Source organism: Dendrobates tinctorius, unplaced genomic scaffold (genome assembly GCF_039654945.1).
Source record: "Dendrobates tinctorius isolate UK_male_01 unplaced genomic scaffold, ASM3965494v1 ptg000086l, whole genome shotgun sequence".
In the NCBI taxonomy this organism is placed as follows: Eukaryota; Metazoa; Chordata; class Amphibia; order Anura; family Dendrobatidae; genus Dendrobates; species Dendrobates tinctorius.
In genome coordinates, this window is record NW_027361754.1 from 73,537,256 (window position 1) to 73,608,692 (window position 71,437).

Genomic DNA, 71,437 nt, shown 5'->3' on the forward strand with positions numbered 1-71,437 from the left:
CCTTCATCCTGTGAAGCCCCCACTCACCCCCTTCATCCTGTACAACCCCAGTCACCCCCCTTCATCATATACAGCCCCCAGTCACCCCCCGTCATCATATACAGCCCCCAGTCACCCCACCGTCATCATATACAGCCCCCAGTCACCCCCCCTTCATCATATACAGCCCCCAGTCACCCCCCGTCATCATATACAGCCCCCAGTCGCCCCCCGTCATCATATACAGCCCCCAATCACCCCCCTTCATCATAAACAGCCCCCAGTCACCCCCCCTTCATCATATACAGCCCCCAGTCACCCCCATCATCATATACAGCCCCCACTCACCCCCCTTCATCATATACAGCCCCCATTCACCCCCCCGTCATCATATACAGGCCCCAGTCACCCCCCCCTTCATTGTGTACAACCCCCACTCACCCCCTCCCCCATTTAATTCATTTTATAAATAAAAAAAAAATAAAAAAAGTTCCCCATACTTACCTCACAGCCGGCTCGCTCCCCAGCAGCGCCTCTGCTTTCAGTATCCTCCGGGACATGTCGGCGCGTGCACAATGACGTCATCGCGCACGCCCGACATCTGACCCGGAAGTACAGCCGGAGGGAGTCGGAGCTGAGCAGCCGTCAAGGTGACGGCCGTGCACAGCTCCCGGCCCCTCATAGAATGTGACGCGGGCGGCTGTCTGCTGCCGGCGGCGTCACAGCACAGGGCACGGCCGGCCCTGTACAGGTGCTGGGGGAGCGATCCAGGTGGCATTTGCCTCTCTGCCACCCGGCCCAGCCCGCCCCTGCCCTTGCCCCTGGGCCCCCAAAAAACCTTGGGCCCGGGGCGACCGCCCCATCCACCCCTATTAAGATCCGCCATTGGCTGCACCCGTCCTCTAGAATACCCCTCACTCAAACTCGCCTTATATCATGACTAGCTGAAGAGCCCGGCGCTGCCCGGGCATAGTAACTAACTACGGTTAGTTATAACAAATTATAATGAATATATATATATATATAGCTGTGTGTATAGGCCCGCCCACTCTGCATAGCCACATTCACTATAATATCCCACATCATCCCATCAGCCAGAGCCACCGGTCAGTACCAGAGCATTTGAAGGCAATTGCCCTGACTTCCATACCGGGGATCCCTTTAAGAGAGGCATGGGGTCAGTACCAAATGGCAGAGTGGATATGCCCTCACTTCCATACCGGGGATCCCTTTAAGAGGGGCCTTGGGTCAGAACCAGAGCGCTGAGTGGATTTGCCCTAACTTCCATACCAATGATCCCTTTAAGAAAGCCTGGGATCAGAACCAGAGCGCTGGATGGATTTGCCCTGACTTGCATACCAATGATACCTTTAATAGAACCCTGCGGTCAGAATCAGAGGGCTGAGGGATTTGCCCTAACTTCCGTACAGGAGATCCCATTAAGAGAGCCTGGGGTCAGTACCAGAGCATTTGAAGGCAATTGCCCTGATATCTATACTGGGGATCCCTTTAAGAGAGGCATGGGGTCAGAACCAAAGCACTGGTTGGATTTGCCCTGCCTTCCATACCAGAGATCCCTTTAAGAAAGGCCTGGGGTCAGTACCAAAACGCTATGGATTTGCCCTAACTTGCATACCAATGATCCCTTTAAGAGATGGAGGATGTGTGATGTGTATATGGGCATGGGAGGGGGGGGTTCATTTCTGTCATGTGCTCTGCTCCTTTCTGGGGGCCAGACAATGGCTGGGAGCTTATGTTCCCGGGGATGCTAGATTTCTCCCACCATGTCAGTGTCTCCTGAGGTGTTGTCAAGTGGGAAAACTTGCTCATAGCAACCAATCACAGCTCAGCTTCTTTTAACCAGCTCTGATGAAATGAGAGATGCTTAGTGATAGGGTGCAAGGAAAACTGTTGCTCATAGCAACCAATCACAGCTCAGCTTCTTTTGAACAGCTCTGGTGAAATGAAAGATGCTTTGTGATTGGTTGGTGATACACACATACATGCATACATTCATTCAGTTTTATATATAGAGATATTCAGTGACATTACCTAAAAGTGCAACACCTCATAGTTACATGGGACCTGTCCACAAACACTTCTACTTTCTGTATCACAGCCCTTTTTCTTGTTACTCGTAACGTAAGGCGCTGTGGAATATGTTGGCGGTATATAAATGACGCATACTATACAGTATAATACTTCCATACACAGCTTAGTAACTCGGGAGACTTTTTCTCCCTCCCTCCTCCTGAGCCACATATTCATCTCCCCCTCCTCTGAAAATCTTCCCATTCTTACACAACTCCTCCGCTGCAGCTCTCAGGTTTACTATTGGCTTAAAGGCTGAAGTCTCTTTTTTTTTCCTGTCTTTTCGAAGGAAGAATTTGGATTCCTTCCAGAAGGGAACTAGCTGCAGTCAGCTGAGCAGTGCATGGAGTCTGTCATATGCATTGCAGCCCTCTGCTTTTGACCTAAATAATAGAAGTGGCACAACCCTCGCCTTTTCTGCAGGGAGATACAGTTATCGGCTGAGGCCCAGGGTGGTGAGTTAGTATATGTTGTGTATGTGTCGGCTACTAGGGTATGAGATGAGAAGGAATGTCATCTGCTCCAGAAAGACGTCTCGCTCTAATGAGCAAGGAGCTGGACAAGTTCTATGTAATGGGGGGAGAAGTTTAACAAAGCTTCCTAAGCTGACTGTAGAAAGTAAGTACATCCGTTATATATAGTATATGAGAGAGGTAAAGGATGGCGCCTGGAGAGGAACTGCAGGACTTGGTGAACCTACAAATACAAGGTAGAATGGGCAACTAAGAACGACATGTGTGGAAGACGTGGGGGGAATGGGGAGCCTGTATTATAACACTGGGATGCGTGGAAACGAAAGTGACCATGCTCCAACCAAATAGGATGCATGTTGTATGAGCAAATTTGTTTGGATTCGGTTCCGAATACGATCGAATTAGAATATTGTTTTTTGCAATATTCGTCGAACATAGCCGAATATCACTAGAGTCAATGGGAGTAAAAATTCCCGAATATGTTCGGAACCGATCATAAGACATACATCCGGCACGAATAGTATTCGAATATGGCCAGAATATATCAAAATCAGATTCGGGGCCAAAATCCAAACAAATTCGCTCATCTCTAGTTAGAAGCACTTCACCTTCATATTAAACGGTGCAAGTTTATTTTAGCAGTGCATGGGTTAATCTGCTCAGTTGAGAACTCCTGGAAGCTTTCCTACATAAAGGCTCTCAGCTGTTCACTGTTAGCCACTCCCATCTCCTATATAATCTGGACCCTGGCTAGCACTCATTGTCAGAGTTAGCTTATGCTGCATGGCAGAAGTTGTATGGTAGTTATTGGAGAAGGCGTTTAGTGGATTTATCTGAGACTGTTGCTAGGTTTTGAGTGTGTGATTATTCTCTGTCTTCTCCTACTTTGGTTTAAGCCCATCCTCCACTCCCCGGTTCATTTCTCTGTCATATGTCAGTGTATATTTAGTATTTTTCATTACCCCGTTCATGTTACCTTGTTAGGCTGGTCGGTGTATTCCAGTACACTACTACTCCCTTCTTCCCTGGGTGGGGAAAGGGTACAGACTGAGGGCGCATTCAGGAGCTAAGGCAAGGTACGTGGCCCCGGCGTCTTCACCATCTGATGTAATAGGTACAGGGTGAGCTAGCGTGCCCCCTAGCGTTACAGACAGGGAAGGAGCCCCTGGTCCCGGGACACCTGACAACAGAGTCGTATCCAAAAGTTTCAGTAAAGCTTGTATTATATTCATAGAAATCCCTGGTTTGTATGTATGAGTCCAGTGGGCGGTCCTACTAGTGATTGACAGGTATCTCTGCAGGCACTGTCATACAGGGAAGACTGTCAATCACTAAATAGTACCGCCCACTGGACTCATGTGCAAACACCAGGGATTTCAATTAAGAAATTGCAGGTTTTACTGAATATTATCCCTCAAAAATGTTTATTGATCTTATCAGCTCCTTCTGCTCTGTCACTTCCTGCCTGCATATCAGGGACCATATCCAACATGCCAGCATCTGTTTAAGACCAATTTCAGGAGGACATCAAATGGAGAGAAAGTTGGCTGTGCCCTAAGACATTAATGGAAAGAGCAGCACCACCTAATATGATAAGGGTACGACACCCACCTCTCAGAGATTTAAACTTGTGGATAAATTTCTGTTGTGGGAAAAACCTTTACACCACGTTCACACATGGAGGTTTTTTTTTTAGCATTTGCTCTCCTTAACCCTCTTTAAATACTGCTTAGAAACCGCTTGTAAAACTCTTCCTATTCATTTCTATAGTAAAGCCACTTTGCTGTTCTTATTAGAACCTTTTTGAAATGTTTTTCCTAAAGACGTTTTGATAAAAACTCCACAAGGGAAAAAAGTGCAAGTCATAAAAAGTGATTGCCACTTCGTTGATGCAGACCTGATGGCATCCGTTCCAGACTAGGAAAACCATCCAAAAACTATCCCCCCACTCACCAAAAAACAAGCCAAAAAACAACCCCAAAAACACCCCAAAAAAAAACAACAAAAAAACTTGTAGAACTTCTAGCTGAAGATCCATCCCATAATGAAAAATTTTGACTAGCGTTTCCCAAACCTGTGGCTCTTCAGCTGCTGCAAAACTACAAATCCCATCATGTCCTTGCAACAGCTGAAGAGTCACAGGTTGGGAAACACTAGTTTGAGGTGGACACAAGTGGAGATAAACTGGTGAACTGAGTTTTGCTTTTTGGGTCTCTTTGGTTTCTGAAGCCAATGGTTTTCCTCCTTTGGATATTGGTGGATATGATGACTGGTGAGACTCCTGGACCTGGAAGATCTCACCTTCATGGACTCATTTTCTGTATATACAGGGTGAGAGCATATATATGTGGGAGGAACGGCCCCCGTCGAGTGCCCGGGCCGGAACCATGGGAGCCGTCATCTAGGTTCCGTAGTGAAACTGTCCCAGGGGGACAGGATTCAGGGACGGACCACTGTGACAGACAGATGGGCCGAGGGAGGGACCAATATAAAGAAGGCGGGGAATTCTCGGGGCGATGAGTCAGCAGACCGACACAGAGAGAGCAGGAGACAGTGGGAGCAGCTGCAAGGGAGAGCGATTCACCAGTGCCAGGGAGGACGCTCACCGAGGACTCCAGAAGGACGGTACCGAGGCAACTATCCGGGACTTGTTGCCCCGCTGCAGCCCGTGGCCACTGCGGCCCCAGTTCAACCCGCGGCCGCTGCCGCTTCCCCTCAGCCCGCGGCTGCGGCCTGCTCACGGTCACCCACGGCCGCTGCTGTCCCACCCGAGCCCGCAGCTGTGGCCCGTTCCCCGCCGCCAGCAGCCGCCCTGTTCTCATAAGTGGCCGCGGCAAGCACAGCACCGCCGGCGGCCATCACGGTCCCGCTTCGGTCCACAGCAGAGGCCGGGCCTCCGCTGACCGCGGACCCCCTGTCTCAGCTGTGAGCTGCGCAGGTGGCCTCCCCTTCGCCACCACACATCGCTGCCGCTTGCCCAAGGCCAGGGGCTGTGGCCCAACCGTCCAAGGACCCCGCCGGAGCCTGTGGGGCTCCTGTGTCATCAGCGCGCCGGAGTGCGCGAAGACTTCGTCATCATCTCAGCAACTGGGCCCAGCAACTACTACGCCGAAAGACCACCAACCCGAACGGCGAGGGACATCTGGATGGCTAAGTTGACTTTATAATTAAGGACCCGTAGTCAGCCATACCGCGGCCCTATAGTGACCGGCTGATGCCGGAAGTAGTCGTGTTCTACCGTTTTGTGTGTGCCTGTATAGAGCCCCTGCGAGGGCAACCCTTGTTACCCCTGTTTTTTGGTGATCAGGCCGGGACTGAGGAAAGTTCCCTCTGGCCCTATAAACGTTAATTCAGAAAGCATCTACTTGTCTCGCGACTCGTCACTGCATCCTGCGCACTTGCGAGTACCACATTTGGCGTAGTCGGCAGGATGCAGTCTCCGAGCACGGACAACGAGGGCCCCTGGCCCAGCATTTCTTTGGGGGCCATGCTAAGCAATATACCCAGGTTATCCGGCAGTACTATGCTGTGGAACTGGATGGAGCGAATGCGTGGGTTATTCAGGATGCATCCGCTGACCCCTGACCTAGAGGCAGAAGTGGCCCTGATGACGTTGGATGGGGAAGCCCGGGATACCGTAATGTTGAGGCCTCGAGGGCAACGAAACACCTTCGTCAGGGTGTCACAGATCTTAGAAGAGGCCTATAGGGGCCCGACCGATGTGGGGGAACTGTGAACCCAGATGTTTAGACGCATGCAGAAAGAGGAGAAAACAGTGACGCAGTATATGAATGTTTTGCAGGAACTGTTTATAGCCATTGAAAGGAAGGATGGAGTCGGCGTGGGGACCGTGGACGTAACATTACGTGACCTGTTAGTGACCGGGTTACGAGACACCCTGACAAGACAGGCTTTGCGAGAGCGGGTGCGAGTGGATCCACATCTGACCTTTTCAGAGATAGGGAAGGAAGCACGGGTTCGGGAGCAGGAGCAAGAGATGACGGTCCCCGTGGGGATGGCTCGGAGTATCGAAGCATCCGTAAGCGCCCTGAGTGAACCCCACTGGGTACAATAATAATAATAATAATAATAATCTTTATTTATATAGCGCCAACATATTCCGCAGCGCTTTACAGTTGAACAGTTTCAAACACAACAGTCATAAGTAACAACGTTAACAATACAATAATTAAAGCGAAATAAGACGACCCTGCTTGTGGAGCTTACAATCTACAATGAGGTGGGGGAGATACAAAGCATAGGTTTGTATTTACAATGATGTATTTACAATGACGGTCCAGCCATCTTCAGGGGGTGGGGGTTAGATGGAGATAGTGAATGGGCTACACACACACAAACATAACATGACTTTGATTACTGAATGTGATAGGCCGCTCTGAACAAATGCGTTTTGAGCGAACGTCTAAAACTAAGAGTACAAGAGGTGAAGCGAGAGATACAGAGTATTAAAGGTGAACTGGCCGAAGCCAAAAAAGCGGCAACAAGGAGTCGGCCAGGGCCGGGTGAAGGGGGCATGAACAATCGCGGCCCCCACCCAAGTCGGTCCCCACGACCATTCGCTGGTTACGATTGTGGAGAATTGGGACGCTCCGCCCGAGAGTGCCGACGTTCCAGGGGAAACTTGCCCCGCTGGTCAAGAAAAGCAGAGGACCCTGAGCCGTGGAGATGCCGCCCGGAGCTGGAGCCCATCACACGGGGTGGAGGAAGTCACGAAGACCTGGTCGCGTGGTGCCCAGTGGTATGGGCAGAGATCGAAGGCCGTGCTGTGCGATGCCTAGTAGATACAGGATCGCAAGTTACGACCATGCCTGAGACTTATTTTCAGCAGCATTTTCCCGAAGCAGTGAGACCTCAGTGAGGGACAGTGATAAAGTTGGTAGCCTCCAACCAGCTACCAATTCCTGTCGTCGGAGTAGCCTGGATGCAGATTTCAATAAGCGGCAAATCACTCGGCCGCCAGGGAGTGGTCCTGACCCAGGGAGACACAAACATCCGGTTATTCTGGGTATGAATATACTACGAGAGTTTGGCAACCTCCTCCTCAATGAACCCACACAAGAGACTCTGAGCCACTGGGGTTCTTGCACGGCCCAGGGGCAGGTCTTCCAGCGGTTGGTGCGGGAGGCGCGAGTGCTCCAGGAGTGTCAGGAGGGTGAGGCGCTGGGCAAGGTCATCGCGCCGGCAGGCCCTCCGCTCGTGCTTCCTCCGGGGCAGACGTGGTAGCTCTGCCGATCCGCATTCCGATACCACTGGAGGGCATGGAGGTGGAAGTGGAACCATGTTACGCCGAGTGCCTGCACCCTGGCATCCTGGTGGCCCACTCCCTGGCCACAGTGAGGGAGGGGACTGTCTTGGTACGTTGTGTCAACCTGGAAGATCAGGATATCGCCCTGAAGCTCCGGGCCGAAATGGCCAAACTAGTAAGACCATTGGAGGAGATGCTGCCGGACACCGCAGTCCAGTTGAAGGTGCAGCCCGAAAATCCTTGGGCAGTAACGGTACGAACCCAACAGACTGCCGTATCCTCAACCCAGGAGAAAGGTCGAGCCATCTTGGAGAGAATGCGGGCCGAACTTTCCGGCCTAGCGCCAGCCCAACTTCTCCAGGTAGAGACACTTCTCGGACAATTTTACAGTGTCTTCGCCAGCCACGAGGACGACTTCAGATGTACCACGGCCATCACGCATGGGATCCCCACGGCAGGAGCGGCCCCCATCCGGGAGCGATATCGTCAAATACCACCGCAGCTATACCAGGAAGTGAAGACTCTATTAACCCAAATGCTCCGGAAGGGGGTCATAGGAGAAAGCCAGAGCCCTTGGGTGGCCCCTATTGTCATGGTTCGGAAAAAAGATGGCACTCTGCGTTTTTGCGTGGATTATCGGAAGTTGAATGCCTGCACCATCAAGGATTCGTATCCATTGCCCCGCATAGAAGAGTCTCTGTCAGCCCTGGGGAACGCGACGTACTTCTGAACCCTGGACCTGGCCAGTGGGTACTAGCAGGTGCCGATGTCGGAGGAAGACAGAGCCAAGACGGCATTCATCCTTCCCATGGGACTGTTCGAGTTCAATCGGATGCCGTTTGGGCTGGCCAACGCCCCAGGAACTTTTCAGCGGTTGATGGAGCGGTGTCTAGGAGACCTCAACTGTGAAGCCACATTGATATACCTGGACGATATTATCATCTATTCTGCCACGTTCGAGGCCCACCTGTGGCGGTTGGGGCAGGTGCTCGGCCGGCTGCAGAAATACTGGTTAAAGGTAAAGCCCCAGAAATGCCACCTGTTCCGCACCCAGATCGAATATCTGGGGCACACCGTCTCGGCGGAGGGCGTCCGACCATCCCTGGAAAAGGTCGCTGCCGTCCAGGGCTGGCCTACCCCCGAAACGGTAAAGGATGTGCGGGCCTTCTTGGAGTTGGCCGGCTACTACCGTCGATTCGTGAAGAATTTTGCACACCGAGCTCGCGAACTGCAAGACCTGCTGAAGGGGGCTCCCGCCTGGGCGAATGGACGGAAGATCCAGTGGCAGCAACCGCAAGAGGATGCGTTTCAAGATCTCAAAGCTGCTCTCTCGGATGCCCCGGTATTGGCGTATGCGGATTTCTCGCAACCGTTCATCCTGCATACCGACGGGAGCCTCCAGGGACTAGGAGCTGTGTTGTCACAGGTGCAGGACGGCCAGGAGAAAGTGATCGCCTACGGTAGCCGGTCGCTGCATTACTCAGAACGTAACCCGGACAATTACAGCTCCTTTAAGCTCGAGCTCCTCGCGGTAGTGTGGGCAATGACGGAGCGATTCGCAGAGTACCTGGCGGGCTCCGAAGTAGTAGTGCGGACCGATAACAACCCGTTAGCCCATTTGGAGAATGCCAAACTGGAGGCCCTGGAGCAGCGGTGGGTGGCTCGGATGGCCAAATTCAACTATAAGATCATCTACAAACGGGGTGCTGAAAACGTGCACGCCGACACGCTCTCCAGAATCCGACACATCACCCCAGGAAGAAGTCGAGACGACGAATTAGAAGCAGACGAGACACCGTTCGCCATCACCACCACCGCGCCTGCAGTCAACACGCAGGAAGTGCCTCATGCAGGGCTCCTAGGAGGGATGCTGGAACAGCCCCGTGACAAATGGATTCAGCAGCAACAAGAAGATACAGAAGTTGGACTCCTGCGCCGATGGGTGGCCACCGGTAAATTGCCCACGGGCTCACAGAGACAGGCTTTAACCCAAGAAATGTTGCTAATGTTGCGCAAGTGGGAAAGACTAATCATCAAAAAGGGACTTTTATATCGAAAAGCCATGTCACGAACCATGTCAGCTACAATATGGCAGGTGATCGTGCCGGGAGCTCATCTCAACCAACTGGCCTGGGAAGCCCATGAGAAGGGGGCTCATTTTGGGGCTCAAAAAACTTTACAATGGTTGCAGCAGATAGCATACCACCCACGCTTGCACGCTGCTGTAGAAGAAGTTTGTCGAACCTGCCGCCCGTGCGAGCTCGCTAACCCCCCGCGCAATGAGCCCTGGTGCAAACTATCGTAACATCAGCCCCTCTGGAGCTTCTTAGGGTGGACTATCTGACTATAGGTCCGGCCTATCAGGGGTATGAACATTGTCTCGTTATGGTGGACCATTTCACCAAATTCGCCGTGGTCACCCCCACTCGAGACCAAACAGCGGAGTCGGCCGCCTATGCGATTTGTAAGAACTTTACTCAAGTGTACGGCTGTCCACAACGGATACATTCGGACCAAGGAGCATGCTTCCTAGGAAAAGTCATGGAAGAGCTACACCATCTTTACGCCATCGATAAGTCGCGGACTACGCCGTACCACCCGCAGGGAAACGGAGCCTGCGAACGATTCAATAGCACGCTAATCCAAATGCTGTGTACTCTACAGAGCGACCGCAAGGCCCGCTGGCCTGAATATGTCCCCGAGCTGGTGTGGGTATACAACAATCGGGTGCATCGAGTGACTGGTTACACCCCCTACTCATTGTTGTTCGAACGGGAAGGCAAAGGAATTACGGAGGTGGAGTTGAACCCGGAGGAGCCCCTACCCTGGACCGGGGTATCCTCGTGGGTCCGAAACCACCGGCACCGGCTGCAGACCCTGCACCGTATCGTCCACACGAAACTTCAGGATCTAGAACACCAGGGGGGAGCACTGCCCCCACCCATTGACTTTCAGACTGGGGATCGGGTCCTCATACTTGATCAACGTCCCCAAAACAAGTTAGAGCCACGGTGGGAGGTGAATCTGTACCGAGTGTTGCGCTGAATAAGCCCCGACGGGCCTGTATACGAAATACAATCAGAAGGAGACAACGCGCCTCTCACTCGAGTTGTGCACAGCAACATGTTACGACCTTGTACGCCTACCGATCCCCCGCTGCTCGAACCAACCCTCCAGGTCCCCGACCCCCTACCCACAGTCTGGGACCTGGATGACAAAGAGGACTCCCCCGTCACATCTGCGGGTCGCCCCAGTAGTGGCACTCCAGTAGACCCGAACATCCCACCAGAACCCACTATGCGACCACCCTCCACCACCCCAAAAGACTCCACGATACCCGGGCTTCGACGCTCTGAGCGGTCAAGAGCTGGCAAACCCCCTGAACGTTACGAACAGGACCAGTTCGTATGGCGATAAGGACTGGCGTCTCGAAAGACTAGCCCGAGTCTACAAAAACCCTCGCCCAAGGACTGGCGAGCATGCAGGGCGGGGGACAGTGGGAGGAATGGCCCCCGTCGAGTGCCCGGGCCGGAACCATGGGAGCCGTCATCTAGGTTCTGGGGGGAAACTGTCCCCGGGGGACAGGATTCAGGGACGGACCACTGTGACAGACAGATGGGCTGGGTGAGGGACCAATATAAAGAAGGCAGGGAATTCCCGGGGCGATGAGTCAGCAGACCGACACAGAGAGAGCAGGAGACAGTGGGAGCGGCGGCAAGGGAGTGCGACTCACCAGTGCCAGGGAGGACGCTCACCGAGGACTCCAGAAGGACGGTACCAAGGCGACTATCCGGGACTTGTTGCCCCACTCCAGCCCGCGGCCACTTCGGCCCCAGTTCAACCCGCGGCCGCTTTCCCTCAGCCCGCGGCTGCGGCCTGCTCGCGGTCACCCGTGGCCGCTGCTGTCCCGCCCGAGCCCGCAGCTGCGGCCTGTTCCCCACTGCCAGCAGCCACCCTGTTCTCACGAGTGGCCACGGCAAGCACAGCACCGCCGGCGGCCATCACTGTCCCGCTCCGGTCCGCAGCAGAGGTCGGGCCTCCGCTGACCGCGGACCCCCCGTTGCAGCCGTTAGCTGCGCAGGTGGCCTGCCCTTCGCCACCACACATCGCTGCCGCTTGCCCCAAGCCAGGGGCTGTGGCCCAACCATCCAAGGACCCCGCCGGAGCTTGTGGGGCTCCAGTGTCATCAGCGCGCCGGAGTACGCGAAGACTTATTCATCGTCTCAGCTACTGGGCCCAGCAACTACTTCGCCGAAAGACCATCAACTCGAACGGCGAGGGACATCTGGACGGCTAAGTTGACTTTATAATTAAGGACCCGTAGTTGGCCATACCGCGGCCCTATAGTGACCGGCTGTTGCCGGAAGTAGTTGTGTTCTACCGTTTTGTGTGTGCCTGTATAGAGCCCCTGCGAGGGCAACCCTTGTTACCCCTGTTTTTCTGGTGATCAGGCCGGGACTGAGGAAAGTTCCCTCTGGCCCTATAAACGTTAATACAGAAAGCATCTACTTGTCTCGCGACTCGTCACTGCATCCTGCGCACCTGCGAGTACCACATTTACACTATAGGCTTGACCATATAGATAGTAGGCTTGTTCATACTCCCGTTCTTCCCACTATTCTGTTCCTAGAGTTGAGGAAATTTATTATGGTTTCCGATAAATCTTCAAAGTCTGTGCCAATCATAATAATCTACCAAACCAACTATTTAGCATAACGTTCACTTTGCTGTCGCCTTTTATGTTAAGATTTTATTGTTTGTATAGTGTGGGAGAAATGCCAACCAAACAGGATATTATGGACGGAGGCTAAAACAATACGGAGGTGTCTGACGGTAGAGGAAACCAGACAAAGGAAATATAGGCTGGGTCGCCCTCCCAGGGCTGTGGGGTACTCGTTACCGGGCCGGTGTCAGGGGGAAAGGTGTCACAGGGGGAAAGGTGTCCTCTATTGCGCCTTAAGGTGTGAAGAGCTCCAGTACCGTGGTACTCTGAAGTTCCTCCTGTCAGATGTTCCTAACAACTCTACTCGTATGGCAGACAGCTGTAGCCTCTCTCGGGGACTCCCTTCTCCGGAGTCTTGGCTCTCTATTCAATTGCTGTTGTGCCCCAAGTCTTAGATGGGAGTAGTGCATTTACAGCCAACTACTCCACCGGTGTCTGCTGCAGAACCATAAGTGTCCATACAGCCTCGGGGACCGGGCCCCGGCCTTGCGCTGAGAACCTATAGGCAGGGTTCCTCTTTCGACCCACAACTCCTCTCTGTTCTCCTACTCCTTCGTTCCGCACTGTTCTTTCTCTCTCTTATGGAAGCTTAGGTTGCAGTTCTACGTCTTTCTCCTTCTGTTCCTCTCCCGTGCCAGCTGGCTAAGATCACTGAGGCAGCTGCAGCACCCCTTCTTCTCGGACTCGTCCTCAGACTCTCCTGACTGACTGTCCTTCTCCCGCCTGACCTCCCGTCAGACTGACCTCCAGACTCCACTCCTCAGACTGATCTGTAATTCTAAACCTTCCCAACCTTTTATATGGATCTCAAATCCACCCACCTCCCAGCACATCCAGTGTTCCATGCAGGGAACCACCAGAGGTGCTCTGCTACTCTCTAAGCACTGAGCCGCAATGTGGTTGTGCAGAACTACCCTGTTGTGTGGGGTGCGAGTGCTGGAGTGTGGAAAGGAGTTCCCAACTTACCTAGGTGGTGGGGCACTACACCTCAGGAGAAGGTGCAGTACCTCTGTGGCGAATGAGCCTCAGGGGCGCCACAAGGCTATGTGGGCAAAAGTTTCACACCTCTTGATCACTGAATTCAGGTTTTTCGTTCAGGCTGTGTTCACATGTTACAGCAATGTTATAGACCAGAGGACCAAGTGCTGAAGGGCACTCCCATAGCTGCAGAGTCTAAACCTCTTCTGATATTAAACACTATGCCCCGGATGTGAGCTTCAAGACTTGGTGACTTCTCACCAAGCACAATGCCAAGCGCTGGGTGGAGTGGTGTAAAGCACTGGACTCTGGTGGAAGCGTGTTCTGTGCAGTGACGAATCACACTTCTCTCTCCGGCGTCTGATGAAGAAGTTTGGGTTTGGTGAATGTGAGGAGAATGTTACCCACCTGAGTGCATTGTGTTGAGTTTGTTGAATAAAGGCCCCGTCACACATAGCGATCTCGCTAGCGAGATTGCTGCTGAGTCACAATTTTTGTGACACAACAGTGATCTCACCAGCGAGATCGCTGTGTGTGACAGCGATCAGTGACCGGCCCCCCTGCCGGTATCGCTGATCGCTGCAGGAAAGGCCAGGACTTTTTTTTGGTCGCTGGTCTCCCGCTGGCCACCACGCATCGCTGCGTGTGACAGGCGGGAGACCAGCGATCTGCTGGTAACTAATGTACACATCGGGTATCCAAGGGACGTGCGTCCCTTAGATACCCGATGTGTACATTAGTTACCAGCGCGCTGATGTAGGGAGCTGGTAACTAACGATCCTGACACATTAATATCGTTGTCAGGATCGCTGGTGAGTCGCTATGTGTGACTAGGCATGATACTATCGTGTTGTTTTTCAGGGTCAGCCTTGGCCCCTTAATTCTAGTGATGGGAAATCTTAATTCTTCAGCCCAAGACATTTTGGACAATTGTGGCTTCCGGCTTTGTTGGAATAGTTTGGCAAAGGTCCTTTTCTGTTGACCATGAACGTGCCCAGTACACAAGATCAATAAAGACATGGAGGGGGGAGATTAAGGCTGGTCATCAATATTACATGGCTCGCTGTTGTCTAAACTACTAATCAGCCAATATTTCCGACCCGCCAACCCTTCGCACTCTGTTCGGCTGAGTGTGTGTCTTTTAAATGGAGAGAGGATAGTGAGCCTCTACAGTGAACAGAAGGGTAGGACATGTTGAGATCCAGCTGCCTGATCCATCTTTCTCCCGTCATCTATAGTGGAAAAGAAAGACGGCTTCCCTACGCTTGAGATGGCCGATCACAAAATTATATGGTGCACACTAAACACTATTCTGATGTAATATGTATATATACACTACCGTTCAAAAGTTTAGGGTCACTTAAAAGTGTCCTTATTTTTGAAAAAAAAGCACAGTTTTTTCCAATGAAGCTAACATTAAATGATTCAGAAATATACTCTATAGATTGTTAATGTGGTAAATGATTATTCTAGCTGCAAAAGTCTGGTTTGTAATGCAATATCTTCATAGGTGTATAGAGGCCCATTTCCAACAACCATCACTCCACTCTTCTTATGGTACTTTGTGTTTGCTAACTGTGTAAGAAGGCTAATGGATCGTTAGAATACCCTTGAAAACCCTTGTGCAAGTATGTTAGCACAGCTGATAACAGTTTGGCTGATTAACCCCTTCCTGACATCCGACGTACTATCCCGTCCATGGGACCCGGGCCCCTATGCCCATGGACGGGATAGTACGTCTACCGCGATCAGCGGCGCCCACGTGGTGAGCGCCGCTGATCGCGGCCGGGTGTCAGCTGATTATCACAGCTGACACCCGGCACAATGTGTCAGGACTCAGGAGCGGTCACGGACTGCCCCCGACACGTTAACCCCTTGCACACCGCGATCAAACATGATCGTGGTGTACCGGGGGTTAAAGGGAAGCATCGGCAGGGAGGGGGCTCCCTCCGTGCTTCCCTGAGCCCCCCACGGCAGCGCAATGTGCAGCGCTGCTGCGGGGGGCTCCTTTCCTGCAGGTCTCCGAATCCAAGATGGTGACGGGGGCCTTCGGGGGCCTGCAGGAAGCTGGCTTCCTCAGTGCCTGCAAAGCGCAGGCATTAGGAAGCCTTCTGCACTGCCTGTGACAGATTGCTGATCTGTCACAGTGATCTGTGATGTGACAGATCAGCGATCTGTCACAGGACAGTGATGTCCCACCTGGGACTATTTAATAAGGTTAAAAAAAAAATAAAAAGTGTTAAAATAATTTAAAAAAAAATCGCCAAATAAATTAGAAAAAAAAAAAAATATTCCCCCAAATAAATCCATTTTTTGGAAATAAAAAAGCCCAAAAACAATAAAAGTACACATATTAGGTATCGCCGCGTCCGTAACGACCCGCCCTATAAAACTGTCCCATTAGTTAACCCCTTTAGAGAACCCCTTAAAAAATAAAAATGAAAAACGAAGCAAAAAATAATGATTTATTATCATACCGCCAAAGAAAAAGTGTATTAACGCGCGATCAAAAAGACGCATATAAATATCCATGGTACCGCTGAAAACGTCATCTTGTCCCGCAAAAAATGAGCTGCCACACAGCATCATCAGCGAAAAAATAAAAAAGTTATAGCTCGCAGAATAAAGCGATGCAAAAATATTTATTTTTTATATAAAATAGTTTTCATTGCATAAAACCACCAAAACATAAAAAAGACCTAAATGAGGTATCGCTGTAACCGCACTGACCCAAAGAATAAAACTGCTTTACCAATTTTATCGCACGCGGTACGGTGTAAACGCACCCCCCCAAAAGAAATTCATGAAACGCTGGTTTTTGTTCATTCTGCGCCCCAAAAATCGGAATAAAAAGCGATCAAAAATTGTCACGTGCCCGAAAATGGTACCAATAAAAACGTCAACTCGTCCCGCAAAAAATAAGACCTCACATGACTCGGTGGGTCAAAATGCGGAAAAATTATAGCTCTCAATATGTGGTGATGCAAAAACTATTTTTACAATAAAAAGCGTCTTTTAGCGTGCGACAGCTGCCAAATATAAAAACCGCCATAAATAGTAAATCAAACCCCCCGTTATCACCCCCTTAGTTAGGGAAAAATAATAAAATTAAAAAAATGTATTTATTTCCATTTTTCCATTAGGGTTAGGGTTAGGGCTAGGGTTAGGGTAGGGCTAGGGTTAGGGTTAGGGCTAGGGCTAGGGTTAGGGTTAGGGTTAGGGCTAGGGTTAGGGCTAGGGTTAGGGTTAGGGTTAGTGCTGAGATTAGGGTTAGGGGTGTGTTGGGGTTCGGGTTGGAGTTAGAATTGGGGGTTTCCACTGTTTGGGCACATCAGGGGCTCTCCAAATGCAACATGGCGTCTGATCTCAATTCCAGCCACATGTAGGGTATCAGCCTACTCAGGACAAATTGCAAAACAATTTTTGGGGTCCAATTTCTCCTGTTACCCTTAGGAAAATAAAAAATTGGGGGCAAAAATATCATTTTTGTGGAAAAAAATGATTTTTTTATTTTGACATCCGAGCGTTATAAACTTCTGTGAAGCACTTGGGGGTTCAAAGTGCTCACCACACATCTAGATATGTTCCGTGGGGGTCTAGTGTCCAAAATGCGGTCACTTGTGGGGAGTTTCAATAGTTTAGGTACATCAGGGGCTCTCCAAACGCACATGACACCCGCAGACCATTCCATCAAAGTCTGCATTCCAAAACGTCACTGCTTCCCTTCCGAGCCCCGACGTGTGTCCATACAGTAGTTTTCTCCCACATATGGGGTGTCAGCGTACTCATGACAAATTGGACAACAACTTTTGGGGTCCAATTTCTCCTGTTACCCTTGGGAAAATGAAAAAATTGGGGACTAATTGATCATGTTTGTGGAAAAAATACGATTTTTTTATTTTCATGCCCGGGCATTATAAACTTTTGTGAAGCCCTTGGGGGTTCAAAGTTCTCACCACACATCTAGATAAGTTCCTTAGGGGGTCTAGTTTCCAAAATGGTGTCATTTGTGGGGGGTTTCCACTGTTTTGGTACATCAGGGGTTTTCCAATCGCGACATGATGTCCGATCTCAATTCCAGCCATTTTTTTGTGAAAAAAAGTTAGATGTTCATTTTTTTTTAAATATTCAAAAAAATTCCTGTGACGCACCTAAAGGGTTAATAAACTTCTTGAATGTGGTTTTGAGCACCTTAAGGGGTGCAGTTTTTAGAATGGTGTCACTTTTGGGTACTTTCTATCATATAGACCCCTCAAAGTGGCTTCAAATGTGATGTGGTCTGTAAAAATAAAATGGTGTTGTAAAAATGAGAAATCGCTGGTCAACTTTTAACCCTTATAACTTCCTAACAAAAAAAAATTTTGGTTCCAAAATTGTGCTGATGTAAAGTAAACATGTGGGAAATGTTAGTTATCAAGTTTTTTGTGTGCCGTATCTCTGTGATTTAAGGGCATAAAAATTCAAAGTTGGAAAATTGCGAAATTTTCAAAATTTTTGCCAAATTTCCGTTTTTCTCACAAATAAACGCAAGTTATTTGAATGAAATTTTACCACTAACATGAAGTACAATATGTCACGAGAAAACAATGTCAGAATCACCAGGATCCATGGAAGCGTTCCAGAGTTATGACCTCATAAAGGTACAGTGGTCAGAATTGTAAAAATTGGCCCGGTCATGAACGTGCAAACCACCCTTGGGGGTGAAGGGGTTAAAGAACCTATAAACTTGACCTTCTTTTGAGCTAGTTGAGAATCTGGAGCATTAAATTTGTTGGTTCCATTAACCTCTCAAAATGGCCAGAAAAAAAGATCTTTCATGTGAAACTCGACAGTCTATTCTTGTTTTTAGAAATGAAGGCTATTCCATGCGAGAAATTGCCAAGAAACTGAACATTTCCTACAACGGTGTGTACTACTCCCTTCAGAGGAGAGCACAAACAGGCTCTAACCAGAGTAGAAAGAGAAGTGGGAGGCCCCGCTGCACAACTGAGCAACAATACAAGTACATTAGAGTCTGTAGTTTGAGAAAATGACGCCTCACAGGTCCTCAACTGGCAGCTTCATTAAATAGTACTCGCAAAATGCCAGTGTCAATGTCTACAGTGAAGAGACGACTCCGGGATGCTGGTCTTCAAGGCAGAATGGCAAAGAAAAGCTATATCTGAGACTGGCTAATAAAAGGAAAAGTCTACTGTTGACAGACTGAATATGTTTGTTGTTTCGAATTTTGATATGCAATAAAAATTTATCTGATTTAAAAATAAAAGGAAAAGATTAATATGGGCAAAAGAACACAGACATTGGACAGAGGAAGATTGGTAAAAAGTGTTATGGACAGACCAATCCAAGTTTAAGGTGTTTGAATCACACAGAAGAACATTTGGGAGACGCAGAACAACTGAAAAGATGCTGGAAGAGAGCCTGATGCCATCTGTCAAGCATGGTGGAGGTAATGTGATGGTCTGGGGTTGCTTTGGTGCTGGTAAAGTGGGAGATTTGTACAAGGTAAAAGGGATTTTGAATAAGGAAGGCTATCACTCAATTTTGCAACGCCATGCCATACCCTGTGGACAGCGCTTGATTGGAGCCAGTTTCATCCTACAACAGGACAATGACCCAAAGCACACCTCCAAATTATGCAAGAACTATATAGGGAAGAAGCAGGCAGCTGCTATTCTATCTGTAATGGAGTGGCCAGTGCAGTCACCAGATCTCAACCACATTGAGCTGTTGTGGGAGCAGCTTGACCGTATGGTACGCAAAAAGTGCCCATCAAGCCAAACCAACTCATGGGAGGGGCTTCTGGAAGCATGGGGTTAAATTTCTCCAGATTACCTCAGCAAATTAACTGCTAGAATGCCAAAGGTCTGCAATGCTGTAATTTCTGCAAAGGAAGCATTCTCTGACAAAAGCAAAGTTTGAAGGAGAAAATTATTATTTGAAATTGAAATCTTTTTTTCGAACCTTGTTAATGTCAGGACTAGATTTTAAATTCATTTGGCAACTCATTTGATTAATAAAAGTATACGTTTTCATGGAAAACACAACATTGTCTGGGTGACCCCAAACTTTTGAACGGTAGTGTATATATGTATATATATATATATACATATATACACTGCTCAAAAAAATAAAGGGAACACTTAAACACCAGAATATAACTCCAAGTAAATCAAACTTCTGTGAAATCAAACTGTCCACTTAGGAAGCAACACTGTTTGACAATCAAATTCACATTCTGTTGTGCAAATGGAATAGACAACAGATGGAAATTATTGGCAATTATCAAGACACCCTCAATAAAGGAGTGGTGAGCACAACCCCCATCTGTGGACATTGGGCAGTCAGACCATCCTCATGGAGTCGGTTTCTAACCATTTGTGCAGACACATGCACATTTGTGGCATGCTGGAGGTCTTTTTGCAGGGCTCTGGCAGTGCTCTTCCTGTTCCTCCTCAGACAAAGGCAGAGGTAACGGTCCTGCTGCTGGGTTGTTGCCCTCCTATGGCCCCCTCCACATCTCCTGGTGTACTGGCCTGTCTCCTAGTAGCACCTCCAGCTTCTGGACACTACACCGACAGACAAAGCAAACCTTGTTGCCACAGCTCGTACTGATGTGCCATCCTGGATGAGCTGCACTACTTGAGCAACTTGTGTGGGTTGAAGAGTCCGTCTCATGCTACCACGAGTGTGAAAGCACAACCAACATTCAAAAGTAACCAAAACATCAGCCAGAAAGCATTGGTACTGAGATGTGGTCTGTGGTCCCACCTGCAGAACCACTCCTTTATTGAGGGTGTCTTGATAATTGCCAATAATTTCCATCTGTTGTCTATTCCATTTGCACAACAGCATGTGAAATTGATTGTCAATCAGTGTTGCTTCCTAAGTGGACAGTTTGATTTCACAGAAGTTTGATTTACTTGGAGTTACAATAGATTCTGTTGCTTAAGTGTTCCCTTTATTTTTTTGAGCAGTGTATATACTGCTCAAAAAAAATAAAGGAAACACTATTCCATTTGCAAAAGGCTGTTTGTGGTCCCTTTATTTTTATATATATATATATATATATATATATATATATATATATATATATATATATATATATATATATATATATATATATTTCATGGACAGTCATTAACAGTGGAGGAAATTGGCCATGGCTTAGCTAAAGGCTTGAATTAACGGAGTCTTCTCCACCTTCTAACAAACCATACAGAAAAAAAATGTATCCACAGCACCATAGAAAAAGGATGGAGCGAAGGCTGAGATAGGCCTAAAGCATAGGTAGGCTGCTGGCTCTAATCACCCTACACACTCATACGGTACCAGTGGGCCACATGGGATGTACTTAACCCAATGACCCACGGTTACCAAGGCAGACTGCTGCAACAACATCCTCCTAGGCCAAATCAATGACCCAATTGCTGCCCATTGATACCCAAGCTAAGTTCCTTTTCCGATGTCCACGTCTTAGATCATGCCATGATCCCTTCACTGTCACTTCCCGAAATTGTTTTTTCCCAACAACTGAGGGAAAATTCAGGCCCTTTTTTTGTTATGACAGTTTTTTGCAGTAAAGTTTTCCAAGAAGATAACGATTCAACTAGGTGACCATTAACCCTGGTAGATCCCTCCTTATCCGGAATCTCTCAATCCCTCTGAAATTGATGGGTGCACCAAGATCCAGCTTTGTTGGTACTTTGTGACTGGAATAATCACAGACTAAATGGCCATTTAGTCTCTGGATCAGTTAGCACATGGCATGTGAAAGGGTCTGCCCAGGGTTAGACAGCATGACTGCTTTCTTTCAGAACCATTACTACCCCTGGCTATGGTTTGGAGATGAGATGCAATATCTGGATTGGAGCTGAGCTTTAATATCACACACCTCATGGTCAGTGGTGGCATAAAGCAGCAATGGCTTTCTAATCCTGCAAAATGCTAAGCTAATAAGTTATTAGTGAGTTCAAGTAGAGTGAGAATGATTTTATCAGCGTTCCCCCTTAAGTACAGTTAGATCTGATAGGCTGAACAATTGGATGACTTTGTCAACCTTTCTCTACACTAGGATGTTCTTCAACGTGCCGCCCGTCACGTCAGGAATCAGCTGCGTATTTTAGGTACATTAATTCATATAATTGAAAACAGTGTCAGGATATTTGTATGTTTCCAAGTTAAAGAAAATCTACGAATCTTACCAATCACCCCAAATATATCGGAGGCCTGGAGCTTCGTCAGAAATAAATGCAGAAGCGATAAGAAGAACCTATGTCACAGAAAAAATGCAATATTATTATGACACTGGAACTTGAGGAAATACTAATACTAATCCTAAGCCTGACTCACTATATATATATAAATATATATATATATATATATATATATACTGCTCAAAGAAATAAAGGGAACACAAACAGTCTGTTGCAAATGGAATAGTGTTCCCTTTATTTTTTGAGCAGTATATATACTATAATAATAATAATAATAATAATAATAATAATAATAATAATAATAATCTTTTTATTCATATACTAGCTGAAGAGTCCGGCGTTGATGATTATAATAATAAATAATAATACATTTTTATTTCTATAGCGCCAACATATTCTGTAGCACTTTACATTTCTGAGGGGACTTGTACAAACGATAGATATTACAGCATAACAATAATCACATAGATCATAACAGATACCAAGAGGAATGAGGGCCCTGCTCGCAAGCTTACAATCTATGAGGAAAGAGGTAGACATGAAAGGTGGGTGGTAACAATTGCCCTGATTGTTTGGATCACCCATAATGTTAAGTGTGTAACAGTACAGACACAGAGGGCTAATGGATGCATAAAGCATGTGGGAACATGATGCGGGGAACCTGGTTATGATAAAACTTTTGACTGTGCCACACAGGGATAAAGTTAGGTTAATGTGTTGAGGCGGTAGGCCAATCTGCATAAATGCGTTTTCAGGGCATGCTTAAAATTTGTATTTTTTTTCTGACAAAGAAAAATGGTCAAAATTTAAAAATAAAACCCAGTGCTTTCAGACCTCAAATAATGCAAAGAAAACAAGTTCATAATCATTTAGAAACAACAACACTAATGTTTTAACTCAAGAAGAGTTCTGAAATCAATATTTTGTGGAATAACTGTGATTTTTGAAAACAGCTTTCATGCGTCTTGGCATACTTGCCACTGAAGGGAGATGGACTGAGCTAGGGTGGCTTCTTATGTGCCCAGGCTGGAACTGTCAGGTCTGTCACCATTGTTGCTGGGAGAAAGACTTTCTGACCAGAGCAGACCTTTGCACCTTACTGTAGGGGGCTGGGTGGACATAAAAGGGGATGAGCGCGTCAAAACGGGACTTCTGGCAGGAAGACAGTTTACGTGCAAGGTGAAGGTTGACTCCGTCTACGCTGTTCCATGCCAACCAGGAGGCCTATTCGGCGGCCTGTCCTTCCCTGTGCGCGCAACCTGTGCACGGACAGAGCTGAGCATATTGGAGACTCCTGAACCCGAGAGCCCTGACCGGTCGGCACCCCTCACAGTGACTGACAAGCTTCACAGTACTGACCTTGTGTTACATACTGATTCGGGAGGCTCTGCTGTGGCCTCCACATCAAGACTTTGTGTTGCACTTGCTGCGCCACCTACAACTTCTTGTTCACCGTGTTCCAGGATTGGAATACCACGTCTTGAAAGGCCAGGATACGCTGCTTCGGTAAAGAGACAGTGCTTCAATTTAATACAGGACCTCTTCTGAGACGTTTCGCCCCACCTGTACTGCCATTGTGGGATCTTTCAACATCTTCCGTCCGGGAGCCACAGACTGATAAGTTAATTTGCTTTAACTGTCTGTTGTTAACGTTGCACCCCCCTACCATTTTACCCCCGCCTGCATTTGTATACTTACATACCTTCGTACTCCCTGCGTGGAGTAGCTACCATTAAGATCTCTTTGCATAAAGAACCTGCTAACTCTTGCTCTGCCTCCTGCTCGTCACTGCATCCCGCGTTCCTGCTAGTACCTTACACCACCAGTCTTTCACACTGCTTCTGGAGCAAAAATTTAAACAGTTCTTTGTTTGATGGCTTGTGACTGTCCAACTGCGTCTTGATTACATTTCAGAGGTTTTCAATGGGGTTCAGGTCTGGAGAATGGGCTGCCCATAACAGAGTTTTGATGTGGTGGTCTCTTAATTTTTGCCAGAGCTGTATATAGATATATATACTAGCTGAAGAGCCTGGCGTTACCCGGGCATAGTAACTAACCACCGTTCTGCTCTCTCCCTTCGCAGCCCTGTTCTCCACTCGCCATTCCGCTCTCTCCATCCGAAGCCCAGCTCTCCACTCGCTCTCCCGCATCCTCCCTCAGCAGCCCTGCTCTCCATTCACCGTCCTGCTATCTCCCTCGGCAGCCCCTGTCTCTACTGGCCATACCGCTTTCTCCCTCAGCAGCCCTGCTTTTGCTCCGCAGCCCCACTATCTCCCTCCGCAGCCCAGCTCTCAATCCACCGTCATGCTCTCTCCTTCGGCAGAGCCACTTTCCAATCGCTGTCCTGCATTCTCCCTCCAAAGCCCCGCTCTCTCCCTCAGCAGCCCTTGTCTCCACTAGCCATCCCGCTCTCTCCCTCCACATCCCTGCTCTCCACTGGCTGTCCCGCTCTCTTCCTCCGCAGCCCCGCTCGCCGTCCTGCTCTCCACTCGCCATCTCCTTTCACAGTCCCTGTCTCCACTGGCCATCCGCGCTCTCCTTCAGCAGCTCAGCTCTCCACCCGTGTCCCGCTCTCTCCCTTAACAGCCCCCGCTCTTCATCCACCATCACACTCTTTCAGCAGCCCCGTTCTCCACCCGCCGTCCCACTCTCTCCCTCTGCAGTCCTGCTCTCCTTGCGCCTTCCCATTCTATCCCTCCGCAGCCCCACTCTTCATTCATGTGCCGCTCTCACTCCACAGTTCCGCTCTCTATGTGCCGTCCTGCTCTATCCCTCCGCAGCCCCGCTCTCCATATGTGTCCCGCTCCCTTTCAGCTCCACTCTCCACCCATGTCCCGCACTTTCCCTCTGCAACCCTACGTGGCGTTATGTGAAGAGGGCGTGGCTTGATACCTACACACATACGTACAATCAGCTTTATTTATATAAAAAAACTTCCTTCTCACCCCCCACTGGGGGTGGTCTTTGTTGTCCTTTCTCATTCTCGGGTCCTCTACCAGTGGCCTGGGAGTTTGAGGGTTCTGCGCAGGATCTTAGTTGTTCCGAGCATTGCACTTTTCTAGACAGAGAGCTCAGATGTTGCTCCTGGGACCTGTTGTAGCCATTTTTCCAACTTAGGGGTCACTGCTCCAAGTGCTCCTATCACCACTGGAATCACTGTTGCATCCCCCTTCCACATCTTCTCCAGTTCTCCTTTGAGGCCCTGATTTTTCTCCAGCTTCTCATATTCCTTCTTTCTGATGTTGCTGTCACTTGGCACTGCCACATCTATTATCATTGTTGTCTTCTAATCCTTGTCTACTATCACAATGTCTGGTTGGTTAGCCAACAACTGCTCTGTCTGTATCTTGAAGTCCCACAAGAATTTTGCCCTTTCTTTCTCCACCACTTTCTCTGGAGTCTCCCACCTGGACTTAGGAGGACTTAGCCCATATGCTGTGCAGATGTTCCTGTATACAATTCCCGCTACTTGGTTGTGGCGTTTGGTATACGCTGTTCCTGCTTGCATTTTGCATCCTGCCACTATTTGTTGGACTGTTTCTGAGGTATCTTTGCAGAGCCTGCACCTTAGGTCTTGTCTTGTGTGGTAGATACCTGCTTCTATGGATCTGGTACTTAGTGCTTGCCCTTGTGCCGCTATGATTAGTGCCTCTGTGCTGTCTCAGAGTTCAGCTTTCTCCAGCCATTGATAGGATTTCTCCATGTCAGCTACCTCTATTATCTGTCGATGGTATTGTACATCCCATGCAGCGACTCGTCTTGCCATGGCACTTCATGTTCCTGTTCTTCCATCCAGATATGTTGTTGTTGCTGCCTTAGGCTTTCTCTCAGCATCTCATCTATTGGTGCCATTTTTCTGATGTTTTCCTGGATACTCCTTGTTTCATCCGTGATGGTGGCTTGGATTATTATCAAGCCTCGACCACCCTCCTTTCTGTTGTGGTATTTGCAGGTACGCAGGATGCAGTGACGAGTCGCGAGACAGTTTGATGCTTTCTAAAATAACTTTTATAAGACTAGAGGGAACTTTCCTCAGTCTCGGCCTGATCACCAACAGGGGTAACACGGGTTGCCCTCGCAGGGGCTATAGACAAGCTAACACTAGTAGGTAGAACACGACTACTTCCAGCAATAGCCAGTCACTATAGGGCCGCGGTATGGCCGACTACGGGTCCTTAATTGTAAAGTCAACTTAGCTGTCCAGAGGTCCCTTGCCGTTCGGGTTGGTGGTCTTTCGGCGTAGTAGTTGCTGGGCCCAGTTGCTGAGGCGTTGATGGAGTCTTCGCGCCCTCCGGCGCACTGGTGACACTGGAGCCCCACAGGCCCCTGCGGAGTCCTTGGACGGGTAGGCCGCAGGCCCCGGCCTGGGGCAAGCGGTAGCAATGGGTGGTGGCGAATAACAGGCCACCTCCACAGCTAGCGGCTGCGACGGGTAGTCCGCGGTCAGCAGTGGCCCGGCCCCTGCTGCGGACCGGAGCGGGACAGTGGTGGCCGCCGACGGCACGGTACTTGCCGCGGCCACGGGCAAGAGTGGGGCGGCGGCGGGTGGCAGGGAACAGGCCACAGCTGCAGGCTGAGGGGAGGCGGCAGCGGCCGCGGGTAGGCTACAGCCGCGGGCTGAGAAGAGACGGCAGCGGCCGCGGGTTGAACTGAGGCCGCAGTGGCCGTGGGTTGGAGCGGGGCAGCAAGTCTCGGTCGGTCGCCTTGGCACCGTCCCTCTGGAGTCCTCTGTGAGCGTCCTCTCTGGCACTGGTGGGTCACTCTAGCTTCTGGTCGCTCCCACGCTCTCCTGCAGTCTCTGTCCCGGTCTGCTGACGTCCGGGGAATTCCCTGCCTCCTTTATACTGGTCACTCCCCCAGCCCATCTGTCTGTCAGAACGGTCTGTCCCCGAATTCTGTCCCCCAGGGACAGTTTCCCCCGGAACCCAGATGACGGATCCTTTGGTTCCGGCCCGGACACTCGACGGGGGCCGTTCCTCCCACACTCCCCCGCCCTGTATTCTCGCCAGTCCTCGTGCGAGGGTTTTTGTAGGCTTGGGTTAGTCTTTTGAGACGACAGTCCATGTCGCCATACGAACTGGTCCTGTTCGTAACGTTCAGGGGGTTTGCCAGCTGTTGACCGCTTGGAGCGTCGAAGCTCGGGTGTAGTGGAGTCTTCTGGGGTGGTGGAGGGTGGTCGACTAGTTGGTCCTGGTTGGATTTCCGGGTCTACTGGAGTGCCACTACTGGGGCGCCCCGCAGATGTGACGGGGAAGTCCTCTTCATCATCCAGGTCCCAGACCGTAGGCAGGGGGTCAGGGACCTGGGGGGTCGGTTCGGGCCGTGGGGGATCGGTAGACGTACATGGTCTTAACATGTTACGGTGCACAACCCGAGTGAGAGGCGCGTCGTTTCCTTCAGATTGTATTTTGTACACAGGCCCATCAGGGCTTATTCGGCGCAACACTCGGTATGGGTTCGCCTCCCACCGGGGTTCTAACTTGTTTTGGGGGCGTTGATCAAGTATGAGTACCCGATCCCCAGCTTGAAAGTCAATGGGTGGGGGCAGTGCTCCCCCTTGGTGTTCTAGATCTTGGAGCTTTGTGTGGACGATACGGTGGAGGGTCTTCAGCTGATGTCGGTGGTTTTGGACCCACGAGGATACCCCGATCCAGGGTTGTGGTTCCTCCGGGTTTAATTCCACCTCCATAATTCCTTTGCCTTCTCGTCCGAACAGCAATGAGTAGGGGGTGTAACCAGTCACTCGATGCACCCGATTGTTATATACCCACACTAGCTCGGGGACATATTCAGGCCAGCGGGCCTTGCGGTCGCTCTCCAGGGTGCGCAGCATTTGGATTAGTGTACGATTGAATCGCTCGCAGGCTCTGTTTCCCTGCGGGCGGTATGGCGTAGTCCATGATTTATCGATACCGTAAAGATGGTGTAGCTCTTCCATGACTTTTCCTAGGAAGCACGCTCCTTGGTCCGAATGTATTCATTGTGGACAGCCGTACACTTGAATAAAGTTCTTACAAATCGCATAAGCGGCCGACTCCGCTGGTCTCGGGTGGGGGTGACCACGGCGAACTAGGTGAAATGGTGCACCATAACGAGACAATGTTCATACCCCTGATAGGCAGGACCTATGGTCAGATAATCCACCGTAAGAAGCTCCAGAGGGGCTGATGTTACAATCGTTTGCACAGGGGCTCGCTGCACAGGGAGTTTAGCGAGCTCGCATGGGCGGTGATAGGCGACGGATTTCTGCGTTTACTCCGCAGGGATCCAGATGCTCACATTCTGCAGTCTTTTGCTGTTTATCTCCTGCAGAGGAGATTGCAGAGGAGATAGCCTCAGGAGAGATTTGCTGCAAGGCAAAGTCCTTCTGTCCTCCTACTGAGCATGTTCATTTGACGATCTCCCATTGGAGATCGGGATTCATGTGCTCAGGTCCCACTCCAGATCTCATTGGTCCATCTCAGAGATCTGGGAGCCTGCGGAAGGTCTCGGCTGCTATAAAAGGCGCGCATGGCGGAACAGACATGCGCTAGTATAGACTTACTTGCTGCTGTGTGTATGAGGACGGATGTATGATTCTGGTGAATGACTCATTAAAAAACCCCTTCCCTCTGATATTACGTATGTGGTTAGGGACTGAGTTAGAATCAGCGCCAGCGCTCCTCTGCGGCAACATCCACAGCTGCTAGCGTCTGACATTGCGCTTGCACCTTAGCCTTGTCGTTGAGCAGCAGTGTCCACGCTGCGCTGCAGTAGCAGCCCCTTTGCATCCGCAGTTGCGACGCTCCGCACACAGTAGGTCTAGACGGACGTAGTGTCGCCGTCTTGGGCTACTCCTGTGACCAGATACCGTGTGTGCGTTTTTACTGAGTACTGTGACCTCAACAGGCTCAGTCTTTTCTGTTTGTACTTATTTGGAATCTCTGTGAATTAACTGAGATTGCTCTGTGCACCTGGGTGGAGTTTAACCCTGTGCGCATTTCCGCCATATTGCTCCTGCCACCCCTTAGCAGCGGTTATATCACCTACTGCACGGTGGACCCCGAGCGGCGAACGCACTTTATTATTATTTTTATTTAGTGCGTTCCGCCGTTCCTAACATTATACTAGCACCAGGGTCTGGCTAGTGTTGGCAGAACAGCAGCAACTGTTACAGTGTATTCGGCAGCTTGAGGGCCGGTTGGCCACTCTTGAGAGGGCTCTCTCAGCTGCACAATCCACCGAAGCTGCTGTAAAGGCAATCACAGACGCGGTTTCCCGTATGTCCACGTCCTCCCTTGCGCTGACAGTTACCCGCCTCCCGTTGCCCAACAAATTTTCTGGCGATGGCGCCTCCTATAGGGGTTTCATCAGCCAGTGCTCTATTCAGCTGGAGCTACTGGCTGCACGATTCCCTACGGAACGGGCCAAGGTGGGGTTTATTGTTTCCCTTCTGTCGGGCAAGGCGTTGGAGTGGGCTACGCCATTATGGGAGCGTGGTGACCCAGAGGTTCAGACTGCGGCTCGGTTTCTAACAGCTATTAAGCAGGTCTTCCTCAGTCCACGGGTCACGCACGACACCTCTCTTCAGCTTCTTGCTTTGACTCAGGGTTCTCTCTCGGTTAGTCAGTATGCCGTCCGTTTCCAGACACTGGCTTCCGAGCTGGAGTGGTCCGATAAAGCCCTCATCCCCATGTTTTGGAGAGGTTTGGCGGAGCATGTTAAAGATGCCCTCTCTACCAGACAGGTTCCTGCAAGTTTGGAAGAGCTGATTGCCATTTCCACCCGCATTGATCTCCGTTTTTCGGAGCGCGGTATGGAGCGTGCTCAATCCAAACGGAAGGTTACCTCGGCTCCCAATTTTTTTGAGCCTCTGGAACTACCCGAGCCAGAGGTTCCACCCCCTGAGCCCATGGAGGTGTCTCCCGCCGTTCTCCAGGCGCGTCCGGCACAAGACTCCAGTTGCGGTTATATTTGTCAATACGCTGTTTCTCAGAACAACAGTGCCCCGCAACGGCCAAATTCTGTGCCGCCGGGCAAGACCCTTGTTCCTCCCCGCCTTTGGCCGAAGGTTCTTGCGTGGGCACACGCGTCCAGGAGGGGTGGTCACTGTGGCTATATGCAGACCACAAAACTCCTGGCAGGGTCTTACTGGTGGCTGCACAGGGCTCGGGATGTTAAAAAATATATTCGGGCCTGCGCCTTTTGTGCTCGGAATAGCCTCCTTAAACGAAGGGTGGAGATACCTGCCGACACACGGTGGCGTTCCACTTTAACTTCTGCTCCCATTGTCTCCCACGGGCCCCTTCTCAAACCTGGCGATCTTGCCGCCCCTGATGCCTACCATTTGTCCCGGGTCTCCCTGTCACCTACCGGGACATCAGGCTTGCCTTCGGACGAGTCTGAGGTCTATATCTCTGATGGGCACAAGTTGGTGGATCAGAAGGCTCAGGGAGGAGGGGGCCCTAGGAGGGGGGGTAATGTTAGGCGTCAGATTTCTGCGTTTACTCCGCAGGGATCCAGACACTCACATTCTGCAGTCTCCTGCTGTTTATCTACTGCAGAGGAGATTGCAGAGGAGATAGCCTTGCAGCAAATCTCTCCTGAGGCTAAGTCTTTCTGTCCTCCTACTGAGCATGCTCATGGGACGATCTCCCATTGGAGATCGGGAGTCGTGTGCTCAGGTCCCGCTCCAGATCTCATTGGTCCATCTCAGAGATCTGGGAGCCTGCGGAAGGTCTCTGCTGCTATAAAAGGTACGCATGGCTGTTCCGCCATGCGCTAGTATAGACTTACTTGCTGCTGTGTGTATGAGGACGGATGTATGATTCTGGTGAATGACTCATTAAAAAACCCCTTCCCTCTGATATTACGTATGTGGTTAGGGACTTAGTTAGAATCAGCGCCAGCGCTCCTCTGCTGCAACATCCACAGCTGCTAGCATCCAACATTGCGCTTGCGCCTTAGCCTTGTCGTTTAGCGGCAGTGTTCACGCCGCGCTGCAGTAGCAGCCCCTTTGCGTCCGTGCCGCCGTCTTGGGCTACTCCTGTGACCTGATACCGTGTGTGCGTTTTTAATGAGTACTGTGACCTCAACAGGCTCAGTCTTTTCTGTTTGTACTTATTTGGCATCTCTGTGAATTAACTGAGATTGCTCTGCGCACCAGGGTGGAGTTTAAATCTGTGCGCATTTCCGCCATATTGCTCCTGCCACCACTTAGCAGCGGTTATATCACCTACTGCACGGTGGACCCCGAGTGGCGAACGCACTTTATTATTGTTTTTATTTAGTGCGTTCCGCCGTTCCTAACAGGCGGCAGATTCGACAAGCTTCTTCTACAGCAGCGTGCAAGCGTGGGTGTTACACCATCTGCTGCAACCATTGTAAAGTCTTTTGAGCACTAAAGTGGGCAAAGTGAGCCCCTTTTTCATGGGCTTCCCGGGCCAGTTGGTTGAGATGGGTTCCGGGCACGATCACCTGCCATATTGTAGCTGACGTGGTTCGTGACATGGCCTTTCAATATAGAAGTCCCTTTTTGATGACTAGTTTTTCCCATTGGCGCAGCATTAGCAACGTATCTTGGGGCAAATTCTGTCTCTGCGAGCCCGTGGGCAATTTACCGGTGGCCACCCATCAGCGCAGGAGTCCAATTTCTGTATCTTCTTGTTGCTGCTGGATTCAGTTGTCGCGGAGTTGTCCCAGCATCCCTCCTAGGAGTCCCGGATGAGGCACTTTTTGTGCGTTGACTGTGAGCGCGGCGGTGGTGAGGGCGAACGGCGTCTCATCTGCTTCTAATTCGTCATCTCGGTTCCTCCCTGGGGTGGTGTGTCGGATTATGGAGAGCGCGTCGGCGTGCACATTTTCAGCTCCCCGTTTCTAGATGATTTTATAATTGAATTTGGCCATCCGAGCCACCCACCGCTGCTCGAGCGCCACCAGTTTGCCATTCTCCAAATGGGCTAACGGGTTGTTATCGGTCCGCACTACTACTTCGGAGCCCGCCAGATACTCTGCGAATCGCTCCGTCATTGCCCACACTACCGCGAGGAGCGCAAGCTTAAAGGAGCTGTAATTGTCCAGGTTGCGTTCTGAGTCGTGCAGCGACCGGCTACAATAGGCGATCACTTTCTCCCGGCCATCCTGCACCTGTGACAACACAGCTCCTAGTCCCTGGAGGCTGCCGTCGGTATGCAGGATGAACGGTTGCGAAAAATCCGCATATGCCAGTACCGGGGCTTCCGAGAGAGCAGCTTTGAGGTCTTGAAACGCATCCTCTTGCGGTTGCTGCCACTGGATCTTCCGTCCATTCGCCCCGGCGGGAGCCCCCTTCAGCAGGTCCTGTAGGGCTCGGGCTCGGCGTGCAAAATTCTTCACAAACCGATGGTAGTAGCCGGCCAACCCCAAGAAGGCCTGCACGTCCTTTACCTTCTCGGGATGGGCCACCCCTGGATGGCAGCGACCTTTTCCAGGGATGGTCGAACGCCCTCTGCCGAGACGGTATGCCCCAGGTACTCGATCTGGGTGCATAACATGTGGCATTTCTGGGGCTTTACCGTTAACCCGTACTTCTGCAGCCGGCCGAGCACCTGCCCCAACCGTCTCAGGTGGTCCTCGAATGTGGCGGAATAGATAATGATATCGTCCAGGTATATCAACGTGGTTTCAAAGTTGAGGTCTCCTAGACACCGCTCCATCAACCGCTGAAAAGTTCCGGGGGCGTTGGCCAGTCCAAACGGCATCTGATTGAACTCGAACAGTCCCATGGGAAGGATGAATGCCGTCTTGGCTCTGTCCTCCTCCGACATCGGCACTTGCCAGTACCCGCTGGCCAGGTCAAGGGTCGAAAGTACGTTGCATTCCCCAGGGCAGACAGAGACTCTTCTATGTGGGGCAGTGGATACGAATCCTTGATGGTGCCTGTCACGCTCGCGCCTAGGCTGAATGGCGCGAGCCGGGGGGTTGTGGCCCCACTATGCCACAAACCAGACTACCCTGGAAGGGGTGTAACTACGGCAGCTACCTTGGTCTTCACTGGAGCCTATGATGGTGAGGTCAGGCTTGTGCGGCAGGTAGCTGCCGGGTGCCACTCCAGGGTGGTGTCTGGCTGTGGCTGCTGATCCCACTCGGGAACAGGACACCTGGATAGGTGCGAGTGACAAGCAGGCTGATACACTGAGCAAGAAGGTACGACAGATACAGGGCAAGCAGGCGTGGCTTGGAGACACTGGGCAAGCAGGTGTGGCTTGAGACACAGGACAGGCGGGCACGGCTTGAGACACAGGACAGGCGGGCACGGCTTGAGACACAGGACAGGCGGGCACGGCTTGAGACACAGGACAGGTAGGGACCTGTTCACACAGCAGGTGCAGGTATGGATGCAGGCAGGAGTAGAATATGAAGGAACAGGTTTGGACCTGTTCTCACAGGAGGTGCAGGTATGGATGCAAACAGGCGTGGAATATGAAGGAACAGGTCTGGACCTGTTCACACAGGAGGTGCAGGTATGGATGCAGGCAGGCAGGAGTAGAATATGAAGGAACAGGTTTGGACCTGTTCACACAGGAGGTGCAGGTATGGATGCAAACAGGCATGGAATATGAAGGAACAGGTCTGGACCTGTTCACACAGGAGGTGCAGGTATGGATGCAGGAAGGCAGGTGTGGTATGTGAGAGAACAGGTTTGGACCTGTTCACACAGGAGATGCTGGTAGGCAGAGCCGCAGGAGTGCGGAGCAGGCAGAGCCGCAGGAGTGCGGAGCAGGCAGAGCCGCAGGAGTGCGGAGCAGGCAGAGTCGCAGGAGTGCGGAACAGGCAGAGCCGCAGGAGTGCGGAGCAAGCAGAGCCGCAGGAGTGCGGAGCACAGATCAAGCTGCGAGGGTGCAGATGCACCGACAGGGAGGACACAAGGAAAGACATGGCGGAGAAGGAACCACAAACAAGGAGACTGACATACAGAGGTAAGACTGAGTTCAGACAGAGACACAGGGACAAAGACACAAGGACCAGGATATTCTGCCTCCTGGCAGGCGGACAAAGAACAGACAAGGCACTGGAAACAAGACTCAAGGACCAGGATATTCTGCCTCCTGGCAGGCGGACAAGGTACAAAGCGAGACAGAGTATTCCTACAGAGAAGGAGATACACAGAACAGGGCCTGGCTAGTTCAGCAGCAAGGAGCTAACTGAGTTTAGACATTGCACAGGCTATGTTTCAGTGGGAGTGGCGAAACTAAGTAGTCAAGGGCTCCAGGTGATTGTAAAGGCACAGATTACCCAGGTGCACCCAGACTGCATAAGAACCAGAGAGTTCAGGCGCCGCCCCCCTATACACACAGTCAGGAAACATGGAGAGCAAGCAGGAAAACAAGAGGCATAGCACATGGAGCTCAGGGCTGGCAACAGACAGATTTCACAGCATGGCTTGAAGCAGAAAGTAAGTAGGTGTGCGGGGGCTGGGAGACCATGCAGTGATGCCAGCAGGATTGTTACAGTACCCCCCCTTACGGCCCCTCTTCCTCAAGCCTGCCAGAATGACCAGAAGAAGGAGTACGGGACCACACACAGTCCAGGTTGACATGACATCCTTCAGGTAGGGTGGAGTATGTGTGCCATCAGGAATCACAGATTGCCCGGTTTCTTGGTGCTTAAGGGAGTCAGTTTCCAACACAGAGGGTACAAAGACTTCTTCCTCCTGATTGACAGAGATCAGGGACCTGGAAGCTTCAGACTTGAGCCCTACATCAGCCGACCAGCTAGAAACAGCAGACACCTTCACTAAGTCCGACTTCAGCCCGACATGCCAGAAAAATTGGACCTCCTCCTCCTGGTTGATGAGAAATGGAGATACGTGGGTCACTGTTCCAACCTCTTCACCCACCTGCCAAATGGAAGCTGGAGGCATACATACAGGGAGCCACTTCAGCCTGTTACCCTGAAAAAACTGGACCACACCCTCCTGGTTAGATGAGTGAAGCTCTGTCTTGGGACCTTCACCCCTAGGCCACAGGGGAGCTGAAGGCATACACTCTGGATCCATCTTCAGCCCTTTATCCTGGGGAAGACAATCAAGAGGCAGGGGTGCTCTTGGGAGCAGAACACTGGTATAGTCGCTGGGGATGTGTGAGGAGACTGAGACCGCCTCCCCCTCTTCAGAGGCATCCTCACACCTTGACTCGGCGACTAGCAAACCAGGCAAAGAAGACGACTTTGCTGACTGAATGCGACACAAGGGAACCAGACACCTCTTGTCACTTGGTTGTTTCAAGTGTGGTGCCTTGCTGGGTCTCCAATCATAAATGGGCATCAGGATCTCTGGTTCAGAATGACCCATGGGCATACCAGACAGCAAATGGAAGACGAACTTCTTCGTATACAAGGCTCCGACCTGGAGCTGTAGTTGTCCTTGCAGGACTAGACTGTTCTCCAATAGGGCTCGGCCACCTCGAGACAACGCCCACGCCGACTTCGGGAGCTGTATGACAGAGACCACACACTGACTCTGTAAGACTGGCGACTTAAATACACCAAAGCTCCCTGAAGGCAGAGAAACAGTTAAAGAGTTTAATGGAGAGGGAGTACTCTCGCCAGGGACAGCCTCTTCTACTGGCCCAGGGTTCTGGAGTACTGGCTTCACAGGACAGAGGCCAGATTCCGGCTGCAACTTGGCCCGCTTCTTCTTTTTAGACCTCTTGGATCTTGCACGGGAGGCCGCATCGGCAGACTGTGGAACGGGTGATGGCTGGACTGTCATAGGTGGTTGAGACGATTCATCCACAGGTTCCTCTTGTCTGGTCTGTATCTGGAAGCTTGAAGGGGAAGACATCTCAAGAGCAGCTGGACGAGGCATGTCGAAAACTTTACGGAAGGCCACCAGGAAGGCCCCCAGGCTCATGACGACAGGGTCCCCTGCTTCCCAAAGGGGACAGATCCAATTCAAGGCATCACCAGCTAGGTAGGACATGATATTTGCCACCTTGACCCTGTCAGAGGGGAAACAAACTGCATTCTGCAGGATGTAGTGCAGGCACTTTTTCAGGAACCCTTTGGCACTCTTTGGGGTCCCCATAGAACCTAGGCGGATCTGCTGGGTCGTGCTCTTCGTAGGCCAGGAGCTGCTCATAGATAGCCTTAGAGACTATGAGTGGTTCAGAAGTCTCCACAATTGGAACCACACAAGGCGGAACAAACTCCTCCGGTGACTCACATTGGCAGGGAGAGAGTTCATGACGCTCTGCGAGCGGAAGGACATGGGACTCAGCGGGGACCATGGCCTGTGCAAACTGTCACGCTCGCGCCTAGGCTGAATGGCGCGAGCCTGGGGGTTGTGGCCCCACTATGCCACAAACCAGACTACCCTGGAAGGGGCGTAACTACGGCAGCTACCTTGGTCTTCACTGGAGCCTCTGATGGTGAGGTCAGGCTTGTGCGGCAGGTAGCTGCCGGGTGCCACTCCAGGGTGGTGTCTGACTGTGGCTGCTGATCCCACTTGGGAACAGGACACCTGGATAGGTGCGAGTGACAAGCAGGCTGATACACGGAGCAAGAAGGTACGACAGATACAGGGCAAGCAGGCGTGGCTTGGAGACACTGGGCAAGCAGGCATGGCTTGAGACACAGGACAGGCGGGCACGGCTTGAGACACAGGACAGGCGGGCACGGCTTGAGACACAGGACAGGTAGGGACCTGTTCACACAGCAGGTGCAGGTATGGATGCAGGCAGAAGTAGAATATGAAGGAACAGGTTTGGACCTGTTCACACAGGAGGTGCAGGTATGGATGCAAACAGGCGTGGAATATGAAGGAACAGGTCTGGACCTGTTCACACAGGAGGTGCAGGTATGGATGCAGGCAGGCAGGAGTAGAATATGAAGGAACAGGTTTGGACCTGTTCACACAGGAGGTGCAGGTATGGATGCAAACAGGCGTGGAATATGAAGGAACAGGTCTGGACCTGTTCACACAGGAGGTGCAGGTATGGATGCAGGCAGGCAGGTGTGGTATGTGAGAGAACAGGTTTGGACCTGTTCACACAGGAGATGCTGGTAGGCAGAGCCGCAGGAGTGCGGAGCAGGCAGAGCCGCAGGAGTGCGGAGCAGGCAGAGCCGCAGGAGTGCGGAACAGGCAGAGCCGCAGGAGTGCGGAGCAAGCAGAGCCGCAGGAGTGCGGAGCACAGATCAAGCTGTGAGGATGCAGATGCACCGACAGGGAGGACACAAGGAAAGACACGGCAGAGAAGGAACCACAAACAAGGAGACTGACAGACAGAGGTAAGACTGAGTTCAGACAGAGACACAGGGACAAAGACACAAGGACCAGGATATTCTGCCTCCTGGCAGGCAGACAAAGAACAGACAAGGCACTGGAAACAAGACTCAAAGAACCAGGATATTCTGCGTCCTGGCAAGCGGACAAGGTACAAAGCGAGACAGAGTATTCATACAGAGAAGGAGATACACAGAACAGGGCCTGGCTAGTTCAGCAGCAAGGAGCTAACTGAGTTTAGACATTGCACAGGCCATGTTTCAGTGGGAGTGGCGAAACTAAGTAGTCAAGGGCTCCAGGTGATTGGTTCTTATGCAGTCTGGGTGCACCTGGGTAATCTGTGCCTGACCAGAGAGTTCAGGCGCCGCCCCTCTATACACACAGTCAGGAAACATGGAGAGCAAGCAGGAAAACAAGAGGCATAGCACATGGAGCTCAGGGCTGGCAACAGACAGATTTCACAGCATGGCTTGAAGCAGAAAGTAAGTAGGTGTGCGGGGGCTGGGAGACCATGCAGTGATGCCAGCAGGGTTGTTACAGTGCCGGCGTTCAACTTCCGGTAATCGACGTAAAAACGGAGAGTGCCATCTTTCTTCCGAACCAGGACAATAGGGGCCGCCCAAGGGCTTTGGCTTTCTCGTGTGACCCCCTTCCGGAGCATTTGGGCTAATAGAGTTTTCACTTCCTGATATAGCTGCGGTGGTATTTGCCGATACCGCTCCCGGATGGGGGCCGCTCCTGCCGTGGGGATCCCATGCGTGATGGCCGTGGTACATCCGAAGTCGTCCTCGTTGCTGGCGAAGACACTGTAATATTGCCCAAGGAGTGTCTCTACTGGGAGAAGCTGGGCTGGCGCTAGGCCGGAAAGTTCAGTCCACATTCTCTCCAGAATGCCTCGACCTTTTTCTTGGGCCGCGGACGCGGAAGCCTGTTGGGTTCGTGCTGTCGCAACTGGACTGTGGGGTCCGGCAGCAGCTCCTCCAATGGCCTTACTAGTTTGGCCATTTCGGCCCGGGGCTTCAGGGTCATATCCTGATCTTCTAGGTTGACACAACGTACCAAGACGGTACCCTCCCGCACTGTGGCCAGGGAGCGGGCCACCAGGATGCCAGGGTGCAGGCGCTCTGAGTAACATGGTTCCACCTGCACCTCCACGCCCTCCAGTGGTATTGGGGCACGGATCGGCAGAGCCACCACCGTATGCCCCCGGAGGAAGCACGAGCGGGGGGGGGCCGCCGGCGCAATGACCTTGCCCAGTGCCTCACCCTCCTGACACTCCTGGAGCACTCGTGCCTCCCGCACCAACCGCTGGAAGACCTGCCCCTGGGCCGTGCAAGAACCCCACTGACTTAGGGTCTCCTGCATGGAATCGTTGAGGAGTAGATTGCCGAACTCCCGCAGTACATTCATGCCCAAGATGATCAGATGACGGTCGTTAGTCTCTCCTTGAGTCAGGACCACTCCCCGGCGACTGAGGGATTTACTACACAATGTCATCTGAAGCCACACCACCCCGGCGACAGGTACCGGCAGTTGGTTTGCGGCCACTAGTCGTATCATGGGTCCCCACTGGGGCCTTGCTGCTTCCTGGAAATGCTGCCATAAGTACGTTGCCGGCATGGTCGTCACCTGCGACCCTGTATCCACTATGCACCGCACAGCACGACCCTCAACTACGGCCCATACTATTGGGCACTTAACGACCAGTTCTTTGGGACTTCCACCACCCCTCGTTGTGGATTCTGGCTCCGAGCGGCGTCCCCCATGCCCGGAGCCCTCTAGTTTAATGTCCACCGGGGTGGGTATCTCCCATGCCGCGGACACTCCCGTGCGAAGTGGCCCAGTTCTCCACACTCATAGCACCGAGGTGGTGAAGCTCGGCCACCCCGGGTATTGTGAGGCCCCCAGGGCCCGGAATTGTAGCCAGGTCGGCCGGGCGCGGGCTCCGTTGTTTTCTTCACTTCAGCCAGCTCGCCCCAGATACTCTTCAGTTCTTGTCTCATTTCTTCAATCCATTGAGGTTCTTCGACAATACTTACGGAGGACTCCATGCTCCGGGCCTTTCCCATAGGAGCCGTCATACCCTGCTCTTGCTCTCGCACCCGGGCCTGACTCCCCACTTTGGAAAAGGCTAAACATGGGTTCACTCGGACCTGTTCCCGCAATGCCTGCTTAATTAGCGGGTCCCGGAGTCCAGTCACTAGCAGGTCCCACAGGGTAATGTCGATGGGCCCTACCCCTATTCCATCCTGTGTAGCTCCTGGAGGGTGGTCATATATTGGGTGATGGTCTCCCCCTCCCCCTGCATCCGACTGAACAACCGGGTTCTCAACTCTCCCACTTCTGTTGGATCGCCGTGGGTCTCTTCCAGGATCTGTAGGACCCTGGGGAAGGTGTTACGACGCCCCAGGGTTCTCAACATTACCGACTTCCGGGTCTCCCCATCTAGCGCCATAAGGGCCACCTCAGCCTCTAAATCGGGGGTCATGGGGTGCATGCAGAAAAGGCCCCGCATACGTTCTGTTCAGCTCCACAACAGCGTATCGGAGCCAGAAAACCGGGGCAGGTTACTCAGCATAGCCCCAAAGGAAATGATGGAGCGGGGACCCCCGTCATCCACCCTGCTCGCAACCCCATCTGATCAGGCGCACCGCCGTCTGCGCTCGGAGACTGCATCCTGCCGACTACGCCAAATGTGGTATTTGCAGGTTCGCAGGATGCAGTGACGAGTCGTGAGACAGTTTTGTGCTTTCTAAAATAATGTTTATAAGACTAGAGGGAACTTTCCTCAGTCTCGGCCTGATCACCAACAGGGGTAACACCAAAAGTAATTGGACAGATTAAATAATTGTAAATAAAATGTTCATTTCTAGTTCTTGGTTGAAAACCCTTTGTTGGCAATGACTGCCTGAAGTCTTGAACTCATGGACATCACCAGACGCTGTGTTTCCTCCTTTTTGATGCTCTGCCAGGCCTTCATTGCGGTGGTTTTCAGTTGTTGTTTGTTTGTGGGCCTTTCTGTCTGAAGTTTAATCTTTAACAAGTGAAATGCATGCTCAATTGGGTTGAGATCAGGTGACTGACTTGGCCATTCAAGAATATTCCACTTATTTGCTTTAATAAACTCCTGGGTTGCTTTGGCTTTTTGTTTTGGGTCATTGTCCATCTGTAGTATGAAACGATGACCAATCAGTTTGGCTGCATTTGGCTGGATCTAAGCACACTGTATGGCTCTGAATACCTCAGAATTCATTCGGCTGCTTTTGTCCTGTGTCACATCATCAATAAACACTAGTGACCCAGTGCCACTGGCAGCCATGCATGCCCAAGACATCACACTGCCTCCGCCGTGTTTTACAGATGATGTGGTATGCTTTGGATCATGAGCTGGACCACGCCTTTGCCATAGTTTTCTCTTTCCATCATTCTGGTAGAGGTTGATCTTGCTTTCATCTGTCCAAAGAATGTTCTTCTAGAACTGTTCTGGCTTTTTTAGATGTTTTTAGCAAAGTCCAGTCTAGCCTTTTGAATCTTGATGCTTATGAGTGGCTTTCACCGTGCAGTGAACCCTCTGTATTTACTTTCATGCAGTCTTCTCTTTATGGTAGATTTGGATATTGATACGCCTACCTCCTGGAGAGTGTTGTTCACTTGGTTGGCTGTTGTGAAGGGGTTTCTCTTCACCATGGAGACTATTCTGCGATCATCCACCACTGTTGTCTTCCGTGGGCGCCCAGGTCTTTTTGCATTGATGAGTTCACCAGTGCTTTCTTTCTTAGGATGTACCAAACTGTAGATTTTGCCACTCCTAATGTTGTAGCAATTTCTCAGATGGGTTTTTTCTGTTTTTGCAGTTTAAGGATGGCTTGTTTCACCTGCATGGAGAGCTTCTTTGACCGCATGTTTCCTTCACAGCAAAACTTTCCAAATACAAGCACCACACCTCAAATCAACTCCAGGCCTTTTATCTGCTTAATTGAGAATGACATAAGGAAGGGATTGCCCACACCTGTCCATGAAATAGCCTTGGAGTCAATTGTCCAATTACTTTTGGTCCCTTCATCCAATTGTAATGTGGATACCCTCAAATGAAAGTTGAAAGTCTGAACTTCAACTGCATCTGAATTGTTTTGTTTAAAATTCATTGTGGTAATGTCTAGAACCAAAACTTGAAAAATGTTGTCTCTGTCCAAATATATATGGACCTAACTGTAATTGAGAGGCGTCAATAAGACAACCCTATTACTAACCCCATAGTCAAATTGTAAAGAAAACACAGACACCCAGTAAAAAATCCTTTATTTGACATAAAGACAGACTCCTTTATTATTCTTGATTAAACCATACTTACAACTACATCCATGCAAAGCCCTCGTTCTCCTGTAATAAAAATAAAATAAAAAATATATATACCATACCTGTTCGTCATTGTGTCCCACTCTATAAACCATATCTGGGAGATATACATTTTTTAACCTGGACGGTGCTAAGGTGCAACTGTCTCGGCTGAAAAACCACTTGTGAATGAGGAGATGTTGCCATCGCAGCCTCAGTGACTAGCGCTGACGTCACAGAGGCTGTGCTCCCTCACAGCCTGACCTGCGCTAGGTTACTATGCATAATCCTGCTGACAGGTTCCCTTTAATGACTGTACCAAATAGGAAGCCGCAAGAGTACACCGGGGGAGCGCAGAAAGGTGAGAAGAATCTTTCCCCCCCTGTGATTGGGTAGGGTAGTGGACATAGGAGCCCAAGATGGGGACATTACTAGTGGAAGGGGACCATGATGGGGTATATTATTAAATAAAGGAACCCACCCAGGATATGGTATGGTCAGACCATGTTCCTGCACGGTCAGACACATACATTATAACAGAAAGGTGGCCAGGGTAGGGACATTATTAAATAAAGGGGCTAAGGATGGGGACATTATAACAGGTAAGGGGACATTATAACGGGTAGGGGCCCAGGATGGGGACATTATTAAATAAAAGGCCTAGGATGGGGACTTTATTAAATAAAGGGCCCCAGAATGGGGACATTATTACTGGAAGGGGCCCAGGAAGGGACATTATTAAATAAATGGGCCCAGGTTGGGGACATTATTAAATAAATGGGACCAGCATCTGGGACCTTATTAAATAAAGGGGTGACATAATTCTTGTATGGGAGTCAGTATGAGGAACATACATTATTGGTTTATGTTGGCAAGTGGGTACATATTATTGTTGGGACCAATCAGAGGACATTATTACTGCTGTGATTTAATTTACTTTTGAGGATACTGTATTCCATGGGGGAACAAAAGGGATGTCCTGTTACTGTGCAGGGTGGCATTATTTTGCTTTCTTTCTTCATCTGACATAGTGTAGAAGTTGGGGAAAAAAGCAGGGAATGTGCTCTAGAAGTGATCAGTTATAGCTAACTATGTCTTATTTTCTGCAGTCCTGGCTGGAAGAAGTGATAGCGGTTAGCACGGGATGAAGAAGAAAAGCGAATATGAAGGACTTTAACTACAGAGGTCACTGTTAAGTCAGTGTGTTACCTGTACCTGATACTATACACTCTATACTATATAGAAAGGTCCTGTGTATAATATCAATGGTGGCCACTGTATTAACTGTACACTGACACTATATATGGAGCTCCTGTGTATGTCACTGGTGATGGTCACTGTATTATCTGTACACTATATACAGAGCTCCTGTGTATAATCTCACTGTTGATCACTGTATTACCTGTACACTGACACTATATACAGAGCTCCTGTGCATAATGTCACTGGTGATCACTGTTTTACCTGTACACTGACACTATATACAGAGTTCCTGTGTATAATGTCACTGGTGATCACTGTTTTACCTGTACACTATATACAGAGCTCAGTGTATAATGTCACCAGTTGTCACTGTATTGCCTGTACGCTATATACAAAGTTATTGTGTATCATGACACTGGTGATCACTTTATTACTTGCATACTATATACACAGGAGCTCTAAACATACTGTAATATCACTGGTGATCACCTGTACACTGACACTATATACTGTATACAATGTACAGAGTTCCTGTGTATAATGTCACTGGTGACCACTGTATTACCTGTACACTGACATTATACACAGGGCTCCTGTGTATAATGTCACTAGTGGTAATATTAGTGTTATTAGTATTGTGGTTTTTATTAATGATCAGTATTGTAGTATTCGGTCACTATTTGGTGATAATATGTGATCTGGTCATGGTGTGGCAGTATTTATCCCCTGTATATGACATTATTCTATCACTATGTGGTAGTTATCTGTGATCTTGTGATGGTGTGATGGTATTTATTACTTGTATGTGGTATTATTTGGTCAGTATGTGGTGGTAATATGTGGTCTAGTCATGATGCAGTGGTATTTATCCCCCTGTATGTGGAATTATTTGGTCACTGTGTGGTGATAAGTAGTCTGGTCATGGTGTGGGGGTGCTTCTTCCTGTATGTGGTGTTATTGGTCTTGGTATAGTGGATTGTGTATGGAGGTCACTTGTTCTCTCTGATATCAATAAGGGGAAGATTATTGATCCAATAGAGATTTAATACTTGGTGTTTAACCCCTCCCTGTCCTGCGACTATTACACACTAGCAAATATGCACATACAGGGGTTCTACAGTGAAAACAAGTAATCACCTATCCTAAGGCCGTGTTCATATGTTCAGTATTTGGTCAGTATTTTACATCAGTATTTGTAAGCCAAAACCAGGAGTGGGTGATAAATTCAGAAGTGGTGATGTGTTTCTATGATTCTTTTCCTCTGATTGTTCCTCTCCTGTATTTGCCTTACAAATACTCATGTAAAATTCTGACCAAATACTGAACGTGTGAACATAGCCAAAGGAGAAGTTGATAAGTTATAGATTGGTGGGGGTCCAACTGCTGGGACCTGCATCGATCTGCAGAATGTGAACTTTTATCGCCATTAGTATGGATTGGCATGTATGACGTGACCACTGATCCATTCATTCCCTAAGGGGCTGCACTTTTTTCTGGAAACCCCCAAAGAGGATGAATGGAGCTGCCGTCAGACATCCTACCTGCCACTCCATTTTAAAATGGAGATAAAATGGGGATAAAATTTCCACCATCAGTCTCATCATCCCTATAAAAGGGCAAAATGTCTCTAAAGATACAAATGTCTCTTTAAATCAACAAATGGACAATCAAACAAATACCATCACATTTTTGGGTTATTGCAAAAATAGTTAACAAGAGGCAAAGATTTTGTCACAATCCAGTTTCTAGATTTTTTATTTATGGCACTTGCATTTCAGCTGCAGTTCGGCGGTCAGAGGATGCAGCCACAGGAGACTCCTGGCGTCCAGTACAGTCGGTGGACCGACAGAAACCAAGATGAAGTCAGTGTAAACACGACTAACATAGAAGTATCTACATGGAGGAGGTGAGAACAATCAGGAGCCCCGAGTAACCCTGCAGCAAACATGTTTCAGAAAGTCCATTTCTGAATATGTGAAAGATAATGGGGCAAATCTCAGTGTAAGGCCGGCGTCACACTTGCCATATGAAAAATCGGTCCGATTTTCTCAGCCGAGAATCACAGGAGTGATCTCTGTATGGTGATCCGTATGTAATCCATTTGCAATGCGATGATGTGATTCCCTCGCATCTAGTATCCATATGACATCCGTATGCAGTCTGTATGCAATGTGATTTTAACAAGAGCTTTTACATACAGCAGTTTTCTGTTATTGACACATCGTTTTAAAACGAAATATTCTTCAAAACACACAAATATATACACTAATATATATATATATATATATATATATATTAGATTGATATATGAAAAAAGGCACAGCAGCACCCTGTGAATGCCAAGACATGTGATGTCAATGGAAATAACAACTTCCAAACGCTCTACAAGTGAATGGGCAAGTAGAACTGGTTGAGAACACCTGCAGGTTAACGGGAGGAGTGCAAGTGTCAAGCAGAGGGAGTCACACCCCCCTATAATTAGCTATACAAAAAAACCTGACCAGCACCTTCCGAGTGTGAATAGGTGCAAGCTGCAGTGACTGCAAAACATATCTGAAAAAAGGCACAGCAGCACCCTGTGAATGCCAAGACATGTGATGTCAATGGAAATAACAACTTCCAAACGCTCTGTCCCTCAGTAAGTCAGCAAGATATACTTACAAAAGCGAAGGTTCTTAGCGCATGATTTGGCCAATTCATGTGTGCCCGTCAACCGCGGCAAGGTGACACTTCTCTGACGGGTCCTGTCTAAACCCTTCCATATCCTACTGTATATGCCACTTTCTGGTTAAAAAAACCTACTATAATGGACAAACATGTCTCTCCTGGGCTGCAAGCCTACAAGTGAATGGGCAAATAGAACTGGTTGAGAACATCTGCACTCCTCCCGTTAATCTGCAGGTGTTCTCAACCAGTTAAAGACTAAACTTCAGACAGAAAGGCCCACAAACAAACAGCAACTGAAAACCACCGCAGTGAAGGCCTGGCAGAGCATCAAAAAGGAGGAAACACAGCGTCTGGTGATGTCCATGAGTTCAAGACTTCAGGCAGTCATTGCCAACAAAGGGTTTTCAACCAAGTACTAGAAATGAACATTTTATTTACAATTACTTAATCTGTCGAATTACTTTTGGTCCCTTTAAAAACAAGCCCTTCATACAATTTTAATGTGGATACCCTCAAATGAAAGCTGAAAGTCTGAACTTCAACTGCATCTGAATTGTTTTGTTTAAAATTCATTGTGGTAATGTCTAGAACCAAAATTAGAAAAATGTCTGTCTAAATATATATGGACCTAACTGTATATATATATTTCACTAACATCTTTACATATATGTGTATTCTATGTGTATATATCTATTCTTTTCTAACCTGAATTACCGGCTTTTCAAAGGACATCGGTGCGTATTTCTCGCAAGTCACACGGATGGTCCGTGTGGTGTGCGATTTTTTTTCTCGCACCCATAGACTTATAATGGTGAGTCTCGGCCGATATACTCAGCAATTTGCAGCTTGCTGCGATTTCACTCGCACGTATAATACGGTCGAGAAAAAAACGGTAATGGGAGCTGCCCCAAAGATTAACAGTGGTCCGAGTGCTATGCGATGTTAAAGATGACTAAACTAGTAGAAGACGCACCACAGAACACCACCTGGTTTATTCACACCTCTCTGTTCACAGGTGATCCCTTCTGAGTAACAATGTTTCAAACACATAGGGTCCAATTCATAAAGGAGTCTTCACCAAAATTCTGACTTGAAACGTGGTGATATATTTTTATGCAACATAAAAGTACGCAAACATTTTGCTACTTTTGGCATTTTTACCAGTTTTCCAAAAGTTGGTGGAGATAGGGCAAAACAGAAAGGTGACAAATCCCATCCAAAAAATTAATCACGGGATAACATTTCTGGCACTTGTAGGTGCCACATTCATTAAGGAGGTGTTCTCAAGTTTGAAAGTTATTTCCTGTACCGTGGACAAGGAGTTCAACCCCTGTGGCTACCAGCGTTCCCGAGCCTTGGTTGGACGGGGTGAAGGTTGATCTTGCACAGTGTTGCTCTACTCATTCTTAATGGTAATTTCGGAGATAGAGTTGCTCTGCGCTTAGCTGATATTCAGCACTCCCATTAAAATAAATAGAGCGGCAATGTGTAGGATCAACCGGGCTGAAGAGCCCCTATTTTCAGGATTGCTAGATGCCATGGTGCTGCCTTACTCATAATGAAGGGAGATTTATGCAATTTGTTCATTTGTTTCCCCAGAGTCAACAATCTACTATGCACCGGGAAGATCGGGATCGCCATGAAGGTGGTGGCAGGACTTGCCTTGTTCTGGATTATTTTTATCATTGGCTACGTCACCGGTTATTATGTTCACAAATGCAAAAAGGTATAGAGTCTGCCATGCCGAAGAAGATATAGCATTTACCCTCAATAGAGAAAATGGCATCCCCTGTCTGTGGGTGTGAGAAGCTACTGTATAACTCATCAAGAAAAGCTTTCTGAGAAGTGTATTTAAAAAAGCAAAAAAAATCCAGCTATATGTAATTCTTTTATTTTTTACTATTTTTACACAATATCGGAGCTTTTCTAGAATTTTTTTTGAGAATTATTCATAGGGCATGGGTTGCAGCATGGTCCTAGAGTTTAATGATGCCCCATACCAGTAACTTAAAATGAAACACTTGCACTATATTTTCCTCAGGAGGGGTTTTCTGCATACTTTGCAACTTTTTACAACCGTCTTGCAAGAGATGGGGTTGCTAGATTTTTATTTGCATGGTCGCTCTCACCCCTTCCCAGAACACTACGATCGATCCATATCCTGATCCCCTGAATGTGCCTCCAAATGTCAGGGCTCGGCATCAGTGCAATGAAAAAGCTTGATTGAGCGCTGCCTTTGGGGTGGATGCAGGAGACTTCTGCTGTACGCAAGATTTTCCCACTCTTCTGGAAGTCTATGGAGCCTCACTGACGTTCCAGGAGAGTTTTCAAGTGTGGTTTCCCAAAAATCTTTCCGTATGGCGTCTATTCTGTGCATTAGTGAATAGGGCCGCCCACGAAGTGTCGTCATCGTGACAAGCATGGTGCAAACAATCCAATTGGTTCAGATTTTTTGCAACTTGCTTGCGTGGGAAATTGTGCATCGCTCACGAGACCCCATTCACTTGCCTTCCAACTTTTGACCTATGTCGTTGCCAAAATTCCCGTGTTGCCTCAGCCTAAAAGTCGTCATATTGAAATCGAGGTCTATAGAATAATCGGATCTGTAGAATAGGTTTCCCAGAACATGTGGATGGAGTTACAAAAATACTAAACAAACGTAGATGAAACATTCTGCGTATTCTGCACAGTGTCTTGATTAATTGTGGAAATACAGTCATATGTAAAAGTTTGGGCACCCCTATTAATGTTAACCTTTTTTCTTTATAACAATTTTGGTTTTTGCAACAGCTATTTCAGTTTCATATATCTAATAACTGATGGACTCAGTTATATTTCTGGATTCAAATGAGGTTTATTGTACTAACAGAAAATATGCAATCTGCATTTAAACAAAATTTGACCGGTGCAAAAGTATGGGCACCCTTATCATTTTCTTGATTTGAACACTCCTAACTACTTTTTACTGACTTCCTGAAGCACTAAATTGGTTTTGTAACCTCATTGAGCTTTGAACTTCATAGCCAGGTGTATCAAATCATGAGAAAAGGTATTTAAAGTGGCCACTTGCAAGTAGTTCTCCTATTTGATTCTCCTATGAAGAGTGGCATCATGGGCTCCTCAAAACAACTCTCAGATGATCTGAAAACAAAGATTATTCAACATAGCTTTTAAGGGGAAGGATACAAAAAGTTGTCTCAGAGATTTAACCTGTCAGTTTCCACTGTGAGGAACATAGTAAGGAAATGGAAGAACACAGGTACAGTTCTTGTTAAGCCCAGAAGTGGCAGGCCAAGAAACATATCAGAAAGGCAGAGAAGAAGAATGGTGAGAACAGTCAAGGACAATCCACAGACCACCTCCAAAGACCTGCAGCATCATCTTGCTGCAGATGGTGTCACTGTGCATCGGTCAACAATACAGCGCATGCATAACGCCTTTTTGTATGACCAAACAACTCAATCTTTGTTTCATCAGTCCACAGGACCTTCTTCCAAAATGTAACTGGCTTGTCCAAATGTGCTTTTGCATACCTCAGGCGACTCTGTTTGTGGCGTGCTTGCAGAAATAGCTTCTTTCGCATCACTCTCCCATACAGCTTCTCCTTGTGCAAAGTGCGCTGTATTGTTGACCGGGGACCAGGAAGAGAAGCAGTTCTACAAAATGTCTACTGGTCTTTAATAATATGTCTCCTCATATCGGCCAAAGGGACTTTTCGGGTCCCCTTAGGCTTCAGGGTCCAGGCGCGACTGCAACCCCTGCACCTACTACACTTGTAGGGGAGTAGACCATGACCAGTGTTACCCCACACAGTGAACAAGGATATAGCGCTACTCTTGATTTGTACGCCATGGGATGAATCATTGCATTGTGAGATTACATAACGTCAGCTTTTATATATATTGTTTTCCTTTATAAATCCTGTCATTTTATTTTCTAATTCACATTGTATGGACAAAGATCAATAAAGTTATTTTATTTCACATAAATGTCCGTTGATATGACTTCTTTAAAGGGCCGGTCTATGAAAGAGACATTTAGAAAGTATTCAAGATTTTCTCCCTCTCAAATGATCTACTAGAAATCTTGGATTTGGTCTCTCACTCTGGAGAACCTGTCCTGTCCTGGAAGACAAACAGCTGATTGAGTTCACTGGGAAAGAGTGTAATGCTTCATTCTTCCAGGTGGTGGTGCTGCAGGATTCCCTTGCAGGTTATGCTGATCGCTGCGATCACAGTTGATTTATTATGTAGCATTCGTTTTAAATTACTGATATAATCAGATGATTGTCCAGAGATTAAGTAGAAACATTGGGGATAAGTGGTTTTCATGGGAATGCCCCTTAATATCAGAAAATCGGTGCAAAAGTACATTTGTCAAGCAGCTTCTATTCTCCCCTCAAAATGAACCCTAAGTCCAAGTTTACATGGAAGTAGCAAATTGTGGACATGTCGGCCCCAATCTTGTGATGGGTCCACGAGCTGCCAAATATTTCCCTGCACTAGTCTGCTCCCTTGGACTAGACTGGCGCATAGCCCGGGGTTGTGTCCATACATTGCAGGTGTGGCTTTTGCTGCAATTCTTAAGAGTTGTAGCAAACATGCTGTGGATTTGCCCTTATTCTGAAAAATCACGGCAAAAAATAACATGGCTGTAACAAGTGAACACCGCCATAAAATGCAGAATAAGGCAGTTCTGGTTCTCTAATATAATCTTATCAAAACTGCTACCTTGTGTTCATGTTAAAGCAGGACATTTCTTAAAGGACATCTGTCACCAGGTTTTTGCTACTGAGAGAAGCATGAAGTAGAGGAAGAGACCCTGATACCAGCGATGTATCACTTACTGGGCTGCTTGTTGCAGTTTTGATACAATCCTTGTTTTTCTTGCTGCAGCTCTAGCAGAGGTCGGAATGCTGAGCTGTATATAACCCCGCCCACAACACTGATTGGCAGCTTTCTGTGTACACTATGCATAGCCAGAAAGCTGCCAATCAGTGGTGGTGGTGGGGTTACACAGAGCTCATGAATATTGAGGACTACATGGCAGCAGGTTAAATAGTCCTCTGGTGACAATCTCCTACTGATAAAGTTTTTTTTTTTTAATGAATTACAGCAAGCAGCCTTGTGACACATTGCTGGAGTCAGGGTCTCTGCCCCTACATCATGCTGCTCTCAGATTACATTAAAATAAATCTGTTGACAAATCCCCTTTAAGACCTCCATATTTACATCAGATTAAAGTTAGCCGAAAATGCAGTCTTAGGTGGGAGCATTTGATCGTCTAATGTGTATGAGGACCATGTTGAGAAAACTTGGAGTTCACAGCAGCCATAAAGAAAGTTGTAAATGATCTACATGACTCCTCCCTGTTGGTAAATGTGATATCAGAGCACAGTCCTCCAGATAAAACTAAAGACTGAGACGGTAGACAGATATATACACTATAGATTGATGATAAAGCACATATGTCAAACTCTGGCCCGCAGGTCAAATGTGACCCACAAGGTGAGTATGCTTGGCTCGCGATGGCGGGCAGGTCCACCAAGTACATTAGGCCTGGCATCAAACTTACAGCTATATCAGCACCTAGATGTCGATATAGTTGAAAGCAATGATGGAGTATCGGCTGACGCTCTGTCTCCCATCATTCCCCATGGGTCTGACATCTCAACACAGAGGGTGTGATGACTTCATTACAATGCAACCACTGTACCAAGATGTGTAGAGGATCTGAAGACACCATGAAGAGACCGGAGCAGCATGGTAACGGCAGACGTGAGTATTTAACGTGGAGCCTATTATACTGTACAGAGCACTATGTGAGGCCATTATACTGTATGGAGAACAATGAGGGGCCATTATACTGTATGGAGAACAATGTGGGTCCCATTATACTGTAGAGAGCACTATGTGAGGCTATTATACTGTACGGAGCACTAACAATAAGAGGACATTACACTGTATGGAGCACTATGTGGGGCCCATTATACTGTATGGAGCAATATATGTGAGGCCCTTATACTGTATGGAGCACTGTGAAGTCATTTTACTGTAAAGCGCACTATGTGGGGCCTTTTATACTGTATGGAGCAATATATGGGACCCATTATACTGTATGGAACACTATGTGGGTCCTATTACATTGTATGGAGCACAATGAGGGGCCATTATACTGTATGAACCACTGTGTGGGGCCTTTTATGCTGTATGGAGCAATATATGGGACCCATCATACTGTGTGGAGCCAATATACTGAATGGATGACTGTGGGGCCCATTATATTGTATGGAGCACTATGTGGGGCCGATAACAGTGTGGGGCCGATAACAGTGGCTGTGTTGGTATTACAGTTGGGGAATCATACTGTGATGGGGTCACCATTCTTTGTCAGGGGATTAAGGGATAGGGGGTACAGTAGGGTCACCATACTGCATGCGTGAAGGGTACTGTGGAGGAATTCACTGTGGGGCTATCATAATGTGTTTCAGGGCACTTTTATTGGCATCATACTTTATTATCTGTATTATTCAAGGTTCTTTTTTTCTTTAGATATCTAAATTAGGGCATTCGGGCCATAAGCTTTATTCTGCTCTTACATAAGATATTATAATATGCCAATATTTTATTCTAAGATCCCTTAAATGTAATTTGTTTGTGGGACAACCCCTTTAAGTTCGTTTCCACATGAAAAAGTTAAATCATTATATTTGGCGATAAGGAAAAACTTTCTTAATATGTAGACATTTTTTAATAAATTTGAAGGTTGGCCTGCGACTTTGTCCAAGCTTTTAATCTTTGTCCCCTGGGTATTGGAGTGTGACATCCCAGTGATAGGAGTGTAACAGATGGATGTATAATAGCTTATATGAACGGCAGACAGATAAGATCAGACAGATCATGTATAGAGTGGCATTCATTTCACATTAAGAACAAACACCACTGACAATAAAATGACAGCACTCAGTAATGGGGTCTACGGCCATTTTTAATATATAAAAAAAAAAATAAGTTGCAGATGAAGAACCCCAAACTCATTGCCGTACTGACACCTTACCTAGAACCAACTAATGACTCTTCATGATCACATGTAAATAAACAGCTCTAAAAGGGGATGTCCAGTGTGGAGGTCTTCCTCCTTTCTCCATGATCACCTGGTATACTGGGAAATGGCCCCTGTCCACTTTCTCAAAAAAAACATTGAAATGAATAGGCGTTCATTATTTTAATGGATCCATGTAGACGTCCGGAGAAAGTAGGGGAGGACTTCCCTTTACCAGCAACGGGGAATAGAGCAAAGTTTTACCTATAATACGAGCCCTTCAATAAATACACATACAACTACTGTATATACACAAGATCATATCTACAGAATATAATTGCCAGTCAGGAATATGACCCACTGCCCAGTAAAGTGTTGTATTAGGGATGGTGGAAACGTGGTGTAACATAAGTCATCGGTAAAGCTAATGTGACTTACACAATGTTCTCCAAATTGTTCCTCTCCAGCTATTGGAAACTGTAGCCTACAGCTGTAAGGGCATGCTGGGAGTTGTAGTGTCAGCACAGATTGGAGACCACTGTTCTAACCACATAATGTTCTTCAATCTGTAGGTCCATGTTTTTGCCAATTAATCGCCATCATAAACAATCTTAATGGAGGTGTCCTGTTCGGTGAGGGGACATGTCAGGGTCTCAGCTGTATGCGGAGAGAATAAAGCAGCATTAACTTGTAAAATCCAGTTAATAATCCTCTGATGGGTGTAGTGGTCCATTTCTAGTGTATTCAATTCTAGTCCCAGTTCTATATCCACCTCTGCGCTCTCACTCCAGGTGTCAGTTCCAAAGGCAGAGTCTCCAGAAGACCGTTTCTCTACAGCTTTCTTTCTAACATTAGGTTCCTCGGAGCTCCTCCAGGTTGAGAGACCTCTTCTGGTGGTCTTGTTCCAGTTAAGACATCTCTGTGACTGGCCAACTGTCCTCCTGGTGAGATTAAACATCTGTTGAGCTTTCAAGTCTTTTCCACCACTGCTTCTTGAGGTAAGAACCAGTAGACAAGATCCATGGAGATCTGGGTTCTCAGCCTTCTTCACCGCTGATGTAACCAAGTCCTCTAAACCGAAGGTCTTGTGTTCCCAGGAGCCAGTAATAAGACTGACGATACAACCTGAAGAAGAAATTGGAGTGAAGGAATCTCCTTGATTTCCAGATTCAAAGTTGTCTGGGTTCCTTGAAAATGTGCTTGACCTCCAGCCCTCTTCATCCACATGTCCTCCAGATAGAGTCTCACCCAAGAGAAGACAGGACTGATTCGATAGGCAGCCATCTGTCCCCATTGATTTGATGGGTGGTAGGAACTGACTTTGGGCCATAGTATTCTTCTTGAGAGTCCTCCCAACTCCTGAAGGTCCTCGTCTAGCCAGGCTTGAGCAGGTCACCTCACAGTAGGACATTTTCCTACTTTCATGTGGTCTGCAGCTGGATGTTTTATGGAAACGATTTGCAGGATAAGAAGAATCTTTCCCGTGGTTTATTCCACATTTTCCCAAAGCCATTTCACTTTTCGGTTTCTTCTTCCTATCAGACCAGGCGACTTTTCTCTGCGGCAGCATCTTGCCGTTTAGCAGCTTGTAAAAAAAATACTTCACTTCTCCAGGGAACTGCAAACAAACTCTCAACCTGAGCTGCTGCTCATTGTGTGTTGTGGATGATCTGTGCTCATTACACAAAACGCCTATTCATTTTATAGCCTCCAGTGACGTCAGCAGGAAACTCAAGATCCTTTCTCTTCTTTCTGTGGAGGCTCGCATGAGCTAGCACAGATCATGATTAATGCAGGCCCGGTACTGTGGACATTCAGCACCTTACACCGGCAGATGATCCATTATCTTTTATTGGCACGCAGGTATATCTGCAGTTAAGCGGTTTTAACACAGATGAACACGTATTTATAGTTTTCTGATTTTTTCTAATGCATCAATGAATCTAGAATAAATAGGCAACTTAGAAAATACACTATAAAGACAAAAGTATTGGGACACCTCCACATTTCACCGACAGGAGCCATTCCCATCTCCCATTCTACATCCATAGACATTACTATGGAGTTGATCCACGTGCAGTTATAACAGCTTCCACTCTTCTAAGAAGGCTTTCTACAAGGCTTTGGAGGAGTTGGTGGGAACTTTTACCCTCTTCATCCAGAAGAGCATTTGTGAGGTCAAACATTGATGTTGGAGGCTGGGCTCACAATCTCCGTTAATGCTCGCTCACACTGGAGTATAACATGGCCGAGTGCTATGTGATGTTTTATTGGATAGCAATCGGTCCAATGTTCTAATATTGGGCAGTGCAGGCCTGCGATTATCTCATGCCAATTCAGCATGCTCTGAGTGACTCCGATAATTGGAACGCACTCACCCATACAAGTCTATAGGTGCGTGAGTATAGTCCGATGTACGTGCACAGAGAAAATGGAGAAATTAAAGAGGTCCGTCTTCTTTGCACCGGTGATACCATTCTCTCATGCAAGAGAATCAATGACACTGAGCCCAAACTCTGACAGAGTCTGAGCCGAGTGTCATTAGCATAACTGGCCAGATTCTCTCACATTTGAGAATATACACTAGTGTGACTCAGACTTTATAGTTCATCTTAAAAGTGTTGGATGAGGCCGAGGTCCAGGCTCTGTGCGACCGGTCATGTTCTTCCACTAAACACCCCCCAACCAGGTCTGTGTTAGTAACCTTAAAGTTATGGAGAACAGTAAAAGGCCTTCCCAAATTTCAAAGCTACAATTGTCCAAAATGTTGCGTGCTGAAGTATTATGATTTCTCTTGTAAGGGACTTAGCCCGAACCCTGAAAGACCAAATCCTGGAAAACATCGCCATAGTATTATTCCTCCTCCACCACAAATGCTGTCAGGTGGGTAGTGTTCTCCTAGGATTTGCCAAACCCCGACTTGTCCATAAGACAGAAAAGTGTGATCTGTCACTGTACACAACATGTATCCTCCACAGTCGAGTGGTGGCAGCATTACACCACTCCATCCGACACTTGGCTTTGTGATGTAAGGTTTACATACAGCTGCATGTTATGGAGGCAGCAGAGCGGTGGCCACTTGTTATTCAACTTTTGTTAAAACATGGGACATGGTATACACTACTCAAAAAATTAAGGGAACACTTAAACAACACAATGTAACTCCAACTCAATCTCACTTCTATAAAATCATCCTGTCCAGTTATGAAACAACACCGATTGTGAGTCAATTTCTCCTGCTGTTGTGCAAATGGAACAGACAACAGGTAGAAAAGATAGGTGATTACCAAGACAACCCCTATAAAGGAATGGTTCTGCAGGGGCTGACCACAGACCATTTCTCTGTTCTCATCCTTCTTGGCTTTTATTTTGGTCACTTTTGCATTTTGTCCTTGCTCTCACCCATATAGGTACTGTACAGTAGCATAAGGCCAGGTCTACAACCCCCAGAAGTTGCACCACTACCAGGATAGCACATCAATGCAAGCTGTAGCAAGAAGGGTAGATGTGTCTGTCAGCAGTGTCCAGAGCATGGAGCAGATAGCAGGAGACAGACCAGTACACCAGATGTGAAGGAAGCCGTAGGAGGGCAACAACCCAGCACCAGGACCGCTACCTCCTCCTTTGTGCAAAGAGGAACAAGAGCAGTGCCAGAGCCCTGCAAAATGACCTCCTGCAGGCCACTAACATCTATTTATGTGCTCAAACTGTCAGAAATAGACTCCATGAGGGTGGTATATGGGACGTCCACAAGTAGGTGTTGTGCTTAAAGCCCAACACTGTGCAGTGCGATTGGAATTTGCTAGAGAACATCAAAATTGGCATTCGACATTGGCACCCTGTGCTCTTCATGGATAAGAGCAAGCTCAACATGAGCACATGTGACAGACATGACAGAGTCTGGAGATACCATGGAGACCGTTCCGCTGTCTGCAACATCCTCCTGCATGACCAGTTTGGCAGTGGCTCAGTAATGGTGTGGGTAGGCATTTCTTTAGAGAGCCGCACAGCCCTCCATGTGCTTGCCAGAGGTACCAGATGAGATTCTCAGACCCATTGTGAGACCATATGCAGGTACAGTGGGCTCTGGATTCCTTCTGATGCATAACAATGCTAGGTCTCATGTGGCTGAAGTGAATCAGCAGTTCCTGCATGATGAAGGCATGCTACTGACTGGCCTGCTCATTCTCCAGACCTGAATCCAATTGAGCACAACTGGGATATTATGTCTTGTTCCATCCACCAACCCCACGTTGCACCACAGACTGTCATTGAGTTGACTGATGCTTTAATCCAGGTGTGGGAGGAAATCCCTCAGGAGAACATCCGCAACCTCATCAAGACCATGTCTAGGTGTTGTAGAGAGGTCATACAGGCACGTGGAGGCCACAAACTACTGAGCATCATTTCCTTATCTTGAAGCATTCTTACTGAAGTTGGATCAGCCTGTAATTTGATTTTCCACTTTGATTTTGAGTACCAATCCAAATCCAGAACTCTATGGGATATTGGTTTTGATTTACATTGTTCATTATTATGTTTTATTGCTCTCAACACATTCCATTATGTAATGAATAAAGATTTGTAACTGGAATATCTCATTCAGTGATATCTAGGATGTTGTGTCTGTGACAGAAGCTACTTTTTTGCTTTGGAAGTGGCAGCGGCTCCATTACCTCCCACGGTGTTCTTCTAGAATCAACAATATTCAAGAGATCGAGATAAAGGTGTAATACCAGACCCACCTCATACACAGGAGTGGTGCTGTTTCAGGAAGAAAATAGCCATTTTTGTGCAGTTACTATAAGAAATCACAGTATTCTTGTTTGATTCACAGTCACACAGCACACACAGAAAGAAAACAGTATGGAAAATGTGTGCCATGTCCTGATCGAACAACTCCCATATGGACAGCTGTAAAGAGCTAATCAGAGGCGCGTACTATGTACAGAAGCGGAGCCGGACAATAGCAACCTTTCCTTTTCTTAAGGCCCTTTTACATTTAGCGATGCACCAGCGATCCAACCAGCGATACGACCCGGTCAGGATCGCTGGTGCATCGCTAAATGATCGCTAGTGAGCTTTCATACAGAAAGATCTCACAGCGATGCAGCAGCGACGCAGCGCACGATACTTACCATTCACACACAGCGATCCTGCGTCCTCCCGCCCGCCTCCACGCGTCGCTGGACGTCACAGCAGGAAGCCCAGCAGGAAGCAGACGACGAGAAATGGAGCCGGACATGCTCGCGCGATCAGCGATGAGCAGCGGGGGAGCCAGTCAGAGGTAAGTATCACACATAGCGATATCGCTAGCAATATCGCTATAACGTCACAAAACCAGTGACGTTTTAGCGATATTGCTAGCGATATTGCTTAGTGTAAAACCCCCTTTACTCATCCAAGTCACGTCCGACTGGCAGCCATTATTACATGAGCAAATAGTTGCTTAACAGGAGAGGATTAAATGGGAGTTCCAGTTTTTATTTAACATGTGAGCAGATAACTGATAGAAACCCAGAAAGCTGGGAAGGAAGGGGCTAGAAAATTTTTGTTAGGTGTCTTTTGAAAGACATCCATCTTTCTTCATACCAGAAAAAAAGCACATTTGGGATTTTTGCAAAGTTACTTGTCACAACCGAAATGGAGTATTGAGAACATTACAAAAATTGAAATTTACTTGTAACACACTTATGGTAAAAATTCAAAATTTTGGCAAAAGAGAAAAAAAAAAAAAGGTACATGTCCAATAAACGTAGGTGAGTGATTGCACATGTACACAATGCACCGCAGCAGTGATGAAGACCATAAAAGCCCCAGAGAACGTTTGTGTCCAATGCACCACTTCTTTATGCCACAATGATCTCTAAGAGCAGCAAACACTTGTACCCAGTCTTATAAGAGAAAAAAAAATAAAAATAAACGGCTCTTGTAGATTAGAGAACATGATGCCTGGAACATAGAGACAAAACATATTCTGCTGCCAAGTCTCGCTGGGTCTCGCACACTCCGGTGCCAGGAACTACTGTTACCAAATGCCCAGTCCTTTGTTCCACCCAGAAGTCAATAGCTCAGGTATGTCGATGTCTGGACAGCGGACCAGGAAATGCACAATTATAGGATTACCCCAAGAGGTGACCTAGTGACTGGCTCAGTCTCGAAATTCCATGTGTATTGGGGGCAGAAGAATTGGGTGGTAGTAAGCATTGCTGCCTTGCAGGTTTGGAGGGCTGCAGGGCTCACATTGGACCAGTGACAAAATATTCAAGCTAGTTTGGGCTTTCCAGTTTCCTCTTACACTCCAGGATCCAAGGGTTAATGTTCCTCCTTGCTGAGATGGACACGCCAAGGTGAGGAGACTAGAGTTGAGCGACTTTGGTCGGATCGGGTTTCGTGAAACCCGAATGAAACAAAATAAGTTTCAGATGAAACTCGTCCGACCAGAGCAAAAAAAGTCGGAGTTTCGTCCGACTTTTATTTCCCATTGACTTGCATTGGGGTCGGGTTTCGGACGAAACTCCGACTTTGTTTTGCTCTAGTCGGACGAGTTTCATCTGAAACTTATTTTGTTTCATTCGGGTTTCACGAAACCCGATCCGACCAAAGTCGCTCAACTCTAGAGGAGACCTTTAAGCCGCAATGATTCTCTGGGAAATATACAAATTGCTCCTATACTCCAGAAACATACTGACAATTTACTGGCTTTCTGATGTCCGATAAAGAAATTAGGGAGAGGCTGCAGCAATCTGCCCCCCAGCCGGAGCCCTCACTCATGGGTGAAAGATCTGCTTTCCAGGGCACTTTATAACAACTGAACTGATTGGTAGCACTGAATAATAAGGTTAGATTGACCATTCTAATAGCATTAATGTACAAAATTAACCTGCACAGAAAACATTTGACGCTCAAGTGAATGAGGTACACAAAACAAAAAACAAACTAAAGCTTCTGTATTTTCTCCCAAAACCGCTTTCATGTGCGCTAGCGATGCCAGTGGCTTAGGAGGTGAGACCACAAGAGGGAGGATGAAGAAAATACGTTTAGGCTCTGTTCATACTGAGCGTTTTTTTTCCCCTCAATGTGTTTTAAAAAAAAAAAAAAATAATTGTGTTTTAAGAAGATGCTACAGGAAACTACTAAAATAATAAAAAAAAAAAAAAAAAAAAAAGGAAAAGTAAAGTCAAAAGGCTAAAAAAAAAGAAAATAAACTCCTCATATAAATAATTTGACTGCCCCCCGAGGAAGCCAGACAGGCGAAACGTGCGTCGGGGCACGTTCCTGGTATCTAGATATTCACCCATATGGGTAAGCACGATATGGCACTTTGATCTGCACCGTCACTTTATTCAGAAGGGTAGGCACAGCCCCACTGGCAGGCGTCTCCATGTATGTTGATTATTGTGTAATCTTATTTGCAGTCTCTGTATTTTGCATATAGACATGTACATATATTGAACATTTATGGGATTCAAAGAGACGTGCTTTCTGTATACATGGGGAGAGGTCATGACATGGGCACTTTTTCGCCTTCCTTCTTTTTAGGAATATTTCCTATGGTGCACTTCGCTTGTGCCTTGGCTATGAATTAGTTCTGGGGAATCTGTTTGTTGTCTCCCAAACACTGATTATTTCATCTACTATTACTATGATTGTGTGGTTTTATGTAATGTTTAATAAAAGGATTTTTTAATCTTATTCTTTTTCATGCTCATTTATATTGGGCAGTATGCTCTTCCCATGTGTGAATTTTGTATTATGCTTAGAGTGGCCCATCCCCTTTGGGGACTATGGAAAATGATGATCACCCATAGTATCGGATATATTAAACATATAAATAATGAACAGGATTTTCTATAAAAATAAATGACTTTGCCAAGCAGTCTATGAAGACTTTTTAGATCGGATCTCCATGTGAACCTGTATGGCTCCTCAGCCTCATGTGCGGGTGGTCGCCCAAAGCAGTTGCTAGGCAATCCCACCCCCCTAAAGCAGGACTGTGAGAAATAATCAGGCTGCACAGCGTTACTACAGTATGGGTGTAATTATGTCAGGGCCAGCAGCACGAGGACAAGAGTAAAACATAAAAGGTTAATAAAAAAATAAATACACTGATAGTAGTGAACAGCGCTGCTAACGCACAACCGCGAACGATGAAGAACTCAGGTTCAGGTCGGTTTTCGAAGGGTATAAAACTTTGAGGTTTCCGTCTGCATCAGCCACCCGCACCTGCTCCAGCACAAGATGGCAGCTGCCCTGTGCGTCCGGGCTCGGAACAGCCGCTGGGTGTCCATGGTCGTCACCTCCTCCGTCAGCCTCCGAGTCTGAGGTAACCTCCTCCTCTTTGTTCTCCAGAGTGAATTTATTCAGTTCCGCCATTTTCTGTAGAATGAGAAACACCAATGTCAGTAAGGAGCAGCGGCGGAGTGTCGATCCATAGTGTGAAACGTGTATGATATTTATTATCAGGTCATACATACATACACACAGTCCTGACGCTGTCCTCCATGCTGCACCTGAGAGCGGCCGCTGTAGGAGACGTGAAACTGGCTTGACCAGAAAGGACAATGGTTGTGATGAAACAATAGTGACTTCCTATCCTAAGATGTTCCCCTGAAGTTCCCAGGAGCCATGCACATGTACTTAGTGATGGACGTTGCACGTCTTACCAGAATATTTGTGTTACTATAGAATTAAAACGTAAGGAACTGCAATATCCTCAATTAGTGGAATAAGGAGGGAAGACGACCCCACGCTGTTCAGAGAATTGTAGTTATTTCATGGACGACTGATGCGCACAACTTGCATTGAACTAGGACGCAGGTGGTTGTGTTTTTTTTTTTTTTATATTTATGGTTACAGTTAACTAATGCAATTTACTTAACTCTAGCACATCACCTCGCGCAACGCGGGGCTACCGAAAGAGGTACACAAAAGAAGAAGTTAATTGATGCTGCCAGTGGCAACTAATGTCCCAGCTAGCTATGAAAATGGCTAATGAGGTGACCAGTGTAGGGACGTGCGGAGTATGGGCGAGTCAGACTGAAGGTGACCCTACTGTGTAGCAACGTGCGGGTGGGGGGGGGGGGGGGGTTTGACTGAACTGATGAGAGGGGGACCCTACTGCCTTCATTGTAAAAAAAAAAAAAAAAAAAAAAAATAAAAAAAATATATATATATAGTCGAGAAATGACAGCTATATACACATACCGCCCCCTATAATACTACTACTACTATTTTTTTGTTTTATAAGCCCCATCCATTGTCTAGATTGTGAACAAGTTGACCCATCGGAATGGGGATAGGCAGATATTGGGCCATTTACTGCAGTCTGTTCAGACCTGAATTTGGAGAGCTTTCACAGGAGTTCACATTGATTGATCTTTAGAGACAAAGACATCCTTGTGTTCGGCAATTGTCCTACCATTCCCAACAGGGCTGTGGAGTTGGGAGTCAATTTTGGTGGAGTTCAAGTCAGTATAAAATGGACAGAATCCTAAACTATACCGTATAATACATTGAGTACAGTAGTACAATGCAGGATGTGCTGTAAATGTTTTTATAAGAATTTAGGAAAGTTATGAAAGGTCCTATAAATGTCTATTCTGTTCCTGATCTCATCTTTTAGCTGAGATGAATCTGTGCTGCACTTTATGTCCATGCTCAGTAGTGACCAGTGCTGTGGAGTTGGAGTTGTGGAGATGAGCCTGTGCTGCACTTTATGTACATGCTCAGTAGTGACCAGTGCTGTGGAGTCATAGATGAGATGAATCTGTGCTGCACTTTATGTACATGCTCAGTAGTGACCAGTGCTGTGGAGTCGTAGATGAGATGAATCTGTGCTGCACTTTATGTACATGCTCAGTAGTGACCAGTGCTGTGGCGTTGTAGATGAGATGAATCTGTGCTGCACTTTATGTACATGCTCATTAGTGACCAGTGCTGTGGGGTCATAGATGAGATGAATCTGTGCTGCACTTTATGTCCATGCTCAGCAGTGACCAGTGCTGTGGAGTCATAGATGAGATGAATCTGTGCTGCACTTTATGTACATGCTCAGTAGTGACCAGTGCTGTAGGGTCATAGATGAGATGAATCTGTGCTGCACTTTATGTACATGCTCAGTAGTGACCAGTGCTGTGGAGTTGTAGATGAGATTAATCTGTGCTGCACTTTATGTACATGCTCAGTAGTGAGGCAGTGCTGTGGAGTCGTAGATGAGATGAGCCTGTGCTGCACTTTATGTACATGCTCAGTAGTGACCAGTGCTGTGGAGTCGGAGTCAGGAAAATTAAGGAGTCGGAGGTTTGGCTTACCAACTCCACAGCCCCGATTCCCAACCCCATTTAATGATTTCATGAATTTGGTTTAGCAAAGAACGATACAACAATTAGTCCTCTTCGTAGATGATCTGCAGAGTCCATCAGTGCTTTCTCCCCTACATATCTCCGCGACCTGACCATTCTTGTTACAGGTCAGTTGAGATATATTTGCTACTACTTTCAGCATAATATTGTCTCTGCCTTCTGGAGTTAATTATGGGATTCCTAAAACACCCCACCACAAATTTTAGTTAGCGGTCATCCAAATGATGATTTAGCCGCAAGTTCGCAAAGCAGACATTTCTCACAACTATATGACTAGCTACCATCAGGAAAAGTCAAAACAAGGATACAAGTCTAATGACTAATATACTTCTGAAAGACCCTGTCCCCCAAATTGGTTCTCCGCCTGTACCAAGCACTCGTTTCTGCTCTGGTTGATGCCCACATCTTTACTGTCCTACTTAACACGTAGCGCACATTAGCAGATCTCTCCCAACACATCACAAGCAGAAGAGATGTTCCACTGCCGGCGGTACATCATTGTGCATTATCAGAAGAGATGAAATTACACCCCAGCATTGTCCTATTTCCATTGAAGACACAGCGCATCCAGAAATAGCACCCCGAGGTACCTCCTTGTACAGAGAAACGGTACAAGTGAAAACTAGGGCGGAAAAGCAAAGACTCCTCCATACAGATAACTTTCTCCGAGATCTAGATTGGTTACAAGGGGGGGGGGGGGATTGGAAAAAGAAAAAAACACTTGTGACTCAGAGGCGTATTTCAAAGTTTCTCAGTAGTTGAGGACTGTATTGTGAAGTTCTGCAGCAGCTGCGGTGCGAGTCATGGGAGCTATATTTTCGGCCCAAGGACTTCTATTCACTTACAATGCAGATTCTCTGTAAAGGAAACGGTCAGGTGTCCTATAAGAAGTAGATCAGCACTTCCCATTATTACCATGCCCTATAAATCCTAACAGCTGCTGTAGTACTGGGATTCCCACAATCCGCAGAACACGTGCCATCAGTCATAATCCTGATCCATGAAGTCCATTCTTACCAAAGAGCATTTTACAACAGCAAGGAGTATAATAAAAAAAAGGCAACATCTGAGAGACATGGTAAAAGCAGGACTCACAGCAACGAGGGCATCCATGACATCTTTACAAATCTGCAAGCTGCTGGAACTGGTCACCTCGAGGAGAAGGTCCCGGGTGGACTTAATGATCTGGGAAAACATGTAACATTGCTAGTGGTGTTAAATTTCACTGGTACCGTAGGCATTATCACTCATCAGTGGGAGGAGTTGGGGGGGGGGGGGGGGGTGTCGTACCGGAAATAAGCATGAGCGACTGGTTTACGAGAACAATACACCCAACCTACAGAGGGCATTACTCTGGGGGGGGGGAGACCTGAAACATCCATGCATTACTTGCACAGATTTGATTTCTATAGGGACTTTGTATTACTTTATTTCCCCTATGGAGGCAGTAAAAATTACACGTGAGCTGAAAATTCCCCACCGATGATCATGAGGACCACACAGGGATGCCCTGCCATTAGCTTATTAGGGGGTTGGCAACAAAAAGGTAGAATGACGAATCCTTTAGGCAATCAATTAAAATATAAACAATTAACATTTTGGAATTGCTAATTTTTTTTATTGCAGATTATACTCAAAATTCCACAAATTGGAATTTGAACTACAACAGAAATATCTCAGCACCATACCTTGGTCTTGTCACTATTTGTGATCGGTGGGAAGGAGATGACGGCATTTTCGGCATCTACCAAGCACGGGTAGTTCTCTTTGCCATCCAATAAATGAAGGTATCTGCAGAGCACACAGGAACATCATCACCTCTATACCCAGACATGTATGTAGTGCCAGCTACACCACCACGAGGCCCAATATAATGAAATGTGTGCAATTAACAGCGCATATAAAACAGTTTCCAGAAGTTGATGTGCGATGTACGAGAACACTACAAGAGGGTAGAACAAGATTTTTGGTTACTCACCGTAAAATCTGTTTCTCAGAGCCTTCATTGGGTGACACAGGAAACCATGGTGTGTATGCTGCTGCCACTATGCACAAAAGAAGAGTTAGCTCCTCCTCTGCAGTGTACACCCTACCGACCGGCACTAGGATAATCAGTTAGTGAGAAAGCAGTAGGATAAGTAACATAGAAAAGAAATAAAGACAACTCAAATGGTAACAATATAACACAGTAAGCAGAGTTGATAAACACTGGAGGGTGCTGTGACTCTCAATGAAGGCTCTGAGAAACAGATTTTACGGTGAGTAACCAAAAATCCTGTCTTCTCTATCGCTTCATTGGGGGACACACGAACCATGGGACGTCCCAAAGCAGTCCCTGGGGAAGGAACAGCAGAAACTCCATTCAGGCCGGAGAACTAACCACGCCGCCTGCAATCTCCTTCTACCCTAGGATGGCGTCTGCCGAAGCGTAGGTATGGACCCTGTAAAATTTGGTGAACGTGTGGATGGAAGACCAGGTTACAGCTTTGCAGGGCGGATGCTCTATGTTGTACCGCCCAGTAGGCATCTACTGCCCGGGTAGCATGAGCTATAATCCAGGGGGAGGCACTCTGTTATTAACCCAGTATGCCTCCAAAATTACCGACCAGATCCATCAAGCAATAGTAGCCTTGGAGGCCGGCAGGCCTCTACGCGCACCCTCTGGAATGACAAAGAGAGAATCAGTCTTCCTGAAGGGGGTGGTCCTAACCAGATACTCACACCGCCCTTACCAGGTCTAACCTGTGCAGTGAACACTCCAAAGGATGGGTTGGAGCTGGGCAAAAGGAAAAGGGAGGACAATATCCTTATTTAGGTGAAAAATTGGACACCACCTTGGGAAGGAAAGAGGGAAGGTGCCGCAAAACCACCTTGCCTGATGGAAAACCAGGAAAGGGGGAAGCGACAGGAAAGAGCCGCCAATTCCGAGACGCACCTAATGGAGGTGATGGCCACAAGAAACACCACCTTCCAAGACAGAAAAGATAGAGGGACCACTTGGAGACATTCAAAAGGAGAATTCCTAAGGGCCACCAGGACCAGATTGAGGTCCCAGGGGTCAACAGGTTTCCGGTAAGGCGGCGCAGCATGCGCTTCCCCCTGGAGGAAAGTTCTGACCTGAGAAAGAGAAGATAGGTTTTTCTGAAAAAGAATAGAAAGCGTTGACACCTGGCCCTTTAGAGAACTAAGAGCCAGACCAGCATCAAGTCCCGCCTGGAGAAACGCCAGAATGGAAGGGAGAGCAAAAGCCACAGGCAGGGTGTGATTAGATTCACACCAGCTGATTTAGGCTATCCAGGTCCGACAGACTCGGGACGAAGACCGCTTTCTGACCTGGGTCATGGTCCAAATAAGCCGATCTGAAGATAAGGACGCTTTCAGAACTGCGGTTTCAATAGCCACGCCGTTAAATTGAGAGATCGAGAATTCTGTTGGAAGGTAGGTCCTTGGGACAGAAGCTCCGGTCTGTCTGGAAGCCTCCAGGGGGCGTCCGCGAGAAGATTGACGATCTCTGCGAACCAAGACCTCCTGGGCCAATCCGGTGCAATCAGAATGTCCAGCACCCCATCCGCCTTGATCTTCAACAGCCTTGGAAGAAGGGGGAAACCGATAAGGAAGGGCAAACTGCAACCAGGGTATTGCCAGAGCGTCGGAACCCACCACGAGAGGATTGCGGGACCTGGAAATGAACCGCAGCACCTTCCTGTTCAGCCGGGATGCCATGAGGTCCAACATCCGGTCAAACAGCATGCCTAAAAAAATGAGGTGCCGAGTAAGGATAAAGCAAGACTTTGCCCTGTTGATCAGCCATCCGACTCGTGACAGGATATCTAAAACGATGGACAGACTTTCCTGAGCCTGATGAAAAGAGGGAGCCTTGATGATAAAGTCATCGAGGTATGGGAGAAGCACTAGACCTCTGATCCACAAAATGGCCATAAGCGCTGCCATGATTTTTGTGAAAACCCTGGGAGCGGTTGCAAGTCCGAATGGCAGGATGACAAACTGAAAATGGTCTTGCAGCACTGCAAAACGCAGGAATCTCTGATGCCCTGGGAAGATAGGGACATGGAGGTAGGCGTCCTGCATGTCTATGGAGCACCAGAACTCCTGCGACTTCATGGAAGCAATTACTGAACGAAGGGACTCCATCCTGAAATGTTGCCGACAGACTCTTTTGTTCAGTAACTTTAGATTCAGGATGCGCCGATGCGTCCTCTACCAAGGCGAGCCAGACATCTCTGAAAATCCAGACGGACGCCCAGCCTGGGAGATTACCTGGGATTTGGAGATGAGTCATGCAGAGGAAGATCTGACAGGTCTGGACCTGGAGGATCTACCCTGCCCATTAAGGGGACGCCAAGAAAGGGTGGGTTTAAAGGAAGCCTCGTTCCTATCCTGGCGAGCCTGTGGCCTCTCTTGGCGGGAAAAATTCTCCCGACACAGAGAAATGGCAAAAGGACCGAAAGGACCGAAACCTACGATTGAGGAGGACGGTGAGGCTTGGACTAAGGAAGGAGGGAGTTCGTCCCTCCTTAATAATTTGGTCTAACTTGGAGCCAAATAGATGGGAACCCTGGAAAGGCAAGCTGGTGAGGGACTATTCTGAAGATAAGTCCGCCTGCCACGCCTTAAACCAAATAATCCATCGGATGGCCACAATATTGCTGGATGCCTGAGCTGCGACTGAAGTGGCGTCCAGAGCTGCGGATACCAAGTATTTCCCTGCATGAGAAAATCTGGTCAGCGAGGTCGGCCAATTTCTCCAGTCGGGCACCAGCAAGAATTCCCTGATGGAGTTGTTTAGCCCATGCAGCTATGGACTTGGACACACAAGTAAAGGCAAAAGCAGGGCACAATGTAGAAGCGGCCGCTAAAGGCTGACTTGGCAAAGGACTCTATGATCCTGTCATTGGAGTCCTTGATGGATGCTCCATTCGGGAGCAGAAGGACCGCATTGGCAGATAATCTGGAACTGGAGAGTCGACAGTTGGAGAAGCAGCCCAGTTCGCCGTGAACTCAGGGGCGAAGGGATATAGGATGTCGAGGTGCATCCCTCTTTGGAATTGTCTGGTCGGGTTATCCCGTTCTCTGGAAAGTACCTCCTCGAGCGCTCTGTGTATAGCAAAGACCTTGGGAGCTTGTCTCAATCGTCTAAATGAAACCGCCTGTTCTGCGGGTTCTGTAGTGGTAGCTGTAATGTTAAAGGCCTGATTGACCGCCACAATGAGGCTCTAGACCATATTCCTCTGGTCAGAATAAAGGACCGAGTCATCCTCTGACAGTGCGTCCGAAACCAACTGGCCCGACTCAGGGGAGAATGACGGGCAAGCAGTAGTTCAACGGGAAAGACCAGGGGGAGAGATGGAGCGGGAGGAGTACCTAGATCGACGCTCCTGCCTGGATCTCTTACGGCCCATTTTAGTAGGCACTGCCGGTGTGTTCTGTGATCCGCTAGCAACGGCTGACACCAGGGTCTGAGAAACCTTGGTGAGGTCCACCACAGATAAGTGACAGAGAGTTAGCCCACACAGGGATGGTGGCACCACTCTCTACTGGGGTGGTAGGGGACTCCTGGGAAGTAGGCACGGGGGGGCTGCTGCAGTCCTGACAGAAGGGAGAGGACTAACCTGAAGGAAGTTTGCCATTACATGAAGAACAGACAAAGTGCTTGCCAAGAGCAGAGGAAGAAGGAGGTGGCAGGAGGGCCAGAGAGCTCTCCTTTAGGATTAGGCATGATGAGCAGACCCACTAACTGATGTCAGAAGGTTGGGGGACAGAAAGATATGTGCAGAGGAGTGTCAGTCAGCAGAGCAGAGATACTCACAGGAAGATGCTGATCTTGAAGGGGACTGCTAACAGGCTTTAGTCCGGGAGGCAAGGACGTCTGCAGGGCGTTGCAGGAGGAGAGGGTGCAGGTCCTGCTGAAAGGGCTACCTCCCGGGTCCTGATGCCAGAAAATGGCAACCACAGAAATGAAGAGGACGGCCAGCAGTGCCAAAATGAGAGCAGATGCCGCACTGCAGAGAAAGAGGAGGGGGCGTAAACTGAAAAAGCCCGCTCACTGAGGTGGGAAAGAGGGGTGGAGCTAACCGCAGAAGCTAAGAGTTAGAAGAAACGCAGTGCTATGAAGCCGGGAGAAAGGGGCAGAGCCAGCCACCCAAGCCAGGAAGAGGATGTCTGTTCACAATGGGCAGGAGAAAAGCCCACCTGAAGATACTGAGAAGGGGAGGGGCAAACGCCAGGGCCTAGATTAAAAGCAGAGCCTGAAGAGGAATGGGGGGGGGCAGCGCGGAGGCCCAAAAATATATATGTGTAAAGTAGCCTGCACCACATAATCACAAGAAAAAAAACACACCAAATATTCGCTGCCATTAAGAATATGAGGAATGCAGAGCAAATAGTAAGGGAATAGTCACGTCTGTCTGTCCAATCCTTTCTTCATCTGTGTTACCTGTACCTTCTTTCCAGAGTCTTTTTCCTCCTTACCTCTGGAGTCCTGATGGAGAGAAGAAAAAAGATGCATCACTCCATCCATGAGACCTTTCATAGATGTCCGAGCCTCTTGGGGATGTGGGACGTCCATGACTCCAGACACAGACAGGCTCTGGTGGGCGAGTGGCCAGGAAACTGGGCCAGGACCGATGTTCTTATCACCTAAACACTCTTCCGTGTTAGGGGCTGGGGTCCTGCCGACTAAACATATGATACGGGGTGGCAGTACATGCCATACTTATAGTCTCTACGTGGGAGTACAGTTGTGACCGTTCACACTGTATCCCTCCAGAGGTAAAGGAGAAGATCCATCGGAAAAGAAGAGACGTTACTGGAAAACGACAAACACCGAGGTAGATATGGGTCTAGTGAAAGACCCGTGTCTACCTCCTAATGACACTAAAGGTACTGTCACACTTAGCAATGCCCCAGCGATATGACTCGGTCAGGATCGCTGGTGCATCGCTAAGTGGTCGCTAGTGAGCTGCGACAGAGGCAGATCTCACCAGTGACATAGCAGCGGTCGGGGGTCGCTACTTACCTGTCACACTAGGCGATCCCGACGTCCTCCTGCCGGGCTCCACGCTCGTCTCTCCACAGGAAGCACCGCAGGAAGCTGACGACGAGAAATGGTCCAGGACGATCTCGCGCGATCAGCGATAACCAGCGGGGGAGCCAGTCGTAGGTAAGTATCACACACAGCGATATCGCTAGCAATATCGCTATAACGTCACAAGTGACAGGCCCTTAAGCTAAACTGTTTATCCTAGTGCCGGTCGATGGGGTGTACACTGCGGAGGAGGAGCTAACTTTTTTCTGCATAGTGTCAGCCTCCTAGAGGCAGCAGCATACACCTATGGTTTCCTGCGTCCCCCAATGAAGAGATAGAGAAATTATGATTACCCTGACGTGTCCCATCATTACAAGTGCAACATTACCAACCACTAATAATTTGTATCTCCTACATCCTCCTGATGCATTTTCTCAATTGCAAAGATTCAGCAGGGGAGGAATATGGAGGACAGGCTCAGAAAATAACAAGGGGATGGTGGTATCTAGAACCCCTACTGATCTGTAGGGCGCCATATACAAAGTCTGGCTACCTGATTTATACTCCTCCGTGGCTGAGTGAGGCGTTCTTTAGAGAGAAGTATACAAACTTGTAAAGTAGAGAAAAAAAAAATAAGAAAAATATACCGTTTTTCCACAATTTTTACCATTTGTGTCATTCACCTACAATTAATAAGGAACCTGTCATAATCATGCAGTCTAATGTGCTTTGCTTCCAATCTTTTATCTCCTGTTTGCAGAGGTCAGCATCGGTTCTGTGCCTATCTAACGCTAAGTGGAAGCTTCTCCTGCGCAGGCTCATCAAATGGACACAGACACGTGAACATGTTGTGGTTTTACTATCCTCGTCAAACAGTCTATAAGGTCCAGCTCCTCTCACTTCAGTATTGAGTGTGGAGACGCGCTGCCGACATGGCGCCCACCCAATACTTGGCATGTGACGTGTTCATTAGTACAGGACACATGAACAATACTGGCCAAGCATCCGATGGACGCCAAGTCAGGAGCAAATCTCAGATGGAAACGTGAGAAGAGTTGGACAAACACTTGAGGACCAAAAGAAACTCAAAATTACAAACTTTCTATGGAAATGCTATCCAACAACCACAGCCATAAGGTGTTCATAGAAAGCAGCACATCAGATATTGAAAGGCACTGTGCTGAAGAGGAATCAGCAATCACATCCTGCCCTTTAAATTGTATTTTCTAATTGTTTTAAGTTGTTCCAAGTGCAAACATGAACCCTGCGCCACACTTTGGGCCCAACGCCGCTCTCCTGTGCCATACTGGGCCCAGACCTGCTCCTCTGCGCAGATGGCACTGTACGACACTGCATAGCACAGTAACAATATCTGAAGTGCTGATATACGAGCAGCTTTTTCTTCCCTGTAGACAGATATGAAATACTATACATGTCCGATCTACAGGCGGGCGAACACACCTTGGTACACACAATAGCATGGTCGGCCGTGCCCTCCCTGAGTGCTGTGTAACCACTTGGGTGCTGGAAAGAAGGATTCAGTGACGTCTTATTCTAGGAATCTAGTCCTTGAGAACAAAGATGCATTATGTAACTGAACACAGCGGAGACACCTGCACTATTCAGAAAGAGCAAACTGAGCCGACTCATCCGCCTCTACCAAGTGGATAATTCACAACAGTCACTGAGGTGGTTGGCCACAGACCATAATGCAGTAGACGGGAAACAGAGCTTTACTACGGGCACAGTAAACACTTATGTCGCCGCACATCTCAAGAGGGTTTGTGGCCGAGATGCACAATTCCTTCCATTATC

General features: G+C 48.1%; 2 protein-coding genes across 2 annotated transcripts; one reads left to right on the plus strand and one right to left on the minus strand.

The window, feature by feature from the left end:
- Positions 1–2,393: 2,393 nt before the first annotated feature.
- On the plus strand, positions 2,394–49,161 carry SMIM1 (small integral membrane protein 1 (Vel blood group)). Its single transcript, XM_073585617.1, has 3 exons — positions 2,394–2,525; positions 44,284–44,411; positions 46,772–49,161. Exons 2-3 carry the CDS (start codon positions 44,305–44,307, stop codon positions 46,902–46,904), a joined length of 240 nt encoding a protein of 79 aa, XP_073441718.1. The 5' UTR covers positions 2,394–2,525; positions 44,284–44,304; the 3' UTR covers positions 46,905–49,161.
- A 2,980-nt stretch (positions 49,162–52,141) lies between these two features.
- LOC141098019 (uncharacterized) lies at positions 52,142–66,319 on the minus strand. The gene is made up of 3 exons (XM_073585616.1): positions 64,266–66,319; positions 63,673–63,762; positions 52,142–60,592 (listed from the first exon to the last, which is right to left on the minus strand). Exon 3 carries the CDS (start codon positions 53,781–53,783, stop codon positions 52,803–52,805), a length of 981 nt encoding a protein of 326 aa, XP_073441717.1. The 5' UTR covers positions 53,784–60,592; positions 63,673–63,762; positions 64,266–66,319; the 3' UTR covers positions 52,142–52,802.
- Between the last annotated feature and the right edge of the window lie 5,118 nt (positions 66,320–71,437).

Excerpts from the sequence above, each read along its gene's own strand:
- SMIM1 (XM_073585617.1), top strand. The coding sequence starts at position 44,305 with ATGCAGCCACAGGAGACTCCTGGCGTCCAGTACAGTCGGTGGACCGAC. Across the intron at positions 44,412-46,771 it reads GAAGTATCTACATGGAGGAG|AGTCAACAATCTACTATGCA; the intron begins GTGAGAACAATC and ends TTGTTTCCCCAG.
- LOC141098019 (XM_073585616.1), bottom strand. The coding sequence starts at position 53,783 with ATGCTGCCGCAGAGAAAAGTCGCCTGGTCTGATAGGAAGAAGAAACCG.